The following is a 72089-nucleotide window of genomic DNA, read 5'->3' on the forward strand; positions in this document are numbered from 1 at the left end:
TGGCAGGATGCATCCGAATACCAAGTAGGGACTTCTTCTGGTATGATTGTATTGTCCTACTAGGGGGATGGGGTCAACAGGCAATCTAGGGTATCTAAAATACATAGAATAATCAACTCCCAGATCATTGTGTTGATGCCCAGATATACCTTCCTTAAGCCCAGGGGGAGGGGTTAATTATCGAAACAAAGCGTTAGCTTAGGTTCAGCGATGCTTGAATGTATGAGTGGATGGACGTTGTTGAGTCAGTCTTGCATAACCTTTGTGAATGTGTCATGATCGGTATATGACTGAACCGATAGGGCAAAGACCCATGTTGTATCCACACGACTAAGCGAAGCTCGAGGAGCTGTCCTTAGATGCGTGGGATACGGATGTGCCGAGTATAAAGACTTGAGCGAATCGTTCAACTCATAGCCCAAAGGAGGCTCTCGCGATAAACGCTAAGTCGTGGGGACTTGAGCATCGTTATTCATTGTATGCATGTGTTAGCAAAAATTTGTATAAGCATGCTTATTGATGTGTTAATCTATACATGCATGCAAAAGTGAAGTGAAACATGCATAAGCATACAAGCTTGAAAGGTGGAATTCTGCATACATGTGCAACCTGAAATTTTATATGCTCATGCGTGCACCATCAAAGTTAAGCATGAGTATTTTTGCACATTTACAGTCTGATCATGTTTATAAAAGAATTTTTTTTGGCCCTTGACATTGGGTTGGGGGGAAACCTGGCAGATCTGAGTCCTACCAGGCTCCTGTTAGGTTTGGTGTGAACACCCCAAATTTTTCAAAATTTTATAAATATTCCCCTTTTACCCCTGGCCTCTATTTTCTAAGTAAATTGAGTCAATTTCAATCTAAATTCTAGTTTATTCCTTGGGTTCACTGGAATCAAAACCCATTTTCTATATCAGACTCAATTTTGGGATCTGGACCCATTGCCAAATTCTAAATCTGAGCCTCGTTATCCAATCTTCAAAATTAAGTTCGCAAAAATACCAAAAAAAAAAATTGAAAGGCTCAGACAGTCGATTCGGTGACCATTTGGATTCGATGATCTATATTTTTCGGTTCGAGGTTCAAAACTCGAATATCTCCTTAAAATCCATATTTAAACTCGTTTTCTGAAGAAATTTCAAAATTCGAATTCTTAGAAAACCCTCTTTTGTAAATATTTCTCAAAAATACAAAAAATAGTTTTTAAATCTCTTATTTTCCTATAGTTTTCAGAGTTTTATTTCAAAAATACAAAAATAATAATAATAAATGTTAAGAAAAATACAAAAAAAAAGTTTTAGAAATCTCCTTTAAAGCTTCCTTTTTGCTTGAAAACCCCTTTTAGAAAATGTTTTTTTGAAAATAACTGTCATTTTGAAAATTTCCTAAAAATGGGACTCCCATTGCAAGCCGCGCAACGGCCCCTTCTCGAAAAAACATCGAAGGGGGTTAAAGGGCTGGCGACCCTTTGATCGTCTTCTCTCTGGCCTCAACCCTCGATCACCAACAAACGCCCCTTCCAGATTCTTCCTCTCCCCCTTCTATAAAATAGGCACATTCGAAGCCCTCAGAGAGTCATCCTCGACCTCATCCACTCTCGCAATCCCTTTGCAATCCATTGTTCACCTCTCCTCTTCAACATCGCCCCTTTATCCTCTATCGCCTTCTACTTTCTCCCTCCTCCCTCCTTGGTAGTAGAAGCTAATCCACTGAAGAACGAAAGGAAGCCTTCTTTTCCCTCCCTCCTTTAGAGTTTTTGCAAAACCAAGGTAAGCAACCACCTCCTTCCTTTTCTTTCATTATCTCTTTTACTATATTACTGCATTCATTTCCGGGCTTCCTTTCCTTTTTATTTCTGATTTTTCTTTAGAAATTTTACCCTACCGCTTTAATTGTTTTCACCTCTTTTCATTTTCGTTTCGTCAAGAAGCATCAGTGGTAGAGTCGATCTGCATATAGCAGGATCGACTCACCACTTGCAATATCAAACGAAATTCTACATTCTAATATTTCTTCCTTTGTGTTCATTAGTTTCTTTGATTTTTTTTTTGGTTGAAAATATGTTTATGACCGATTTTCCCTGCATCCATTTTACTATCTGATTTCCAGCCTCTCTTTAGTATCTATTTTAGTTGTCTTCTGTAGCTTGATTTTCTCACATCAGGGAGCATTCTATTCATTCTGATTTGTCGTAGCTGCTCATTTTTTTTTCTATCTTTCTTCTTCATTTTGATTCAGATGATTATCCATTGCATTTGATCTCTTGTCCTGATAACATTTGATTCATCGTTTCCATTTCCTGTTGTGTTTCTTGATTAATGCATCATCTGTGATTTCTGGTTACTGTGTTAACGCTTTAATAGATAGCACTATTTTCATTTACTGCATTTACATATGCATAATCTACTTTCTGCTTCGTCTTTTGTATATTACTCCTTATGCATCTCATAAATCATCACCCCTTTATCACGTTTTGGGTCAGCACCAACATACATTGTATGGCATTAATCTGGTGTGCTGATCCGATTGCCATCCTTCATGTCGTTGCAATTCATTTGTCCTAACATTTAGCTCACATTGTGAAGACCCATATAATTGGAGCGTATTCAGTTTCATTTACTGAGTATTTTGCCCCACTTGCAGTATAGTTCTACATCAACTTCCATTTTCTTCATTTCTTCCACACCATTGCATTTCAACCATCACATTAGCACCTTGTTGTTTCATCACATATCCTTCCACCTTCATTTTTTTTATTATTGTTACTTCCTGCATCGTAAGTTTTGTGGTCTTGAAATGTATTTCCTGCTATATTTTTTTTTACTTTTTTACTCGCCTGCATCTATTTGTTTAATGTTCCTATTGTTATGCACTTCGGCTCATTTGAGTCATTTACTGTGTGTTATTGGATCTGGCCTCTCTTTTCTCTCTTTCAATAAGAGCTCATTGCTTTGATAAAAGGTGACATTTATGCGTTAAATCTAACTTATCTGGCTTAGTAAGACAGGTGATACAGTAGCATCAAGGTTTACTATTATGGTTGGTGTGAACACCCCAAATTTTTCAAAATTTTGTAAACATTTCCTTTTTGCCCATGGCCTCCATTTTCTGAGTAAATTGAGTCAATTTCAATCAAAATTCCAGCTATTTCTCAGATTTTACTGGAATCAAATCCATTTTCTATATCTGGCTCGATTTTGGATCCGAATTCAGTGTCAAAATCCAAATCTGAGCCTCGTTATTCAATTTTTAAATTAATTTTACAAAAAGGCCAAAAATAATTTTTGAAAGGCTCAGACAGTCCATCTGGTGACCATTTGGATCCACTGTTCTATATTCCTCGATTCGAGATCCAAAAACTCAAACATTTCCTCAAAAACCCGGATCCAAACCCATTTTCTAAAGAAATTTTCAAAATTCAAACCCAAATTCTCAGAAAACACTTCTCTTGTAAATATTTTTAATTTTTGCAAAAATTAGTTTAAAACCCTTTAGTTTTCAAAGTTTTTATATCAAGAACACAAAAAAAATAGAAAATGCAAAGAAAAAGAAACAAAAAATATATATATACAAGAAAGAAGTTTAGGAAATCCTTTTTTAAAGTACTTTGCTAAAAAACTCTTTTTGAAAACATCCTCGTAGTTAAAAACCTTTTTTTTTAGAAAGCTTTTTAAAAAACTCTATTATGAAATTATTAAAGACTAAGGGGACCACTTTTATAACAACTTACAGAAAGCCTCTCTCTCTCTCTCTCTCTCTCTCTCTCTCTCTCTCTCTCTCTCTTCTTTCCCTTTTCTTTTATAAACGACTCCTCTTCGAGCATCGCCTCTTCACCCCCGCGTCCCTCTACTTCTTCACGATCTCTTCCTCTCGATCCCCTTTCCTTCTTCTTTCCCTTTCTTTTTCCTCTTCTTCTTAATCTTTTCTTCTGATTTTCCCTCATTCGACTGAAGGAGGCCGACCTTGCGACAGAAGCTCCACCGAGTTGAATTTATGCATTTCATCCTGCATGCTTACCTGTTCCATCATCCCCCTGGATCGGTCGAACATCAGCAAAATTACAGGTAAGTAAGTGTTTCTCCTTCCTTTCGATTTTCTGCAAAAGCCCCTTTTCTCTCTTGCATTTTCTTTTTGTTGTTCAGATCCTTTCCCTGTGGTCTTTTTTTCTTTTTCCTCTTACAAAGCATTAAGAGTGGGATTGACCTGCATATAGCAAGATCGACCCATCTACTGCTATATTAATAGAAGTTCCTGGTTCTGACACCCATTTCCCTTTCATGCAATTCATTCCTGAATTTCCTTTTGATTTTGATTTTTATTTTTATTTTATTTTTTTTTTATTTTTTTATTTTTTTTTTATTTTTTTATTTTTTTTATTTTTTTTTTTATTTTTTATTTTTTATTTTTTATTTTTTTTATTTTTTATTTTTTATTTTTTATTTTTTATTTTTTATTTTTTATTTTTTATTTTTATTTTTTATTTTTTATTTTTTATTTTTTATTTTTTTTTTTTTATTTTTTTTTTTTATTTTTTATTTTTTTTTTATTTTTTTTTTTTTTATCACTTGTTTCTCTCGATCTCTGCATAACTAATTTGTTATTTGATGTAATGTTACAATCGTTATTTTTTCCTTCTCTTTTTAATGTTATAATACACTTCATCTAATAGATCCTTTTGCATTGAGCTTGTAGCATTTCATTTAGTTCAGCACTGCATCTGCGTTGGATTTAATCCAGCATCAAGATCGTCCTCTTCGTTAGATCCATGTTCCATCGTTTCTGCTTGCCTCCAAATTGCAATCTACCGTAGGAAGCCTTTATACTTATTGCATAACAGGAAAGTATTCTATGAACCTTTCCCGTTATAATTTATGTTTCCATCTTCTGTTTTATATAGCCTCTTGGTTTGATTTGGCTATGGCAGCATCGTATCTTGCATGCATGATGTATTACATTGGACTGCATTGGCTCCACTGTGAATCGACCCAAATTCACAGTGAGGCCTGCTAGAAAATTGCGTGGTTACAGAGAAACTGTTGGAGATTCATGCGCTAATGATTCATGAGCATAGCCTTGTTGGATCCATTGTGGACAGGGCTGGATTCATAAAAACTTCGATTGGGGAATCAAATCGAGATCATTATGAATAACCTAAAAGCTAATGGCAACCAGGCTCTAGAAATCTGTCAGCACGGTTGACACATTTTTTTTTCTTTATTTGGTGCCATCCATCTTCCTCCTAGGCTCTTTTGCACTAATGGTCTGATTTTGCAGTGATAATTACGACACTAGTTGGGATTCCCTTTTCCATGGAAGCATCATTATAAGATGGATTCAATATCAACGCTGAGTTTAAAAATATGCTTAGCTTCTCATCCCCATATCTAGATGTAAGGTGTCATTTTAAAGATCTTGAGAGTGAGAATGAAGGATCACAAACCATAGCGGAGTTATTCGATCTTAGGTATCCTAACATTACAAGCAAGTCTGATCGTGTATTTGGCATGCTGAAGAAGTAGCTCCATGTACTGAAAGTTGGGATCTCATGTCCATATGAATCACAAGCAAAATCGGTGGTCTTATTTGCCTCAAGTTTTGGGAACGTGGGGCTAGAAGTGAAGAATATACTTTGTCTACCGTCATTTATGAACCACACGGTGATGCTGAAATGTTTGCTCTTGCATCCCAACCCACTCGTTCTAATAGCGAAATCTGGATGGAAACGCCAATCCATTGGTTCACACAAAAAGAAACTTGTGACTGCTGCTCGATTTTTTTATTTATTTTTTGAAGATGGATCTGTCTTGGCAGTTGCTGTAGAGACTAGCATCATATTGCAGAAATCTAGGCACAAGTGCCCTCATTACTGTAACTGCCACTTATAGAGGTTGTAGCAGGTGACGTGGAGACTCCACAATTTACAGCTCTAGTCATTGTTCCCAATGTTTCTCAAAATACAACATTTGTTTGAAGTCTGTCTGGCAGGGATGGACTCATTTTGCTTTTCATCACTAAAGATCTAATTCCTAATGCTACATGGTCTTTCAAGAAGGCAAAAGGAGGCAGACTTGCCTTTGTGTTAGTACATCCATCAGCTCAAAATGAGGAGAGCGCAGAGAAGACCAGCTTGCCACTAAACCATCACAGCAATTCGCTGTCAAAAAAAAAAGGCGAATCAATGGCAGTATGGCAAGCCAATAAAGATCTGATCGGGAGATCAATCTGGAATGCCAATATCAAACCCATGGTTTGTTTGATAATCCGGAGATGAAGGGAACCCTCCAAATAGCCTAGTCTCACTCCCTGCGACAAGGAGTCAAAGGAACTGTCATATTTCAGTTTGTACAAGGGACGAAGCCTAGGAGTTCTAGATCAGAGGGTTCGTGGCTGATAGTCTTCACCAGGTTCTCATCTTGATCACACAGGCGTCAATTTATGCTGGTATAGAATGCCTAAATGGGCTGAAATTTTATATGATTTTGATAAAGTTTCATGTTACAATGTTCAAATCATACTGTTGTTTACATTCTTTCGTTGAAAATGGTTATCAATGGTGTGCACCTTTATTGAGATCATGCTATTCTGCAATTTCCCTTTTGTTTTGGTATGATACTTATGAACCTTTGTGTTATGTGTCTATCAGATCTTGTGACTATCGTGCTTCATTGAACAGACATTCATTTCCCTCTGCACAGTACTTCTTAGCTGTTGTATCAAGTTTACAAATGAGCCACCTGTCACTTCTTTCACTGGACCAACCATCACTGCCATCTCCATAGGCACAGGAAGGGTTGTTCATGTCATTCTTGATCACAACCTTGGTATGGAACAACTGCTGCTAAAGGTTATTAGTATTTATGCTCCATACCGGGTTGATTGTGCATGGTGTCCTCCACTTACATGTAGGCTAGTAAACCTATCAGCAAGATGTTATTTTTCATTCCTTTCGTGCAAAGGTAATGAGAATGTTGTCAGTCAAATTACCTGGGAGGAGATGGTTGAAAGGCATACGATTGTCTCAATGATAAATTTCATAAATATGGGGCTCTCTACTGCAATTAGTGGATCCAATGGGTAAGTTTTTGGTCCAGTTTATGACCTTTCTACGTTTGGTGGTCTGGATGGCCCAATTGTCATTAAAGCCTATGATAGTGCTAAAAAATTCATCCATCTACTTGTTTCTGTAAAACCTTGCCCTTATCAATCTATTCACAATAGGTATTCAGGATATTTCTGTGGGTCATTTATATATCTCATTTTCCTTTGTGAGCATAAATAAAATCTCGATCCAATATTTCCAAATTTGGCTTTCATAGTTTTGTTTAGAGTAGTATATGTTATGGTCAAGTCTCTCACAGCACCCTTCACCCACATTTCTACACCAGCAGCACCCGTTCCACCACACTTATAATTATCACATAGCTGCCATTCACACCTGCCTCCAGCCACCATCATTATGTTGTCAGCACCTCACTCCACCTGTTATGTCCACAACACAACACCTCACATAGTATCACCATGCTGCACTTGTTAGTCCCTACATTCCCCAGCGTCATATGTTCCTTGTTGTCCACCTACATCACTTCACTACCCTTACCTCCAGCACATACCTTGCCATTACCTAATTCACCTTCATCATCTCTACATCACACCTATACTATCTCCATTTCATAGCACTATTACATGTCTCCACATCCAACATTACATTGCACATACATTCCTCCATCAACTTAGGCATTACATATAGATAAATGTATAATGCATTCAATCCTTGTAGTATGTCTTAGGTTCTTGCATCATCATCAATTTGGGTATTTCCATTAGGTATCATCATGTGCCATTCTCATTACGTTTAAGTCCAGCCTTAAGTATATGTATTATATTTCTCCATGTATATATGCATCCTCATTTGACATAAATCTTTTCATGTACATGTCAGTTCTCATGTAATATTCTTCATTCTCTCATATACCTCCTGCATATTACTTTATACTAACCTTGTTTTGCAGGGATATATAAGAAATGTTGATTTCATTTCTTAGATTAGGATTTTATCATTTCAAATTCCAGTTTAGTAGTTGTAATAGCTAGATTATAATGAGAAATTTACATTCCTTGCACTATATTAGAATGTATGAGCATGTATATATCTTAGAAGTTGTTTGTTTCATCTCATTTTACCTTTTATTTTAAAAATTAACGAATGAAAACATGAATGGCACATGCACCATTCTAATAAGAGGTAATTAAATCCTAAGTTGACGATTTGCATCAATGGCCATAGTCAGGATGTGAACAAAACTTAGGATTTTCATCTTTTATGGAATAACATTGGATCCACACTGGATCATTTTTAAAAAATCATCATGTTTCCAAAATATTTTTCTTCCTTCATTAGAGTTTAATTTAAAATTAACTCAAGATATATATCAACGGTCATAGTCAGGATATATTGAGAGTTAATTTCATTTTAAACTCTACAAAGGCATCAGAATATGTTTTATTCTTCACTTGAATTTAGATATGATTATTATATAATATATTTTATGACCATAGTCAGAAATGTATTATATCTTCAATCTTATTTTAATTCACCTAAAGAATGAAATATGCTTTTCAAAATCAAATTTCAAAATCTTTAATTCATTTCATCATTTAGGATAGAATTACATCATTATTTTCAAAATTCTTTTTCAAAATCCAAGTGATTTTGAGATAATTCTTCAAATGCCTTCTTCATTCCTCAAATCATTCAAATTCACCTTTCTATTCTCAAATTTTATTTTACTTCAAAAATTCAAACTTCAATTTCAAAGTCCAATTTGAAATTTCAAATTCAATTTTAGATTCAAAAATTCAAGTCCAAATTCAAAGTTCGATTCAAAAAAAAAATTCAAATTCATTTCCATTTTCAAGATTTGATTTTAAATTCAATTCGACATTTCAGATCAAATTTCAAAGTTCAATTTAACTTTGAAATTCCCATATTCATTTCTTGATTTCAAAAACCAAGTTTTATTCTTTTATTCTTCACTTCAAATTCCCAAATCCCCAAGTTCTTTTGAAATCTTCTGAGTTTTTAATCTTCAAAATCACTTTGAAATTAAGGATCAAAATTATAAGGTTAGTGCTAAATCAAATTCCATCTTGGATTCCAAATTTAAAATCCCATTCCATCTTGGATTCTAAATTTCGGATCCAATTTCACCTTGGGTTCCAGATTTCAAAATCCAAATTTCATCTTGGATTCCAAATTTCAAGTCCAATTCCATCTAGGATTCAGATTTTCAAATCTAACCCCATTTTCTAAATTGATTTTCAATTCCAGATTCAATTCCATTTTCAAATCTCATCTGGATTTCAAGATTCCAATTTCAATTTCTATTTTCCAAAACCACTTTTTCTCCAAATCTAAATTCAAATTCCAAAAAAAAATCTTATTTCAATTTTTTAATTCAAAATTCAAAACCAAAGATCCCTCTTCAAAATTGATTCTTGAGAATCAAATTCAAAGTCAAAGTCCATTTTTGACTTTGAAACTTTATTTTTTCTTCAAAATTCTATCTCAGCTTCAAATCCCCTTTCTCTTCATTCTTTTCAATTCAAGATTTATTTTCCTAAATCTGATTATTCCAAAACTTAGAACTTCAAATTTCTTTTCAGATTTATCTCAAGTTCTAAGTTAGATTCAACTTTCAAAAATCATTTTTTCACCATATTCTCAAAATCATTTCAAAATCACTTGAAAACCCCCCAAAAAATCTAAATTATTCTTCTCAAAAGCATACATTTCTACATTTGCATTGTACAAGCATGATTCTTTGTGCATTCTAGACTTAGAATAAATTCTTAGATAATACTTCTGTAGAAGGTTGATTCACCTCTGCTAGAGGAAGGTTGTCCTTCCCCTCAGTACCTCCTGGTCGTTGATGCATACCCATCCCACTTATCCTGAACTGGGAACAAAATAGGGAGCCTACCCTGTTTTGAGTTATTCTTCTAGCTCGCTATTTCCCAGACCATCTCAATCCTGCCATAGTGGAACCTTCTTAGCGGAGCGGTGAATGAAAGTTGACCAAGCTTTATTGTTCACTCGTCCACTGCTTCCCTCTCCTTTGGTATTGACCCGGTATTGAATACACGCCTCTCTTCTTTAATCAAAATCCGGGTGGAATTTCTGGAAGGTTGGCTGAAGAAAGGGAATTCCGGCTAGCCGGGTGAATGCAGATAGACGGATTGGATATTGGGTCATCAATGTGGGTCCTTGAGTAATTCAATTGGGGGCCCATTGTTAATTGTGACTTCATTAGTTCTTTCTTAGGCACCTACTCTTATGGTACTTGCTCAAAGGAATCAACAACCCTCTTATCATTTTATCCTTGTCTCCATCCTCCATTGAACCTCGACATTTGTTGTTCTCCCTAAGACTAGTTGGCTTGCTAGTTCCTCTGTCTTCCAATTCAGACTTATGCACTTGGGGCTACCTTCCATTAAGGTGACGTGTCTGAGTTAGGGATCCTTCTCAATAGAGCAAAGTGCCCTGTTGGGCCCTTCCAGAACCTCTTCACTATCTCCCTGATGAGCAATTTCCTTTTCATGTTCTATTGACAGGCTAGCAAACCTATTGGTAGACTTATCTGGGGCCTAAGACTTATTATAGTGTCTCCTAAGATATGTGAATTGAACCAGCTTCCACCCCTCTTTTGGCTTTGGGGGTCATTCTTATCCGTAGGACAGTTTGGACAAGCATCCATCGTGTGGGCTGGTGATTTGCAATGCTAACAATATTGAATCCTACCCTCATAGAGGATGGGTTGCTCAAACAGCCTCTTCCGCTTAATCTCAACTTCCGTAACTGATTTTGGAACAAACTTGAGAGGTAACCCTACGCAAATCCTTGTATAGTCTGTCTGAGACGTAGCCTTTGTATACTTATCAATCTCAAGCAATTGAGCTTTGAGAAATCGAGCTACTCCATGGAAAAAAGTCTTGTTCCAGAGCTCAATCGAGAGCCCCAGAAGTCTAATCCATAGCGGAACTGTAAGAGTTTCAGCAAGTTTCACTTCCATACCTGGTTCCCATCTTGACGCCAACAAGGTTCGTCCCGCCATTTTCCACACTTGAGGCTGGAGGACAAGTTGGAGGTCGTCTTCACTTTCTACTTGGATAAGAAAGAGCCCCTCTTGCATAAAGGAGAACTTGATAATTTTGATCGGCAGCCACAAAGCTTTCAAGCTCTCAAATTGATAGTTATACTCTCCAATCTCTTGTATATTCACCTGCAAACCTGGCCAAAGCTGCCCATCGAAATGGATAAAGCATTTATTCATACCCTTCTAGAACTACCAGCCTTGTGGCTTATTCTTCCTCAACCACATCCATGCCTTCCTCGTCAAAGTTCATGCTTGAGAATCTAGGGTCCACAACTCACCAACAATTTGGCCTTTGCTGAACTCCCTGGAGAAGGAAAACCCTTACCAGGACTATAAGATGCATCATGGGCCTGATCGCCCTTGGAAATCAGACACCCCAAGCTCCCATCATCTTCCTCAACCCTGTCCTCGCATTTTTCATTGTTTCTCTTCATTTCGTCTTTTTTAATATATCCAGGTCCAAAGATTGTTGTGTTTCTCTTGTTTTCACCGTTTGTGTATTTGGTTCTATAAAGATTGCTAATTTTACAAAGTTACCACAGATCAAGTCATTATATTGGTTAAAAGTCAGCAGTATTGAGACCCTATCAGCTGCAACAACCTTGACTCACGGTTGCATATAGATAATAAATCCATTCTAAAAAGTTAACTACATTATCATGGGAAAAACAGTTGGCCTGCAAAATAATTTTCTTTAGAGACAACCGAGATTTTCTAGGCAAGGCTGTGCAGCAAAGAATCCTCCAATCACACAAAACATGGATCACAAGACTGAGCAAAGGGGTGAATGTGGTCTGCAGATGGAATTGCGCCAACCCGCTACTGCCATAGGCAAAACTAAGAAGAAAAGTAGGATTGCACCTGAAGTCTAGGTTTTCAGCACACAAACACTGGTCCCTTGAAGCCCTCATTTAGTAACTTATCTTCTGGTCTAATATGTTAGCTATAGGTTACTCGAGATATATACTCATGGTTATGCACAACTCACCTCACCATTGCATGGTTTAACCAGTTAATAAGATTCTAAAATTCCAAAAGTCAATTGGTAACTCATTCTACATTATCAGTTTCTCTTGCAGGAAGAAAGCATACCAAATTGAAGAACCTAGTAATGTCTCTAAATAAAAACAAAGAAAATTGCCACTCTACCAAAAGTCAATATCCAAAAGATGATAACTATATTACATCTGTTGAGAAGGGTTAACGATAGTTGCTCAAGAAACACAAGGCTGAAACACGCATACCCCAGAAAAGATGTAGTCAAGTTGCAATTAATAGTGTTATGGTTTCAGAAATCCTTGAAATATGTTACATATTTACTCCACAGTAATGGCACACACTTATGCTTAAAGTCTAAGTTCAGAAACATAGATAGACAATTTATGAGCGGCAAGGCTGAGAATAAAAACATCTAGAGTCCACGACTCATTGTTTGCTCCATTGGAGGAATCATGACCAACACAGAGCGGCTGTTAAAACCAGGGTGAGGCAATCTACGACGCAACTCCCTTCCTTCTTGGCAAAGAGAACAGGCATGACAAAAGAAATGAGTAGCAAAATCACAAGCAGACTCACAATGCTCCCTTTGTTCCTCATCTTCAATCATGCCTTGGCAACATCCACAGGATCGAGTAAATGCCTCACAGCTTCCCTGTTAACTCAGCAAACAAACAGTCAAGTTCTCTTGATTTGCCTCGCAATATGAAAAAAAAATTGACAATATATAAGAACATCAACAGCTTTATCTAGAGTATGAATTTTCAAAATCCTACTTAAAAGCACAATCAATCACATTGGTTGAAGCATCTTGATGCTCCTTGACTAGGGATTGTCATTGCTTTGCTGATCCTCGTTAAAAAAAGAAATGAGACAAAAAAAATTCTTCCCAAGACAATTTGCCCCTTACAAAATATGTGAAATTTGTATTTTCCTCTCCAACTCCAATTTGCCCCTTAAAAAAATTTTACCCTATTTTCATATATCTAATTTTTCGCCAAACAAGTTATCATTTAAAGTATTTCAAAGAAAAACATACGAAAACGATTCAATGGAGTAGCAAGAAACTCAAAAAAAACATAATGACAAAAATCACACATAAAGAAAAGAACATATTCCATTCTTCATACAATACTCAAAGAAATAGAATGCATACCGAATAACTATAAGAAAGACAATAGAGAGAAATGAATACTTCACCATTTTTCTTTAACAAATTCTTGAATACCACGCTTCCCGATGCACCAAAGAGCAACTCGATCTCAACCTTGCTCTGATACCATGTTAGAAAGTGACTTGGAATACGTTGGGTTCAATAATGAACCCATACTTATGCACGTGGAGTGCAAATATACCCATTAAAGGGAAACAACATAAGCACATAATGTGCTAACACATAAAACCCATAAAAAGGGAAAAATATGACATAAAGTCATAAGTTGCATATCATTGAAGAATAATGGAGAAGGGGTAAAAACCCCATTACAATGGAGCATAAGCTCCCTCAAGTATATGGAAAAACAAAGGGGGAGACCCCTATTTATAACACAAGAAAGGAGCCACTTAGGGGGCTCCCAAAGGAGTCGTTGGGAGCCCCCAACGGTCACATTTGTGACCATTGGGGGCTCCCCAACGACTCTTTGGGGAGCCACCCTAGGTTGCGCAAACCACGAAAAAGGAAAAAATAAAAAATAAAATAAAAGATAAAATTACAAACATATTCCAAATGGAATATGCTTAAAACTGAAAATGTCTAAACTACCCCTATGCCTATAAATAGAGAAATATATATTGTATATATATAATTAGGATAATACATATGCATATATACCATATATGAATATGTATTATACTTTATATATATAAAATATATATAATATTACAAATGTTGAATGATACATTTTAACACCCCCCCTCAAGCTTTGCGTGGGGGAACGAAAAGGTTGAAGACGGCAAGAAGAAGAATCTCAAAGCTTCAAGAGCCTTCAGAACGAATGTCATTGTAAATATCTTCCTCCAATGTCTTTATCGATGAGCACCTTCTATCCAAGGGACTTCCTTTTCTCTTATCTTCAAGATCCTGAGAAAAGAAAACAACAAAGAACAAGTAAAAAATACATTTGCACTTTACTCAAAAAGGAACATTCCTAACAAGGTGCAAAATTTATGTATAATATGATAGTTACTTTAGCATGAAACGAAAAATTTAGAAAACCAAAGTTTTTAAATCATACATTATGTTAAAACAAAAATGAGCGAAAGCACATTATGCAAAAATAAATTGCAAGAATGCATAATGCATTCATAAGGTCCAACATTGGACAAATATAACCCCATAATGAGGAATAACAAAATGATCCACGAAGGGATACCACAAGAAGCCTACGAAGAGGCATAAAATACATATGCTTTATTGAATGAGAACCCAAGAAAGGCCATAAAGAGCATATGCATATACTTATCATTAAATGAATTAATACTCAAAGAACTCATTAATGATCATGCTTCAAACATGTAATGAAGTGTCAAACAAGATAAACGAAGTCTCCAAGCATACTTTAGGTAAAATAAACCCAAGAGTTCACAAGGTTTTTAAAATCATTTATGAAAGTCACACTTAATTGACAAAAAAAAACATATTTTACATATAAGGGTGGCAAAAACCATAAGCACTTAATATATAGATTAAATGCTAAGAAATCAACTTGATATGCATATCAAAAAGATTATTCACTTGAAAAACACAAGTCATGAATGGAATTTTGCAAATTTCAATAATAGTTCATCCATTACAAACAACTTCCTCATTAGTTCTCCAAAAACCCATAAATCAAGTGTATAAGCTACTAGATCAAGAATATAAAGCCATTAAAGGCCAAAGACACACACAAAGGTGTGTAAAAGAACCTCTTGTCTACATATAATAATACTTGACATAAGTGCATCTACGACAAGAACAAGAGCATACATGCCAACATGGACTAAAAAGTATCTCTTGTCTACATAAAAATACCCTTAAAACCAAGTATGTTCAGCTACTAGAACAAGAGTAATAAGCCAACCATGGGCTAACACATAATACATCTCTTGTCTACATATGATGGCACTTGAAATGAGTGAAATAAGCCAACCATGGGCATACATCTAAGCGACTAGAACAAGGACACAAACGCCAACATAGGCTAAAAATCACACACCATGGTGTGAATCAACGTGCCTTGTCTACATATAAAAACACTCAAGACAAGTGTGTTCAGCTACTAGACCAAGAGAGCAAAAAGCCAACAAAGGGCTAAAAACACACGAAGGTGTAATAAAATTCTTGTCTACATATGATGACACTTAGATAATGGGCATAAAAGGAAAAGACTTTTGAGGCAATAAACTTGTAATGAAAATAAACCTCGAATAAAACAATACTCCTTTTAAAATGAATTCTCATAACAATAACATGCATGTAAAAAATATCTTCAACAAGATACTATAATCGATAAAATAAAATTCTTGAGAACAAATGTGTGAACATACACACACCAAGAACACTTAGAATACTTGTGCAAAATCACAAGAACACATGTGCACAACATACGGAATCACAAATGTGCAAATGCACTCATAAGATTCATAAACAAATAAAAGGTTGGGCTATAATCCCAAAACATTTTGATTTTAAATGTACCTTAAAACATTTAAGGTTTTCAAATACCATATGTCCATCACATTTACTTAGAAGCATCCATAATATCAATGGCACAAGAACAAACTAGTGACACACTCATATATCAAATCATTCTAGAGTCCCAAGGTGCCCATAACTCACCTCAACCACCATCTATAATATGGTAAGTGGACAATCTAAAAAGACATAACAACGAGTGTCACACTCATAATTAGAGATCATATACCAAATCATTCTAGAGTCCCAAGGTGCCCATAACTCACCTCAACCACCATCTATAATATGACAATTTGGACAATCTAAAATGATATAACACGAGGTGCCCATAACTCACCTCAACAAACATCTCTAATAAAACAATAATAAGGCCAAAACAATAATGCATTAAATAACATGTGATGGACAAACATAAATGCCACAAAAGGGCAATAAACACATAAGGAATCATTTTCCAAATAAAAAATTTTTACAAAGAGGACCGATTAACAAATTGAATCAAAGGTCCAATATAATCCATCAAAACAATTTTGCATAACCACGAATTATGCTTAATCTTCAAAAGAAGTCTTGTACACCAAAAAAGGCTTACTATGCAACATAACATGAAATATTAAGCAACATCATGTGTATGAACCGATTTGGAACAAATAAGCCTTAACTATGAAAGACATAAGGTGCAATTAAACAGTGAAGTTGGTGAAGTTCAAAAATAACAAACTTAGGCCAATATAGGCATTCATAAAGATGGTGAATTTCGAAAAACTTATGAAATCTACTATTTCAACTTAAAAATGATAAACAATCATGAAATCTTCATAAAAGAGTATATACTCACAAGAAGATTATAAGGACCGAAAGGCTCCTTAAGGAGAGTTTGAACAAACAAACATATACAACTCCCAAAGAAGGAGAAAACTCCATTAAAGTGGAAGAAATCCCAACAAAATAGATTCATTAACAAAACCTTATGATAAATAAGATTGTACTATGGCTTAAATAAAAAGTAAACATTTATTGAGGAAAAATTTAACACTCTTAAGTTTTATCGAAAAACATGACTTAATAGATTATTACATGCTCCTAATGAAATAAGTACACAATAAACATTAGTGAAGACCATAACTTTTGTAATGAAATATGCGGAAAAGCAAAAGAGTGCATTAAGCACTTACAACATTCACTAATGAACAAACAAAAGGGCAAACACCAAAACCCACAAGAGACAATCACAACATAAAAATATAAATGTCTCTTATTGAAGAGAGAGAGAACTCTCTAAATGTTGAAAACATCCTTAAGAGTGTAAAGATGGAAAGAAAATCACCATATTACATACGACCATTTTAAAACTTAATTCAACCGGTATTAAAAAAAAAAAACTTTCTTAATTAAATGTTGCTCATATAAAACGGACACATAATATGGAATTTTTCATATATGCCAAACATTTTTCAAAAAACTATATTTCACAAGCATTTTAATCTTAACATACCTTTCTTTAAAGACTAAACATTCATATAAAGGTATTTTCATAAACAAGGTTAGGTTTAAAATGTAAATTCAAAGTTCCAACGGTCATAAATTTTTACCGACCCATTAAAGCAAGTTTTGAGCAATCATATATCTAATTTTTCGCCAAACAAGTTATCATTTAAAGTTTTTCAAAGAAAAACATACGAAAACGATTCAATGGAGTAGCAAGAAACTCAAAAAAGACATAATGACAAAAATCACACATAAAGAAAAAAACATATTCCATTCTTCATACAATACTCAAAGAAATAGAATGCATACCGAATAACTATAAGAAAGACAATAGAGAGAAATGAATACTTCACCATTTTTCTTTAACAAATTCTTGAATACCACGCTTCCCGATGCACCAAAGAGCAACTCGATCTCAACCTTGCTCTGATATCATGTTAGAAAGTGACTTGGAATACGTTGGGTTCAATAATGAACCCATACTTATGCACGTGGAGTGCAAATATACCCATTAAAGGGAAACAACATAAGCACATAATGTGCTAACACATAAAACCCATAAAAAGGGAAAAATATGATATAAAGTCATAAGTTGCATATCATTGAAGAATAATGAAGAAGGGGTACAAACCCCATTACAATGGAGCATAAGCTCCCTCAAGTATATGGAAAAACAAAGGGGGAGACCCCTATTTATAACACAAGAAAGGAGCCACTTAGGGGGCTCCCAAAGGAGTCGTTGGGAGCCCCCAACGGTCACATTTGTGACCGTTGGGGGCTCCCCAACGACTCTTTGGGGAGCCACCCTAGGTTGCGCAAACCACGAAAAAGGAAAAAATAAAAAATAAAATAAAAGATAAAATTACAAACATATTCCAAATGGAATATGCGTAAAACTGGAAATGTCTAAACTACCCCTATGCCTATAAATAGAGAAATATATATTTTATATATATAATTAGGATAATACATATGCATATATACCATATATGAATATGTATTATACTTTATATATATAAAATATATATAATATTACAAATGTTGAATGATACATTTTAACAATTGGATCACATTTGGCTTCCCTTGATGACAAGCAATGGTTCTCAAAGAACTAATAGCTCTAAGAGGTTGAACAAAATACACAATAACATCATAAAAAAACATATGCCAAATGCAGTTTCTATATGCTGAAAGCACATGCTACTGGAATAACAAAAGAAAGTGTCAATCAAGATGACATGGATATAGATATAATATCATGGTGTTGCAGTTCATCAAAGTCTAATTACTTGTGAAAAAGAATCACTATACAGGGATATAGCTACAAAAAGTCAAAAATAGAATGTCCAGGTAACTATAGGTGGCACTGGATGTAACATAGAGCAAGGAAGCAGCATTAAACATAACAGTTGAAAGAAGAGACCAGAGCTGAAAAATGAAAATTTTAATGGTTAGGGACACTGGGAATTTTATTGAAGGAGAAGACTACCCTGCTACAGACCAGTGCTTATAAGAGTGCAATTACCAGCAAAAGGAGAAATACTCTGATCAGAATTAAATGGTTAGAGGTAGCAGAAGAACAATAGTTCCATAGTATGTAGGCATAGAAGAAGATCAAGTGCCAAGATGTAATGAGATATGCGGAAATACAAAGAGTGCTATAAGCACTTGCAATGTCAAAAGAGACAATAGCCAAGTCCACAAAGGGACAACACATACACAAGCCTTGAGATAGGCAAAAATATAGAAGTCTCTTTATTGAAAAAGAGAGAGAGCTCTAAAGCATAAGAATTACAAAGGGGTTCACCCCTATTTATACAAGAAGAAAAGGAGAAGAAGGGAGGCCACATGGCCTCAAAAGGTGTGCCAAAAAGGGGCTCCCATGGAGTCATTGGGAGCCCCCAACGGTTACAATTGTGACCGTTAGGGGCCCCAATGACTCAATGGTGGGGCCCCTTAAGTGGCCTAAAGAAAGAATTAAAAAAAAATACAAAAAGAATAAAAATAAAAAAGGCCAAAAAAACAAGTACCCCTATCGGGTACTATGGAAAATGACCATAATACCCCTATCGGGTATTATGGTGTTCTAGGATATATATATACACCATAATACCCCTATCGGGTATTATGGGAAATGACCATAATACCCTTATCAGGTATTATGGTGTTCTAGGATATATATATATATATATATATATATATATATATATATATATATATATATTAACACCCCCCCCTCAAACTTTACGGGGAGATGACCGAAAATTTGCCAAGGAGAAACATGAAGCGAAGAGCAGGAAGGGCTTTAGTGAAAAAGTCCGTCAACTGATATTCTGAAGTGACATATGGAAGAGTAATTATTCCTCGTAAATATTCATCCCGAACATAATGACAATCCATCTCGATATGTTTGGTGCGCTCATGGAAAGTGTGATTGCTTGCAATATAGATGGCACTCTTTATGTCACAGCATAACTTTGAAGCTCCAGCAATATCAACCCCCATGTCTTTGAGAAGACTGCGAAGCCAAACTAATTTCATTGTTGTGGTTGTCATAGCCCGGTATTCAGCTTCAGTAGAAGAGAGCAAGACTTTTTGTTGCTTCTTGCATCTCTAGGCAATTAAGGAATCTCCTAAAAAGACACAAAAAACGGTAGTTGAGATTCGATCATTAGGGTTACCTCCCCAATCTGCATCAATATAAGCAAGAAGATTTAAGGAAGAAGATGAGGATAGAAAGAGCCCTTTATTTATGGTGTTTTTGATGTATCAGATGATCCGGAGCACGGCGCTCATATGCACAGTTGTAGGAGCATGCTGAAATTGGCTTGCAGAGTGAACTACATGAGCGATGTCTGGTCTGGTGATGGTTAGGTAAGTGAAATATCCAATGAGTTGTCTGTAAGGTGTGGGATCTTCCAGAAGAACCCTGTCCTCCAACCTTAATTTGGCATTAATGACCTCTAGAGTTTCTACCTTTTTATCATCTAAAATGCCAGACTTAGTACATATGTCTGCAGCAAGCTTCATCTGTGACAAAATATATCCTCGAAGAGAATATGTGAATTCAATGCCAAGAAAATATCTAATAAAGCCTAAATCAGACATGTCAAAATTATTTTTTAACATGGTTTTAACATCAACAATACTATTTTGATCATTCTCAGTGATAATCATGTCATCAACATAAAGTAATAAGATAGCAATACTAGTACCTGCACTTTTGACAAAGAGAGCAGTGTCAGTATAACAAGGATGAAATCCTAATTTAACCATGATATCACTAAAACGATCATACCAAGCCTTGGGGGCTTGTTTAAGACCATACAGGGCTTTTAAAAGCTTAAGGGTTTGACTTTGTCCAATATTAATTTCCAGTGGTGGATCCATATATACTTCTTCATTTAAATTCTCATTTAAAAAAGCATTTTTTACATCGATTTGATATATAGGTCATTTTTTGGTTGATGCGACAGTTATTAGAGTTCTGATACTAATCATTCGGGCTACAGGAGTGAATGTTTCCTCATAGTCAATTTCATATTCTTGTGAATATTCCTTTGCTACTAACCTAGCTTTATATCTTTCTAGAGAACCATCGCTTTTAGTTTTAACTTTAAAGACCCAGCAACATCCAATAGGTTTTTTTATGCGGAGGGAGTTTGACTATTTTTCAAGTATTAGCCTTTTTTTAATGCATCTAAATCTATTTTCATTGCTTCAACCCAATGTGGTAAAGTCTTAGCTTGATTATAATGAGTGGGTTCATAATATGAATGTAAAGTTATTAAACATGCCTGATAATTGGGTGATAAGGACTCGTAGGACACAAACCTATTGGGTGGTATTGATTCTCTAGAAGAGCGCCTAATGGGGGGTGCTTCTGAAGATTCGGAAATATGAGAGAATTTCTCTAGGGCACTAATAGGTCTTTCTTGATCTCTTCGGGTGTAAACATTAATATTTTCATTATTAGTACCATCACTTGGTGGTGACATATCAAAATTGGACACTTCACAAGTGTCCTCTATATTTTCAAGATGATCCATAGAATCATCATTTACGTCATCAATAAGATCATGTAAAAACATATAATCAATTTCATGTAATGATTCCATTTTTTCAAAATCATCCTCATCTTCTAAGAAAGTTACATCTTTTGAAACATAAAGCTTGTCATTTTTTAAATCAAAACACCTATAGCCTTTTTTTTCCATAACCTAGAAAAACGCAATCAATTGTCTTTGGAGACAACTTATCTCTCTTATGCAAAAGAACAAAGCATTTACAACCAAAGATGCGAAGGCGATTGAAATCGGGTGAGAATTTAAAGAGTTTTTTGTAAGGAGAGACATTCTTTAATTTTGATAAAGGCATTCTATTGATTAGGTATGTTGAGATTAAGACGGCTTCGGCCCAAAAAAAAATCGGAATATTTCTAGAGACAAACAATGTTCTAGCGGTTTTTATAATATGCCTATGCTTTCTTTCCGCTAGTCTGTTTTGTTATGGAGTCTTAGGGCATGATTTTTTATGATAAATTTCATTTTGTGTTAAATAATTTTGGAATTCATTAGACAAGTATTCACCACCGGAATTGGTTCTCAAAGTAGATATATTACTTTGAAATTGGTTTAGAATTTTTATATGAAATTCTTTGAAGAAGGAAAACACTTCCGATTTATGACTAAGGAAATAGATCCAAACATATCGAGTAAAGTCATCGATGAAAGTGACATAATAAGAGTAACCCCCTTTAGACATGACCGGAGATGGAGCCCAAACATCCGAGTGCACCAATTCAAAGGGACTTGAAGAAAAAAATGTTCTAGTTGGAAAAGGAATAGCCTTCATTTTTCCAGAAATACAATCTTTGCAATTAATGTCTTTTTCCTTACAAAATTTGTTTCCAAATGGAAAAAGATACATTTTCGAATAGCTTGGATGATGAAGCCTTTTATGCCAAGTTTCAATACTTTTCTCTTGGACATAAGAACAAAAATGGCTTATAGGAAGGTTTAGATGATCCATATAGTAAAGGTCCCCCTTCTTATGGCCTTGCCCAATCCGCTTCTCGGACTGGAAATCTTGCACAAAGCAACCATTAGATGAGAAAGATATTTCACATCCATGGTCGGCAATTTGGGAGACCGAAAAAAGATTTATATTTAATTTTGGAACAACTCTAACTTTTGGAATAAAAAAATTTTGAGAATTTTTGGCGTTTAGAGTTCCAATGCTAGAAATTTTCAAAAAAGTTCCATCAGTCGTAGAAATACAAGAGCCTTTTGAATTGGTGCAAACATCAATTAAAGCATTTTCATGAGGGGTCATATGAAAAGATGCTCCAGAGTCTAAGATCCAAGTGTAACACCCCGAAATCTTAACCCAATTTTTTGAGGATTTTTTTTTATACAGCGGAAACCAGTCATATCATAGGGCTAAGCATTCCAGAACATTACAGGTGGAGCAAGACTAAAACATTCTTTTCATTTCAATATCAATATCAAGAAAAATTCAGATCAGAGTTCTCATACTATCCTTAGAACAGTAAATCCAAAATCCCGATCGAAACCTCATCCCGCAGCCGCTCCTAACTCTAATTCTTCACCTGAAATTTATAGGAATTAGACTACAACTGTCTAAGTAGGAAATCTGTAACTTTTAATGTGGTACATCATGAATCCAGTATGTGATATGGGTGTCATGTATGATTTTCAGCACATACAAAAATAATTAAAGGTCTATACTACGACAGTAAACAATTTATCAGAAGTTAACTCACAGGTAACATTAATAGCAGCATTTATATATCCCACAACCACAATATGAATCCACACAATTATTCAGGAAAATGCAATTATGACAATTCATAATTCAGATACGCATTCATACCACAAGGTACATCCATTATGCATAAAGAAACATTAAACCATACCATGATGCATAATTTTAGTACAACAAGACATTTAACATACATTGAAAGTTAAACATTACGCATCCACCAAACATATAATAATTAAGGAAACAGATAACATATGCATGTTCTAATGCATAGTAAGAAAATGCATGACTTATGTGTAATGCATAAATCCTCTTATTATCTGTCCTTAAGTTTTCATTCCATATCATGCCCTATTAAATGCATACAATTTAAGTTTCTCTTTTTAATTATCGTTGCCCACGGATACACCAAACGGGTACAATCCCCGATGTCAAGTAGGTTCTCAGGGTAGCTTAACACACAATTTGTATTTTATTACTGGGTTCCAACTTAGCCCTCGACCGAATCACCTTCGGAACATTAGACCTCCACATCTAATGTCGGGGACACAAGGGACACTCCACGCCCACAAGTGTCACTTCCTTGGTACCAAACAAATTCATAGTTGTGACCAACATACCACTCCCGGGTAAAGTGACAGACTCTCCCTAAAACCGTGGCCAGGAGAAGGAACCTCAATATCGGGTTCAGGGGACCAAATTTCAGTACACGGAGTTTTTGTATCCTCACAGTCTCCCCAAGACCGGAACTCTAAGATTCTCATACTCCAGATGAGATATCCCAGAGCATATATTACATTGTTCTTATTCATTATCTTTTTATTAAAAGCCAATTATTGAGTTTTGCAGTTCCGCATGCAAAAACAAAGCAAAAACTCGCATCTACCCCTACGAGAACCATCACGAGACTCCGGCCCATGAAAACACATCGAACAGTGCAATATCAAACAATAATATAAAATATGTTTTTTTTGTGATGCATTTAAACAATTAAGGAAACAGCGAACCAAAGCTCAAGGCTCTCCAGGCCTGTGATGATTCATTTAGACCATTGATGCATCGTATGCAAAAATCATAACTTGCAATTTATGCAATGAGGTGAGCATGCCTCCAAATGCACATCCATTTAAACCAATTTAACAATGTGCATGAGTTACCATAATCATATGCATGTGTTCACCATCCATGTGCACATGCTTTCATGTAATCACTTAACACACATGCATTCATCCATAATTCATAAGTACATGAGAACATTTATGCATGATTTTACATGCTAAACACATTGATTTCATGTATGCACTTTCCAAAACCAACTTTGCAATAATATGTTAACAGGCACCAAATACCTCACATGTTGCAAACTATAAAGCATGCTGACATGTGTCAAATGCATGTGCACCCACACAAATATAAACTCAATCATAATCATGCTATTTCCCAATCATATGCATCCTCACTATGTGTGTTACCTACATCAGATACGTGTATTAATCCAATGCATATCTCCTTTGAGTGTGTGAGTGTGCACATAAATTACACGTGCTCATCAAAAATATCACTAACCGAGCCATGATCTCATTCATAAATGCACAACCAGTACAATGAAATGCTAAGATAACATTTCACGTATTCGCCGGGCAGAAGTGTAAGTTTTTGCATAGGCTAAGGAAAGTGGTCGAGCTTATCAATCCCGGACCCCCATCTTTCTAGCTAAAAATAGTCAATTCAATCCAGCAGACTAAATTCAGTCCAGCCGACTATATGTCAGTCAATCATAATAAAATTTCACGGACTTCCATGAGAGAAGAATACATCTTGCATAATCCCAGGAGTCGATGCCACAAAATGAACACATTCAGCTAATCAATAATTAACATAAGGATGCTCGGTTTGTCAAAGATAGTTTGAGTAGTATCCCAAATTCGAGTCCCTGTGGTCATATGCACATAAGATGCTATTAGTCCTCCCAAGTTTTCAAAGATCTAGTTTATGATCTTTCGAGATATGCAACCAATGTCATAAAAATAGTTTTCCCTCTCAACCAAATAAATTGTAGAGACATTGTTTACATTGAAAATATCTTAACCTGGGCATTCTCTAACAGGGCATGTTTGTATAGCACCCTAAAATATAGTCATGGTGCAAGGACATGAAACACCACTATCATAATTTTCATAAACCAAATTATAATGATCCACAAGATAATATCCTCTCAGTTGTAAGTTAATAGTTATTAGCAACTTATAGTAAGCTTCAGCCAAGTGTCTTCAAACTGATCACCCCAAAAGCCACAAATACTTCCAAAAGCACATTGACCAGATTTCTTTTCCACAGGCGTATGGATCACATGTATATTAATGTCCTCTATAAAGCATCCAGAATCAATAATGAAAATCCCTAATAATGTTAGATCATTTTTTTCCCTCAAGAATGTTTTTCCAAAACCGACTACTCATGGGAAACCCAAATCCAATGTTTACCGAACACCCTAAGGTTTCAGACCTTGATCATTCATGTGATTACCAGGAAATTATTCTTAAAGTGTTCATGCTTTAATCCATGATATACAACAACGAAGATTTTACAGAATGATTTATACCCAAATTCTGAATTTAAAACAGAATGGAACATGCGATACATTTAACTCAGCATCGATTTAACGTACTTTTTAATCTAGCATCTTATTAACTTAAACAGGTTGTTTAATTTAGAGGGCACGCAGTGCAGTTCCCAACAACCTGATTTGTGGTTCAAGTTCATCTCAAGATGCTGACTCTTATCATCATGATGAACAACAAGATACCATCTCAAGACAAATGAAATTATTATGTAAGACCAGAAATTATAGATAAAGCATGTCACAATAACAAATTCAAAATATATGACTCTTACATTGTGGAAGCACCCACCCGACGCTTGGGCAGGACACTTTCCGAACCGGCTATCAGTTTGAAAATCTAAAATCTCAGAATGTAAGATCAGCAGTGTCATACCCGGTTTGAGCCTACACCATAGTTTTTATTCAGCTAGTAAGGTCTATGATTCAGAACGTATTCAGCTAGTAAGGTCTATGATTCAGAACAGTACCCAGACATCTGTTGACAGGGAGTTCCCTGCTGATCCTCATAACTTTAAAATGAACATCTAAAGTGCATTATGTAAATGTTTTAGATTTAAAGCATGCAGAATGTATACTTAAGATATTTCAGGAACATAGGCTTAAGAGTGTCACTCTGGTTCCCCAACTATCACCATTGCTCTCACGAACTGCAAATGCAATTAAGATTTATTTTGATACGACTCATAATTGGTTTAGTCCAACCCTCAACACCTTAATACAACTAAGAAAATCATAAACTTCATCAGACCCACGCTATAAAATGACACTTCACGGTCCTGAAGTTATGATGAACCAAGCTGAACCAAGCTATTGATATCAAACTTTATCATACATAAACAAAAATTTAACCCAACTGTTGCAACTTAGTATAAAACCCATGATCAAGACTACTGAGTCAAATGAAAACTGTAAAAGAAATACTATACATAAAATAACTTAACGTTCATGGGTTTAAATCTATCAACATTCATGTACACGTGAATCAAATTTTCTTTAAGAGAATCGTGCTTACCCCAAAAATCGACAGATCAAACACCAAATTAGGCTAATCAGGTGCTTCTAATGATTTCCTAAATTAATACATGCCAAACCAAAATCTGTGTAGAGCATGCATGTAAAATCAAGAATTTGCATTTACAAGTTAAACCCTTATTGTCGTCCGAGTTAGGGCTTCCCCTGTAACCCCAGGGTTCCTGATGGCCTTCGGTTCCTCTTCTTGCATAAAAACAAGAAACCCCCAAATCGCACATCTTGGGTTTAACAGAAATTTCTTCCCCTTTTCTTGACCGACCCACAACACACACAAGATACAATCAACACCAAACAAGAAAAGTGTGAAAATCCTACCTTTTCCGGCGACTGGAGAAGCATAGGAGGTGGCCAGCGCTGCTGCTCGTGATCTCAGTAGCGTCGTGCATCCCTAGTCATGCGATGATTGTGATGGAGCCGGTTCCGATGGCCTTGCAGTCACGCACAAAAACGAGAGAGAGATGAGAGAGCGTGAGAGAAAGACGAGAGGCGGAGGGAAAGAGAGAGATGGGCGACAGAGACGAGGAGAAGAGACCCCCCTCCAACCCTCTTCTCTCCGAGAAGGGTGGGGTTGGTTACCCTCTGTAACCTCCCTCCCCTTGACTTCTTGACGCTCTGCAAGAATCGTGCCCTAGGCACGATTCTTGTAATCGAGCCCCTTTTAAAATAAAAAGGTATCGGGTCCGGGTCCCGCAACCCGCGATGCTGGATCCGAGCGATCTGGATCTGTATGTTTAAAAATATGGATCCAGGTCAGCCTATATTAAGGGATCCAAGTGGATCGGGGTGGGCATAGAACTGTCGGATCCACTGGCTGGGTCCATTTGGCTCCAATGTGGGGTCCAAACCCAACTCACCCACAACTATTATATGGATCCCGGTAATGGATCTTATGCCCATAATGCATAAAACTACCCTTTTTTTTTTACGGGTATTACACCAAGAGTACGTATCGGGTGATGACGTAGATGCAATGGCCGCACCCGAAGTGGAGGAAGTAGCTTTAAGGATTTGTTGAAGGGTCATGGATATTTGACCAAGGGTCTCTTTGAGGTCACCATTCTTGCCTTCATCTTCTTTTGTGGTAGATTCTTCAAGAGATGCCACCTTAGGCTTGAAAGTTCCATTGAGCTTTGGGCAAGCGGGTTTAATGTGACCCGGCTCATAGCAATGATGACATACAATCATTTTTCTTCCTCCATTATAGTTTCCTTGTTTACCAAAATGGGGGGGGGGGCTTGTAGGTTTTTACATTATTGCCGGGTTTGGAAATGACAAGCACTTCATCAATATTCTTACTCATCCCAAGCCTTGTTTCTTCTTGGGTGATTTCGGCAATAGCATCCTCTATAGGAGGAAAGATGGATCCATGGAGAAGTGATGACCACACTTGCTCAAATTCGAGACGTAGCCCAAATAAGAATTGGAACAATCGATCTAATTCCATTTGCTTTTGTCTTAGTTCGACATCTTTCATAGCAACCAATTTTGGCTCTAAAAGAGCCAACTCATCCCCATAATAGGTTTAAAGCACTATAGTAGTCTTGAATACTTGAATCGCCTTGTTTGGTGGTTCTAATTTTTTATTGCAAAAAAATAGGCTCTTGCAAGATCCTTTTGGGTATACATACCCTTCATAAAAAACCAAGCCTCATTGGCCCGACGAAATTTAGCTATATTAGCACATACCTTCAGTTCGACATTGTTCATGAACCAAGCAAGGATTTTTGTGTGATTGCTTTCCCAATCTTCTACTTTCTTTTAATAATTTTCAATGGCTTTGAGGCAATCATCTCCCTCAAGAGCCTTTTCTTGTCCACCTTTGATCTTTGTGAGCTCCAATTTAGGTTTCGGAATGAAACCCATAACATGCCCCAAAAGTTTCTTGCCTTTGAAGTTGTTCTCCATTGCCGATGCCCACATCATGTAATTCTTCCCATCGAGTTTGAATGATAGATCGATTTTTGCTTCCATAATGTCACCAAGAAGTGAGAAGGGAGACAATAGATGAAAAGTATACGTACCACGCTTCTTCCTCTAAGAACCGAGTGGCTCTGATACCATGTAATGAGATATGCGAAAATACAACGAGTGTTATAAGCACTTGCAATGTCCTACAACGGACAAACAAAAAAGACAATAGCCGAGTCCACAAAGGGACAACACATACACAAGCCTTGAGATAGGCAAAAATATAGAAGTCTCTTTATTGAAAAAGAGAGAGAGCTCTCAAGCATAAGAATTACAAAGGGGTTCACCCCTATTTATACGAGAAGAAAAGGAGAAGAAGGGAGGCCACATGGCCTCAAAAGGTGTGACGAAAAGGGGCTCCCATGGAGTCGTTGGGAGCCCCCAACGGTCACAATTGTGACCGTTGGGGGCCCCAACAACTCAACGGTGGGGCCCCTTAAGTGGCTTAAAGAAAGAATTAAAAAAAAAAAGAAAAATAAAATAAATACAAAAAGAATAAAAATAAAAAAGAGGGAAAAAAACAAGTACCACTATCAGGTACTGTGGAAAATGACCATAATACCCCTATCGGGTATTATGTTGTTCTATATATATATATATATACATATATTTTAACACAAGCAACAGAGCACTAGAACATCATCTAAGATGCTACGTATCTTTCACTACAACCAAATCCTATGTCCTAACACCTAACATTACAGGTATGTCACATTATTTTGGTTGCTACGGTGCAAATTGGAGAAAATGTCTCTGCAAGATATCCACAATAATAAACAGGGTAGGTGCCTGTTAATGGTGGTTAAAGTGAGAGACAATAAACTCCATTGATACAGATTATGTCTTAGAGTACTGCTCAAGGCAACCATACCCTTTATACCTATAAATATTTCAGGTATTGCTCAGTCCCTGAGGCTTTCTTTGCATTTTCTTGATACTGTTATGATAGAAGCTGGGCCTAACAATTTACCCTGGTTCATTATAAATAACACAACATGGATTTAATGATAATACATATGGATTCAATCTTGCAAAATTGGTGAATTCATCTAATAGCCTAAGAATTACAAAAGCAAAACAAAGAACAAGTTTATCTGTTCCCCAAAGTTTTCAGATGGATACAGATTATGCTTTCTTCATCACAAGTTGCACATAAAGCTTATGTTACAAGGCCATCCGTCATATACTCCTCTCCAGTTTACGTAAACATGTAATACATAGTTCAAGTAGCTAGAACTCAGAAAAAAGTACTTAAAGCAAGCAGCTTTGGTGATTAATATCATTTTAAGTTTTAACTATTGGAGTCCTTGAAAAGGGCACATTCAGAATGTACTGTCCTAGTCCCTAGTTTTGCGAACAACGTAGAAAGTCTCACAGTGTATTGTTCCTATGAATCTATAGATGATAAATAAAAGCTGATGTAAGTCATACAGAGGAGGAAAAGAAGAGTATATGCTAATTTGGATGCTGATAGATGAGGGTTGGGGCTTACAAGTCTACAGGCCCTATATACAGCAATTACTGGAACCACATGTTTTCTAATACGGTTTTTCTCATCAATAATAAATAAGGAAATTTCTTCTTGAGACCTTAAAGAGAGCAAATAACTGTTGTCCAGTTTCATCTCCCCTAGATGTCCAGCTGATTTAGATTATCATGATGATAGAAAACGTGGGTGTGCTGAAGAAAGTTGAAAGGATAACTCTACATGATCCTTTATATATAGAGAGCCACTCATCAAAAAACTACACTTTCAAATAACCTTCTGGCAGCCTTACGGTTATATGCATACAGAACATAAGCATTGTCTGTCGATAACAAACAGGCAGCCAGATGCAATCAGAAATACAAGGAATACACTACAAATGTACGTATATTAGAAAAATGCTTGGAATAATTCTATCAACTACTATGATAAAACTGGTTAATCAAGAAAATCATGCCATATTTTATATTATCCAAAACCATAAAGTACATGCAGCAGAAACATAAAGCAAATAGAACTGATCAAATACAGAAATTAAAGGATATTATTTGTATCCTATAAATAATTATTAATGACCGTTTATATGATGACAAAGTTGGGAAACATGCCTCAAGGTTGAATTTCCGGCGAATTGCAGTGCGGCTGGGGTATGAAAACCAGGGTGCTAGGCAATTCCAGCCAAACAATGAGTTTCCCAGAAGGTAAAGACCAGTATATGGTAAGCAGTGGTTTGCAAATGTACCAGGACCTGATCCAATCCTCTCAACATTACTTCCATACAGCACACAAGGAGCAAAACTTCCAAGCAGGCCTGACCAAAATATCAAACTTGTCAGACTAAACTTTGAAAGTACCGATAATGCAAATATATAACTGAGAGCAGAGAGTAATTACCAGTGTTGGTAACTAAGGCAAATAACCATGCAAAGAATGCACGACCAAAAGGATGTGAAAAAACAAAACTACTAAAGGTGCAGGATGGCATGTTTTGATAAGCTCAAATTCATATTCCATAATTCTTACTGTGTTAAAACACTCATGTATACCAAATACCCATTCAAGCAGCTGCAAAGGAAAAAATGAGAATAGCAATAGCAGTCAGGCTCAGCAAACTTGATCATAACAAGAAAATTAGCACACATAAGAAATACTTATTCCCTCCTAGAGTGCATAGTAATTGTAATGAAGCGCTCCAACAAACAGAAAAGGAAAAAGAAAAAACTAATAGAGAGAATTTATACAATTGGATATTACATGTTTCATATTTTACTTGTTCAATTAATTTGTGATTGGAATAAACCTTAGGTCCAATATCAAAAAATCTGATCCTATATGCTAAAAATGGGTAGGACGGTGGAGTGCCTTCTAGATTATAAGCCTCTAAGTTATGGCTGTTGGGTTCCCTAAGTGTCATCTAATTCTACCTGCTTTTAGAGAGAAGCTCAAGTATATATATCCCTCCTCACCAACCGTTTTACCATCCACCTCAAGTGAAAGTAAGAGCGAGGAATGAGTGAGTGTAAAAGACAGTGAGTTTTGTCCTCTAGTGTACGAGAAAGTTCTTATGAAATAAAATATTGCTTTCTTTATTCATTTGTGGTCCTTCCTTTGCAAAAAATGTATTGTCATACCTCTCATGTGAGTGTATGCTATTCAAACTCATCTAATTTTCAAGCCTCTATTCCGCTGCACCAATTCCCCCCCTTTAATTTATTTCCATTTTTTTTTCTAAAATTTTCAAATTTGTCTGCTGGGATCGGCTTTATGAACATATAGGCAACCCGATCTTTGTTAGGGATGAACTCTGGAACTATTTTTTCCTTTTTCACCAATTCTCTGATATAGTGATGGTGCATTTCTATATGTTTTGATCTACTATGAAACACCAGATTTTTTCTCATGGCAATGGCAGACTTGTCACAATAGATGACAGTCGATCCGGCTTTGCTTCTGTTGTAAGTCTGCGAGGATTCGCCTTAGCCAGACTGCTTCACATGCGATAATGGTGGCAGATGATAGTGATACCATATCTTGCTTTTTTGAACACTAGGAGATGGATTTTATACCAAAGTTGACAGACTAGGAAGCGGAAGCGGGAAACAATATAGGAAGCGAAAGCGAGAAGCGGTGCATTTTAAAATGCATAGGAAGCTATATATATAAAAGAATTGAATGGAATCAAAATGAAACACAAATAAAAATTAAAATAAAAGTGACAGTACATTTCATGGTTTTTTAGTGTAAAAAATAAATTTTTAACAAAATCTAAAAATGATGACTACCAATTTAGAGAAAGCACATGGAAATGAGTGAGAAGAGAGAAAACACATAAAAAACATGAAAAGTTGAGTAAAAGAACATATAAAAATAGATGAAGCATGTGGAAAGCATAGGAGAAGTGTCGAGGAATCAAGGCTCTCATCAAGTTTTGGAAGCGAGAAGTATGGTGCTTCTGAAGCGAGTTTCCGAGAAGTGGGCTTCCCACCTATCTAAGAAGCTTCCGGTAACTCTGTTTTATACCCAGGCAAAAAACATACCCTAAGGTACTTTTTTATCATTAATGGATCCTGCCCAGCCGTTATTTGTATATCCAACTAGCTTTAACTTATTTTCTGCAGCATATCTGATTCCAAAATTCTTAGTGCCTTATTTTAGGATTCTTTTTGCTGCTGCAAGATAGAGATTGTAATACCCATAATTTTTCGATGATTATCTAAATAAATAAAGATGATTTTTTGTGTCTTATTTATGGATTTATATGTATTCAAATATGCATTGAGATCAAAATTGATTGTGTATAGTAATGTGAAATTTAATATCAGTTGAATTGGAATTTTAATTTAAGTTAAAATGGATTTCGAATTTAACTCAGGGTTAATTTCATGTAAAATAGAATCTAAATGGAATTTGGATTTAGTTACCAGTGAATTTGGATTGAGTATGTGGAGTTGGATCCAAATTAGGTTGAAAACTTATTGGATTTGGATTTTGTATGAAATCCAAGATTTATAATTTATCTAAAGTCTAAATTGAAAATTAGGAAATTCAATAAATAGGTAAAACTTGATTAACTATTTAATTAGGTCAATCCAAGAGGGTGGGATACCCCCAGGTGGGCCCACACCTCTTGGCTGGAAATTTCTTTCCAAAACTTTAAATCCATTTGAAATCTCATGAAGAAAAGAAAGAAAAAGAATTTTAAAAAGTTACCAAATTAGTGTTAAGGTTTTGTTAAGGAAGCCTTGAGTCCAAATTGGACCCACTTAGCAACAAAGGCAAGTAGGTGGGCCCACATAGATGTCCCTACCTACTTGGACACTTTAAAAATATGAAAAAAAAATAAAAGAAGATAAAGAAAAGAAAATAGAAAGAAGGAAAGAAAGAAAATTCAAGAAAAAAAATGTGGAAGATCAAGGAGAGGGGAATGACCCACCCTCTTTCCGTATGTGTGAGGGAAGCAAAGGCAAGCCATTGGCCTTGCCTTAGTTGGACCCACATAGGAAAAATGAAAAGAAAAAACAAGAGTCTCTCTCTCTCTCTCTCTCTCTCTCTCTCTCTCTCTCTCTCTCTCTCTCCAACAAGGGGTTGGTTCAGCAACCATTGTAGTTGAAGCTTGGAAGTACCTTACTCGAATTTGAAGCTGGGAGACGAAGGGTTTCACCGGTTCAAAACGGTTTATGGGGTAGGTGCAACAAATGCATAGGCGTGGGTCAATCTATGTCACATGGGTGCGGGTGCGGGTGTAAAACCCATAATTTTTAAGGATTATTAATAAATAAAGAACTCATTTTTTATCTCCAAATTAGAAATGTGTTTCTAGCTTTTGAATTTCATTTATTTATTTATTACATATTCATTTGTTCATTCAAGTCAATCAAAGTATAATTTGCATTTATAGAATTATTTTAGGCTATAAATCACTATTTATATATGTTGAAGGAAGCACCAAACCCTAGGTAGAGAGAGAGAGATAGAGGGAAAGATAGAAGAGAGAGAGAGAGAGTGAGAGGGAGAGACGGCTGCACAGAGAAAAACACTTCTTACCTTCATTAGGGCTTCACTCTATGTTAAATAGAGAGAGGCTAAAAAGACTAATTACATCTAAGCCCTTTATGACAAAATAATTTCAAATAGCCTCTAATATAAAAAGATAATATAAAAAGACTTAACTTAAAACCACCTATTCTCAACACTCCCCCTCAAGCTGGAGCATAGATATCAATCATGCTCAGCTTGTCACAACATTTTGAGAAATTAGGTCTCGCCAGAGCTTTGGTAAAAACATCCGCTACTTGATCTTCGGAAGATACATGATCGGTGCAGATAAACCCAGCTTGAACCAGGTCACAAACATAGTGACAGTCAACTTCAATATGTTTAGTCCTTTCATGAAACACTGGGTTGTTGGCAATATATGTAGCAGCCCTATTGTCACACATCATCAACATAGGCAGGGATACTTTCTCCTGAAGCTCGGTCAAGACTGATTTTACCCACATAATCTCAGCTGTTGTCTGGGCCATTGGCCGGTATTCAGATTCAGCACTCGACCTGGCTACAACAGTTTGTTTCTTACTCCTCCAGGTAACAAGATTTCCTCCCACAAACACACAAAATCCAGATGTTGACTTCCTATCTTCGACAGATCCTGCGTAATCTGCGTCAGTGTAGGCAACCACATCCAACGATGGATTTCGTTTAAACAACAGACCTTTTCCAGGAGATGACTTTAAATACCGAAGAACCATCATAGCTGCATCCCAGTGAACTTTTGTAGGTTTGTCCATGAACTGACTGATTTTACTCACGGCTAATGAAATGTCAGGTCTAGTAACAGTCACATATAGCAACTTACCCACCAAGGATCTAAAGCTGGCACTATCCACACAGTCAGATTTCTCATCGAACATGTGAGTTTTGGGATCCATTGGAATATTAGTTGGCTTAGCTCCTAGCATTCCAGTCTCTTTTAATAAGTCCAACACATACTTTCTTTGAGACAACACTAAGCCCTCTTTGTTTCTTGCAACCTCGATACCCAGAAAATATCGAAGGTGACCAAGATCTTTAGTAACAAAGTGCTTCTGAAGATGATCTTTTGTTGCAGAAATATCTTGGGCACTGCTCCCTGTTAATATGATGTCATCGACGTATACCACCATAACAACAATTCCAGTACTGGTTTTCTTGATAAACAAAGAATGATCTGAAGCTGACCTGACAAATCCAAAGCTCGACATTACCTCAAATAATTTATGAAACCATGCCCGCGGACTCTGCTTCAGGCCATAAATAGCCTTCTTCAACTTGCACACCTTCTGACACTCCCCCTGAACCTCGAACCCTGGAGGTTGTTGCATGTAGACAGTTTCATGCAAATCCCCATACAAAAAGGCATTCTTGACATCCAACTGAAACAAGGGCCATCCATGGTGCACAGCAACAGAAAGAACAAGACGAATAGTGCCCAGACGAGCAACTGGGGAGAAAGTTTCAGAAAAGTCAACCCTATAAGTCTGAGTGTAGCCTTTTGCAACCAACCGGGCTTTGTACCGTTCAATCGACCCATCCGAGTTATACTTAATGCTATATACCCATTTGCAGCCTACAATATCTGCATCTGTGGGAGGATCAACCAAGTCTCAAGTGTCTCGAGACCATAAGGCATCCATCTCATCACGCATAGCCTGCATCCAGTTGGAGTCGACTAGAGCTTGACTGTGATGAAGCGGAACAGAAGAGGCAGACAGAGCAGAAATAAAATTCTTCATAGATGCCCCAAGATTAGCTTCTGATACAAATTGCGTGATGGGGTAGAGAGTGCACTGTCTCTTTCCCTTGCGCAGAGCAATGGGAAGATCAACATCAAATGTAGGGGCAACAGTTTGCTCAGAATTACTTACCTGAGGAGAATGAGGTGATGGCGGCATGGAGGTAGGAGGCACCCTGTGCGTGTATACTATGGGAGGGTTTCGGAAGCGAGACACACCTGACACTGGAACCAAGGACTGAGGAGGAAGCGATTCTAACGGAAAGGGAGGAATCGGCAGAGAAAGGATATCACCAAGGCTCTCCTGTAGTCTGGGAGTAGTACTTGAAAAATAAAGAATAGACTCAAAGAAGGTAACGTCCGCACTAACATACTCTTTATGAGATATAGGGTCGTAGCAACGATATCCTTTTTGGTTCTTAGGATACCCAAGGAAAACACATTTAATAGACTGGGCAGCAAGTTTATCTCGATCCGGACCCAGCTTATGCACAAAACACACACATCCAAAAACTTTAGGAGGGATAGGGAAGAGAGGAGCCTCTGGATGGAGAATTTGAATAGGGATCTGGTCTTCTACAGAGCTTGACGGCATGCGATTTATCAGAAAACCAGCTGTCAGAACCGCATCGCCCCAGTATGAAGCAGGCATATTGGATTGAATCATAAGGCACCGAGCAACATTAAGGATTTGTCTATGTTTCCTCTCAGCCACTCCATTTTGCTGGGAGGTATGGGGGCATGTAAATTGAGGTTGAATCCCATTACCAGATTAGAATTGAAGTAAGTCTTTGGATTTGAACTCAAGAGCATTATCAGTGCGAACAATTTTAACGCATACATCAAATTGAGTTTTTATCTCGGCAATTAAAGATTTAAGAATGACAGGACCTTGAGACCGATCTTTTAACAGGAACACCCACGATAACCTTGAGAAGTCATCAACAATAACTAGATAATAACGACACTGAGCCCTATTCGGAATCCTACTCGGACCCCACACATCGACATGAAGAAGATCAAACAATCCTTGACTTGACGGACTCTGACTAGTAGGGAAAGAGCTTCGACAATGTTTTCCCAATTGACATGTTTCACACTGAAAAGAAACTGAGGGAGGTAGATGAGGAATGACACGACGAAGTTTTGTCACTGGAAGGTGACCCAAACGATGATGCCACAATAGAGGACTTGAGGATGATGTACCAGCTGAATAGGCCGAAACTTCTGGTTGGAGTAGGTAATACAGACCACCTTCCTCATAGCCGCCACCAATCTTTCTCCCCGTCAGCAAGTCCTGAAAGGTGCACCCCATAGGATCAAAAATCACTCTACAATTCAAATCTTTTGTCATTCGACTGACGGATAGTAAATTCTGTGGAAACGAAGGAGCATGAAGAACATGCGACAATTGAAGAGTAGGAGTAATAGACATGCTTCCCTGCCCTACAATTGGGGAAGAACTACAATCAGCAAGAAGTACCCCTTTTTGACCAGTCACAGGTTTTAAACCCAAAAAATTACTCGAATTTCCGCACAAGTGACCAGAGGCTCCAGAATCAATGATCCACCTATCACCTTGACCAGATAGGCCATCACCTGCCGAGCACACAACCTCCGCAATAGAAGACTTCGAAGTGGATGATCGTAAAGCAAGGAGCTCGTCATATTCAGCCCTGCTAAGTGTTACATAATCCTTGGAGGAATCTGCATCTGATTTAACCACTTGAGCCATAATATAAACTAATTGGCTAGATTCACAAAATCAAGGAGCAACCACACGCGCACACCCACAATCAACTACGAACCCGACTATTTCAAGTTTTGATTTCACCAATGAAATCTGAGAAAAGCGACTTGCTACTATTCAGATCCAAACTTAAAACAAATTTAAAGAAACTTGACCAACACCTTCTACCTCAACCGCGGATGGCTATTGGTTGCAAATCAAGATCACACATCTAACACGATAAAGATGTGTCTGGTTTTCTGACTATCACACATCAGTTTTCTGCGATTACACAGTTTTCCACACCAGAGATAAAATCTGGACAGGCTTCAAGTAACACAAGGAATAGCGTGTGTTATCATCGCGCATCAGCCACTAAGACAACCAGTAGCAGAACTCAACATAGAATCCCTCGACAAAAACCAATTCCCATAAACAAAATAATTTTCCCACACTGCAGGGAATCACGCCTGCTGCTTAAAAAAAATCTGCAATAAGTTAACATGTTGCTTTCACAGCACACACTTTCCAGCCAAACAGATCACGACACAGCAGGGAACACGGCTGCTAATATTCATCTTCTGAAATCTAACAACAAAATAGAATCTGAGATAAACTTACCATCCAGATTCACAACTAGCGATAACTTGAGCATGCAGAAACATAGGCCTTCAAAGAACTCGGCAACAATACAGTGCAGGAACCACGATACTCACAAAAACCACGACAATAAACGAACTCGGCAACAATACTGTGCAGGAAATTACAGCATCACGGCAGAGATAAACACAACAAGGACTCACGGCAGGGGATCACGGCATCACAGCAGAAAATCAGGGCAGAAACCCACGATACCATAGGGCAGAAAACCACGATCCACCCGCCACAGTCAACTTTCACGTCAATCTTCAGCAGACCCGATCTCCACTTGATGGGTAGCAGCTGGCGACTTCAACCATGACAGAAAATCGAAGACTTGATTTTCTTTCCCAAGTCTTCCTTGATCACAACAAACATACCCAGATCTGAGTAAGATCTGATTCCTCCCCTTTTTTTTCAGATCTTCACCCTGTACACGACGAGTTCTGGCACCCTTGACCATTGGGTCTTCATCCACCTTCCAGATCTGGCTTCAGATGTGAGTCATGACCTCCAGTCAGATCTTCATTGTCATGACTAGGTCTGACTACAAATCTGTCGCCAGATCTGATCTTCACCAAGAGGCGATGATCGCTGATCAGCAGAGGAGCGATATCCACCAAGAGGTTTTATGCAGATGCTGATATTGCTTGAAGGAAACTGAGATTGGAGTTCAGGCACCCAAGATCGCGCGTGGCTCTGATACCACGTTGAAGGAAGCATCAAACCCTAGGTAGAGAGAGAGAGATAGAGGGAAAGATAGAAGAGAGAGAGAGTGAGAGGGAGAGACGGCTGCACAGAGAAAAACACTTCTTACCTTCATTAGGGCTTCACTCTATGTTAAATAGAGAGAGGCTAAAAAGACTAATTACATCTAAGCCCTGTATGACAAAATAATTTCAAATAGCCTCTAATATAAAAAGATAATGTAAAAAGACTTAACTTAAAACCACCTATTCTCAACAATATATATATATATATATATATATATATTATATTTAAATATATTTTTGATGGAGTTTGTAAATTATTGGAGTGTATTTGTGTGATATTTGGCTCTTGGTAATGATTTATAGGGTAATTTGCTATTTTTGGTTAATCTTGTTATAATTGGCATTTTTTGAGTTTTTGGCATTTGTGATCGCACAAGAAGGTTTTGTTGTATTGCTTGGGTAGCGGTCTTTGCGGACTTCGAAACTCCTCGATCTTTTGAGTTTCGATTCATTGTTCTTCACATTATTAAGGTAAGATACCTTAACTGAACTTATAGAGAGCATGTTTAGGCACTAATTGTATAAGCATGATGTTGTACTGAATATCTAAATGAATTACAAATACAAGTTATGCTCACACACTTTACTTAGTTATGGATATCTAGGACTCTTGTGATTGTAGTTTAGAGATCATGTTTGTCATGATTGTAGTTAGTGAAATATGGAGTGTATTTGCTGTAGGTACACCTGTGTGTGAGTTTGAATGTTTGTGCACTTGTGAATCTATAATATATACGCATTGTGTGTCATCATACTTTGGTTTGCGCATACTATGTTGCTTTGTGTGTCTGTATGAATTTGATACATGGTGCACGTATAACTACTATGGATATGTATAAATCGTGTTCGATGCATATTGTGAAAGTTATATATATTGTCTTGTCATATGATGGACTCATTTATTCTTGTATAGAAGAAAGCATGCAAATGTTATAAATTGTGTTGAAGTTGTATGTCTTGTTTGCATGAGAAATATATGCGTATGATGTACAGTAGGATGGTCAATGAGATTTTGACCAACCCTTACACAATTATATCTAAGGTGATATAGCGATTCATGTGGTGAAAAATGCATATGACTTTTATCGTGTGTGCAAATCTCGAACTACGTAGGAGTTATGTATGTTGAGATTTAATTGCTTCGTATTATGAAATGTGCATATTCACGTATGCATGCATAAAACTCATGTTTTGTTTATGCATGCTTTGAGGTTCAATTTACGAAGTACAATGCTCTTTGTGGCGATATATGATGCATAAGATAATATGCTTATGTATGATATGATTTAAATGCCACGTGAAATGAATTTATGAATGCATGCGATAAATGCTTAAGTTCAATGGTGAACTTTGGTTCATGAAGCCTTATTGGTTTGAAATATGTATATCCCGTACATTTTGATTTGATTGTTATCTTTAGTGTAACCGCGCCCAAAGTCTTAACCGTTTTTAAAAATCGTTTCCGCATTATAAGATCTGATTTACTTATACTTATCAAAAAAATAATTGGTCTCGAAATTTCAATATTTGACTATAATTAAGGTTAAAAATTTTGGGGCGTTACAGCGGGTGCGGGTGCGGGGATGCGGCACTTTAAAAAAACATGGGTGCGGGGGTGCGGCAAAAAAAAATCAAACCCGGGACGGGTTCGGATTCGGATCCGACCCAAATCCAAACCCGATAAAACATACCCTGTGTGCTTATTTAAAGCACGCAGGGTAGGGTTTCTCATTCAAGAAACCCTCCCCACGCTTCTCACTCTCTCTCCTCACTCGCCTTCTCCCCCCACCGCAGGCTCCCTCTCTCCTATTCGTTTTTCGGCCACCTGACGTCGGCGAGCCCCACGTCCGGCGAGCCTTGGATTTCCGACCACCCGACGTTCGTCCTTCATGTGCCAATGATGCGACCTCTGATCCCCTTTCAGGTGAGCTCCCTCTCTTTCCTCGTTGTCTTCTTATTCTTCTTCAGGCGAGCCTCCCTCAACGAGGTTTTCTTTTTTTTTACATAAATGACCCTGGGTGTGGTCACACACCCAGGGTCGGGTTGGCCGCACCCGCGTCGCGTCAACACAGGTGCAGCACCTGGTTAGCCGAATCCCTGTGACATAGGGGTCTATCTAAATGCATGGGATATGCGTAGGGATTATTCCAAGATCTGAACCAAGGGTGGATCAAACCTTGGAACAACCAGAGTTACCGGAAGCTTCTTAGGTAGGTGGGAAGCTCGCTTTACGAAAACTCGCTTTGGAAGCGCGATAGTCCTCGCTTTCGAAACTTCATGGGAATCTCGATTCCCCCACGCTTCTTCTATGCTTCCCACACACATGGTCTATGCTTCCTATATGCTTTTCTCAGGTTTCTTTTTATGTTTTTCATGTATTTTCTCTCACGCTTTCACAAACTTTCCATGTACTTTCTTTAAATTAGTAACCATCATTGTTAGATTTTAACAAAAAATTAACTCTTTTACTGAAAATCATGAAATATAAGAATGATCAATTTTATTTTAGTTTTTATTTGTTTCTTATTTGATTCCTATTAAATTACTATATTGCTTCATTTTTTTAATATTTTGCTTTTAAATTGATACTTCGCTTCCCGCTTCGTAAAAAATTTAAAATGCTTCGCTTCTCGCTTCCGCTTCCGCTTCCCGTATCGTTTCCTGCTTCCGCTTCCTAGTTTGGCAACCTTGAGAACAACCAAAAATGGATTTGGTTTTGGCTTTTTAAATCGGTTTTGGTGAATCCATGTTACCCTATTTGATTTTTGAAAACCGGTTTGACAAAAACTAATATTTAAAGCCTTAACGCAAAAAACAGTTTTGGGGAGGATTAGATCTATGATTGAGTGTTAGATCTCAACTATTTTCAGCATATTTAATGTTTGAATGATGGGTTTATATGTTGAAAGCATGATTTATAGATTCTGAAATTGATTTGGGCTTAAATCTATATTTAAATCAAGCTAAATTGTTTTATTGAGGGATTTAGGCAAAATCGATATGGGGTTTTATATCTTATGGTTGGATTAGATTGAAATTAACAGGTTAGTGAGTTAAGTTCATGTTATTTATGTTAATTAACATGATAATATCTCTATAAAATTATGATGACTATGCTTTAATTGATTTCTAAATTGTTTGTTGGATAAGTTTATGTTTTAGAATAAAAACATGAAAGGCATGAATTTGGAATAATGAATGTAGTTATTTCGATTGTTGTGTGCATAACAAAGATTTAATAATTATTGTGTTGCATTGTAAATGAGTTTAAACATCTGAATGTAAGGTTCATCATTTATTAATGGCTTTCTTGATCTTAGTTATTGGATGGATCATGAATATTGCAATTCACTATTATGATGTTTTTATTTTTTACCAGACCAATTTTGGAAAAAAATCTATATCTCTCAGAATATAAATCCAATAAATAAAAATAAAAATACTAGGATGTTCTACACATGAGGAGCTTGATTTTAGAATCTTATTTGATCCTGTTTGAGTCAGTATTGAGAGTGAAACTACTGTTGCAACAAAGCACAGTTTTTTTGTCTTGTTTGCAGGACTGTTTTGACCAGTTATTTTGAAAAGCATAAAAACCTACTCAAAACAAATTTTGAAAAATATTAGTGGAAGTCAATACATAGAAGAAGATTCTATAAAAAGGATTTTGTCAAAAGAGTTCACAATAGATCCCAAGAAATTTCCAAAGTTAGAAAATTTTTCTATAGTTACAGAATTTGTCCTGTAATTTTTCAAGACAGGGTCTGTTACAGAATTTTCATGGATTTATGGAGAATGAATTTGAGGCTAAAATTTTGGAGATATGTTCTTGTCATGTTAGGGAAACTCCGGTTAAATTTTAAGGGTCAAAACTACTCTGTGATTTTTGGTAATTTTTCCAAAATCGGGTAAACAGGGATCCGATGGTAATTCGTAATCAATTTGCCATGTTACTAATCATGATCAGTGATGGGTAAGACCTATTATATAATGTTTTATGCATGTTTAATGAATGTTTATCACATTGAACCATGTATGACAGAAACCATGTGTCATGTTATATGAGAATGTAAATTGTGTATCATTAGGCATGATATTACGATAGGATGGATGCATATGTGATCATGATGATTAAGCACGGTAGTGAATGACATAATGTATGATGCCAATATGTGATTGTAATATATGAACATATAAATTAGTGTATGCTTGATGATAATGTAATGTGGTTTGCATGACTTCAAAAGCGTAGCATGAACAGTTAGCCTAATGAGGTAAAATTTACATATAAAAAGCATTGTTATGCATTTTTATAAGTTGTGATTTTATGACATTATACATCAAGTATGTGGTATATTGCATTTGCATGGCACGTGAGTGGCCCTGGGTTCAACGGAACCCATGAGTGCTTGTTGGGCACTAAGCGAAAAAAAAATTATAGTAACATGCATGTAATCACATAAGCCTCAAGGAGACCGAGCTCAAAGTTACCCACAAGTGGGGTATGCACTGTGAGTTGTTTGAATGGGTTAATGAACAACCTTGTGTTATGAAAGAGTCCCAGAGTGGAGCTTGGGCTAGGGAGCCCGTGTGCTAAGAGCACTTGAAACTAATTTATGAGCTTAAATTTAAATAACACTGAGTGACTCATTCAAACCCAGGACTACGTTGGAGAGGGTGGAGGTACACTCGATCGGTCGACCATTTGTTGCTTTGGAGAGCTACGCGTTTTCGTTGGTCCCAGTCGTCGATCATAGGGGGCTGAATTACTGTGTGGCCTAGGTGGTATGTCACAAATCTGTACGGAGTAGGAATCGATTCTATATGGACCACCGAGAGTTCTCCCGGTCATGGACCGCTCCAGTGGGAAACTCCGAGGGGAATTTGCAGGTTCTTCTAATCAATGAGGATAATAAAATAATAAATTACATGGCATAACAGACACCCCATTGACATGGTTGAATCGAAGTTAGAATCCCTGAGTGTATATCCTTCAGGGCGAGGAAAGAGAAACAAAACAGCAAAATACAGGCTCATTGGCATTAGTACAAATTGTATATGCACGCAGGGATCATTATGAATTGGTTGTTTACCTTTGAAATTGTGCATAGCAAGATATGATTTTGAATGTTTCCTGTAATCATGACTAGGTAATAAATTTATGAAATGTGTATGCTTATGCATCATGTTGCATGATTTGAACTTGTATCTGAACATGGACCTATGTATATCTCTTGTCTTTAGACTATATCCATGTTTATGTTGTTTGGTGTATCCTACTGAGGTTGTAGTTTAATGCCCCCTACTTTAAAATTTTACAAATAATACATGAGCTAGAGTGATGGCGGGTTGCTCAGCGGTATTAGACGGACCATCATCGTTCTCTTTCCCGAGGGATCAGCTTTTTTTTGGATATTTTATTATCGTTGGCATGGATTTGGATCTAGATCCAAATCCATCTCCAAAAATCCAAATGGGTCTTGAGTTGGATCAATACAAGATTAATATGGGTCTTGGATAGAGTCCATATCCATATTAATTTGGATCAAATCCATCAAATCCGGTCTAATCCAAATCTGGATCTGAACCGACAAATTGCTCCTTTTTCGAAAAAATGTGATTTTCGGGCCAACCGTAGCCTGAATCAAGAAAAACAAAATATCATTACGCTTAGAATTTTGAGACGCATCCAACGATATATAACTTTAATTTCGCTTCCGAAATTTGCCCGAAAATAACTCGAATTTTGCTCGAATTTAAAGGTCAAAAATAAAACTTTTTCTCACATTTTGAGTGCCTCGTTTAGGCCTTGACGACGAGACCTGGGCCCAGCCCAAACTCCAAAGCATCGGCCTAAAATCGAGAATCTACCGATTTTTCTTCTATACTTAGTCAAATTTTCAAAAATCTCAAATTTAACTAAGTGTGAAAATACACGATATTACAGCAAAAGTGGCTTGCCAAACTTCTCGGGTATGACTTTGAATTCAAATACAAGAAAGGCAAAGATAACGTAGTAGTCGATGCACTCTCGAGGTGCCACTAAGAAGATGGGCAACTTTTCAATATTTCTTCTATTGCTTTCAATGTAATCAGTCAGGCATGTAACGAACAAAAAGGAAATAGTAAAATTAGTGAGGTGAGAAGGGCCCTTGAGGAGGACCCTAATCGGCACCTGCACCACTCGGTGCAAGGAGACCTTGTTCTCTACAAGGGGTGTGTATGGGTGTTGCGTAGTTCCGGGTTAATTTTGGAATTGTTAAGAGAGTGCCACAACTCCCCCATGGCCAGACATATGGAGATGTCCAAGACCTACTTGAGGGTCAAATCCCACTTTTATTAGAGAGGCATGAAATGTGATGTGAGGGAATACGTGTAAAGGTGTGAGGTGTGCCAAAGCAACAAGTATGAGGCCACTCAGGCACCTTAATCTGTTGCCTATTATGGAGAGGGCTTGGGTTGACATCTCCATGGACTTTGTGGAATCTCTTCCCAACTCCCAAAAGAAAGAGGTCTTGTATGTGGTAGTGGATCGCTTCAGTGCTTCACCAAGTTCTCCCATTTCATCAGTTTGCCAAAAACCTACATGGTGAAGTCGGTAGAGGAGGCGTTTATCGAGAATGTGGGGAAGCTCTACGAGGTGCCATGCACCAGTTTGTGATAGAGATCCCACGTTCATCAGCTCTACGAGGTGCCATGTGCTATAGTTTGGTGAACCATCCCAAAATAAATGGACAAACAGAGGTCACCAACTGGACATTGGAAACCTACCTTCAATGCTATGCAAGTAAACGCCCCAACAAGTGGAGCAAGTACTTGGTGTGGGCCCAATATGCCTACAATACAAGCCACCACTCTTCTCTAAGGATGTCTCCCAATGAGGCTCTTTTATGGCAGCCACCCCTGAGTTGGATCACATTTGAGCATGAAAGCTCCACGGTTTATGAAGTTGACAAACAGTTGCACTCGAGAGATGAGGTGATGCGTCTCAATAAGAGGAACCTCGCTAAGTTCCAACACTGAATGGAGCAAATATACAACAAAGATTGAAGTGATCAGGAGTTCCAAACCGGAGATTGGGTACTCCATAAGAGGTTGCCCAAGGGGCAAAAATCACTATTCGGGCAGCCCTACTCCAAGTTGTTGCTAAGTTCTACGGTCCCTACCAAGTTGGAGAGAGACTTGGAAAATCAGCCTACTGGCTCAAGTTGCCCCCAACTGCTCTATTGCATCTGGGTTTTCATGTTAACTGATTAAAGCTTTTTTGTGATGATCCTCAAACGTTAGAGGTTGAAGCCTCAAGTGAGAGAGCACCCCAACCCCTTAAGGTGCTTAAGATGAAAAGAATGGAGTGATCCGAACGCAAATGGAAGAAGTATCTCATCGAGTAGGACCAAGGCGGACCCGAGGCAACTACATGGGTTTGGGAAGATACGATGAGGAAGAAGTACCCACACTTCACCCCTTGCGGACAAGAGAGGTTGGTAGGCATGGTGGAGTTGATATGTCCCATGGCACTTTGCACACCATGCACGGCTTGGGCGCAAACTCGCCAGATTTGATGCATGAGTAGACTCGGCGAATGGGGCACCCACGAGCCCTAGGACCCTTCTTTTTTGTCTTTTTTGGCTTTTCATATTTGGTTTTGGATTGTTTAATGCTTGATATGAGGCTCGACTTGTGGTGACTCAGATCCAAAGAAGGTGGGCAGTCTATATAAACTCCCGTTAAGAAACCCTAATAACATTATGATGGATTCTTTGGAGTATTTGTTTTTCTTTCTCTCAGCATAGGAAATCGTGTGCAGCTGTAAACACCCTAAATTTTCCAACCCTCTCTAAAGTAATTTTATCACTGAGACCCACCTTCTGAGCCACTCAGAAGGGACTATCTGGTCGATTGTGGGGCCAAGGTCATTTCTAAATCAAACTCGGATCACTTTTATCATCAAATATCCTGCATATATCCGAGATCCAATTTTATTTTAGGCTCGATCCGATACTGGATCCAATATCCAATTTCTAATCTTGGGCCCACAATTTTCAATCAATTCATTCTTTTGTTTATATCCGGGGCCCAAACATCATTCGGGATCCGCCCCATCATTTCATCTATCATTCGAGATCCAAATCCATTTTTATTCAAAACTTCGGACCCAGATCCAAATTCAAAATCTAATTTTTATCCAATTTCAAAATCAATCCTTGCATTTCAAATTCAATCCTTGCATTTCAAATTCAAATCCAATGTTTTGAAAAGCCTTTTTGAAAAACAATCTGGATCCAATTTAAAACTTCGATTTGGATTTCATTCTAAAGCCCAAATTTCAAAATGGATCTTAGATCCACTTCAGTTTTAGGCCCCAAATAATGTCGATTTTAAGTTCTCCCACTTTATTTTCCCTCTTGTTATTTCAACCTTTATTTTAGTCATTTGTTTTTAACTTGTCCGCTTTTGTCTTAAAAAAAAAACAGATGTGCACCCACATAAGGTGATGCCACTTCAATTTTTTTTCAAAATTCCCATTTAACCCAAATAAAAACCCAAGAATTCTCCCATGGAGGGTCGACCCCCCTATTTGTCCTCTTCTTGGAAGAGCCATGTGAGGAAAGGGCTTTCTAGAAGCCCAATCCTAGTCACCTCCAAGCCTAATCATCATCCAACCCTAATTTTCTCTCAACCCTAATTCCACTTTGGCCTATAAATAGACCTCAAGGGGGGGGACGCCCTTCTCATCTCTCATTTTCTCATCTGATTTTGGCTGGTAGTCTCAAGCATTCAACCTCTTTTCCTTTGGCTCCTCACCGGCCCCAAGGTAAAACCCTTTTTCCCCTCTTTGTTTTTCTTTTTCTTTCTTATTTCATGGTGTTTCCTCCTCTTCTTTCCTCTTTTCTTCTTCCTTTCACTTGATTTTCGTATGGTAACTCCAAGGATCCATGTAAATGCAGATGAACTCATGTTTCCATGTTTTTATTTCATATATTTTGGATCTTGATTGTTGAATTTTGCTTCAGCCAACAAAAGGATGGTGATTCGACCTCATATAGGTTGAATCCCTCTTTCTCACGGCTACATTGAATCAAATTCATGCATCAGTCTGTTATTTCATTTCTTTTTATGCATCATATACTTCATTTTTCATCATTTGTACATTCATGGAAGGCCAAGAATGCTGGATTTCTTGTTTTTATTGTGCATGCATGCATCAATTAGATTTCATTATGTTTTAGAATTTGTGCTTTTCCATATTCAATTTTGGTCTCCTGTTAGCAATCTTATTTCGCATATTAATCTTCATATTTTGAGCTGAGATTTTTATGAGACCTTCATGCATATGTCTCCTTGAATCTGGCAAATTTTCATAACTTTTGGGCATTTGATGACCCGTTTTAAAAATCAAGAATCGAAACCTGCTTTCTGCACTGTTAAAACGTTGTGCAGAATCAGGAGCAACTTGCCGGAGTCATATCTCCCTAACGGGAGACCGTTTTCTAGATTTGTAAAAAGTGGCTTCTCCATCTGTATGTCTAGTTTTTATCATGTGATTTTGGTGATTTTTTATGATCATCTACTATTTTATCCTAGCCCGAAACCAGAACTTGTTCTTCTGCATCATCTGACATTGTTCATAACTAGGCTTGATTTGCCGGAATCATATCTCCCAGACCGGGGATGATCTTTCTGATCCGTAAAAAGGGATTTCTCCGTTGTTATGTCTAGTCCATCCTTGATGAATTTGGTGAATTTCTATGATCAATTTCTATTTTATTTTGGTTAAAATCAGATACATGTCTTTTCTACAAAGTCAGGCGTTGCTCAGATCCTAGGTCATCTTGCCGGAATCATATCTCCCTAACCGGAGATCGTTTTTCAGATCTGTAAAAAGGGTTTTCTTTATTTGCATGTTTAGTTTATCTCTGCCAATTTTTAGAAATTTTCATAGTCATTTGATGTTCTATTTCAGTTGAGAACCGAGACTGGTTACAGAACACCATGTTCTATAACAGGCTTATTTTCTGAGACAGAGCAGCGACTTTGCAAAGTCGTTGTGCTCAAACCGCAACAGATTTTTAATTTCTATAAATTGGATTGGTTTCCTGATCTTTTTAAGCAACTTTTCCCACAAATTTGGGAAATTTTGAGTTTGTTTAGCCTCTGAAATAGCCAAATTACAAAAACCTATCTGTTTATCTCATACTACTGGTTCTAAAATTTAAAGTCCCAATGCTTTATTAATATCTCAAAATCCAGAAAAGAATTTTACATTATGTAAAAGGGATATGTTCCTTTGGTTTGTCCTGGGTCTACAGATTCAATTAGGGCTTAAATTGAGTTCGTTTAGGACCCCTTTTACCCAAAAAAACTGACAAGTTTTTCTACAAATTTCATTTCTGACAATTCATGTTTCAATTTTCCAAGGTATGATCAAAAACCTTAATTCGGGTTTTTCTTCAGTGTTTTCCAAATTTTTCAATTCTAGGTTGTTCCTAAGGTTGTTAGGAGCCTCCATACCAATTCTTAGAAATTTTCATGGTTATTTAGCACCTCATTCATCGGATTTTCCAAAATCTATTTTCTGTAAAGTCTTAATTTTGCTAAAATAGGGGCAAATTAGGCATTTTCTCATTCATATTCTCAATTTCGAGCATTATTTTCATGATTTAAAATTTTGATTATATTTTTTATCAAATTAACAAGCTCTCCAATCGATTTCATAAATTTTTGAGCCTCCATGTGAGGCATATTTCAAAATTCCTTTTAGAAAACCCAAATTTTAAAGCCATAGTCTTAATTTTAGGGGTATTTTGGTCATTTTGCCCCTAATTCCGAAATTTATTTTCCAAAATAGATTTATTTTGATAGTTTATCAAATCATACATTTATCCTTTATTTTATTTAAGATTTTGATTTTATGAAAGCATGAAAAAGACTTATTTCAGAAAAATATCCTTCAATTTCCGGATATTATTGGATAAATCCAGAAAAGCCTATATTTTTTCACTAACATGTCTATTAATTTTGCAGGAAAGCTCAAGATGTTATGTTCCTCTATTTCCTCTTTTATTTCTTCATTTCATTATTCAATGAAAATTGTAATCAAATATCAAAAATAGTGAAAATTTTCTTTTCTGCTTAGATAGATTGCATTTGAATATAGTTTGTTTTCTCAATATTAACTGCTATGGTTTGTCATACGCATTTTTCAAATCTCACTTATGGTGAAACACGAATGGCACGTGCACCTTCTTCTAAGAAGTTGATAAACTTAGTGTAGTTCGTATTTGTGACCATAGTCAGAATACGAATGAAATTCAGATTTATTAATTTTTTAAGTTACAAAAGGCCTACACTCTTAGGTTATTTTCAAAAATTATTGCATATTTCAAAAGGTTTTCAAGATATTTAGAATTTAAATAGATGTGTTTAAGACATATTTGTAGCCATAGTCATGGACATGTGACAAATTCATCTTTATTAAAATTTTGTAAGGCACAAAAACAAATTTCAAAACAATGGGGATTTATAAATGAATTTTTCCTCTCAAATCTTTCAAAAGGGATATTTTCAAAATTGCATTCATGCATCATGTAGCTTATGGTTACATCATAGGGCCACACACCCAAACATCTTCCTATCCTTTCAAAAATTCAATTTCTCCAAAACATCTCCTATTTAAAGCAATTTTAAAGCAATTTCAAAGCAATTTTAAAACAATCTCAAAACAATTCCAAAGCAATCTCAAGATATTTCAAAGCAATTCCAAGCATGCACCATGATTTTCCTTGAAAATTTTCAAAGTCATGGCATATAATTGTTTTTCTTTTTGCATTCTAGGACTTAGAATAATTTCTTAGACAGTTAGACAAACAAGGCACAATGTTCGATCCTTGGTCCGATTACCCCCAGTAAAGGCACCAGGAACGGTTGAACCTCGTACCGACAGGCGAATTCCAATTTCCCAAGTTTTCCCATATTTTCAAAGCAGAGGCGAGTTTTCAAAATCTTTTTCAAAAAAAGGTCAATTGATATACAAAAAGTAAAAATTGTTGCAATGATCACAGTAGTGTCTCCCCCTTCTTCCCCAAGTTGCAGTGCCTCCCACGAGTGATCCTTGGGTGATGCCACAGGTCGTTGCTCGCCTGAGGGTCAATAAGCCTCTCGGTGCTTTGCTATTGGCATTGAGCATACCCAAGACATGCCCCTCCCGCATCCGCCACCCTCTCTCTCATTGGGTGACTTGGATTGGCCATCCTCAACGTGATCGACCCTATCCCGCAGCTGATCTAACATCCCCAGCCCTATCCCCTCCAACACACGTGATTGGGATGGTATGTTGATCCATCTCAAGGTGGATGTCACGCAAGAAGCGGCAGCCAAACCCCGCATCACCCGATCGCGCAAGTACCAATATGATCTCGACATTGAGAGTGTGGGCCGCACCACTTAGGGAACCCAACAACCATAACTTTGAGGCTTATCATCTAGAAGGCACCTCCAAAGTCCTACCCCATTTTAGTATACCGGATCAGATTTGTTGATATTGGACTTAAGGCCAAATCCAATTACAAATGAATTCAACATTCCCCTTATTATGTTTGGTATGAAATAAAATGCAGACAAAAGGAGAATATGTTAGACAAAAATCATACAACTAAAACAGTCCTTATCTCCGATACTTAATCTATTAAGCGATCCTGCTTGCAGGTTTTGGAAATTCACAAGGCTCAACAATTTCAATATCTTAATGCATGTGCAAGTTCTTCCAATTGATATTAATCCTTGATAACAGGACTAAGTTCAAGAAACGGAACTAATTCAAGAAGAAATATTTCCATTTACCAAAATTCAACCATTAGAGTTCCATTACAGAGAAATTCTAGGTATTAGGGAAAAAGGAAAAACAAAGAAGGCCAATCGTGTGAGGCATGTATCCTACACTAGCATTAGTTGATTGAATTTGAAATTTTGAATAAAGTCAGATGGAGTCAAACAAATCCATATCCATCCAGGTGAAAAGTTGATAAGAGTTAGCAATTTGAAAACCAATTTTGCACTAAATTCACATTAAGCTGAATCTGGGCAATCCCTTTACAACATTAGAGCCATACTATGGCCAGCTCAAGTAATAAAGAAACCTTGACAGACTTATCAGACTCCGAAGAATGCCATATTGAGTTGCAAGTCGGGTTCAGTTTGTGGATCACGAAATCACAGGGTTTGCAAAGTCATCCAATAAGCATAGGCTTCTCTATAATCTTCGATAAGTTGCCATGAACTAAATTGATCAAGGCCCAATCATGGCCACCCAATAAAAGGACTCCTTTTCTCTTTTGGATCCATGATTGTACTGAAATTCAGCAGTTCAACATCCCAAAAAAAAAATCACGTATAAAATGAATTATCACCATATATCTGTCCCTCTTTTTGTCATCACATGTTTCTCATCAAGATCATCATCAAATCCACCAATCAGTAAATTCTCGATTTCATTCTGATCTAACTTCATACTATGAGAAACAAGGTCAATTGGCTTCACTAGATAGAGAATTGCACTCAGACAGATAAGAAATTTCATGGCACCATAAACCAATCAGCAAAAAACACAAAACTTCAGGGCCATAGAGGCTAATGCATCATATTTGGTTTATAGATTTCTTTGGTTCCACCCATTCCGTCCACATTACATGAAGCATACGAGGAGCGGCAATTAGTAATTCTGTTTTTTCCCTTCTTTTTTCCTCACGCTCTTTTCTCCATGGAGTACGGATTCTGTATTACATGCAATTTGCGGAGCAAAACTCATAGAATGGGACTTTAAGGATTCCGTGAACTAAATGCAAAAGATCATTCATTCACAAACAAAAGGAAATAAGAATTCGAGCTTAGATTTCACTGATCAAATGAAAAGGAATCCAGAGATACATTTCGAGAGCGAGACCAATCATGATCTCAATGTAGCATGATCTAACCCGACCGATCCTATGGCTCAATTCCCCCGGAAATCCCAAAAATTCGCATCAGATCCACGGAAAAACATCAAATTTCAGGAAAAGGGCAAAGGAAACGGAAGAAGCAGGAGAATGATGGGCACTCACAGGCTTCGAGATCGCTACTGCAAAACTCATCGTTGCGGCCGAGGCACGCGAAGAGGGAGGAGTTCCACTGAGATCGGGCGACGGGCTCTCCGATGACGCTGCCGTGCCCTACCGGGAGGCCGTCAGCCGTCCATCCAACAACGGCCTCCTCCTCCTCCTCCTCCTCCCTCCTTCCCTCTCCTCTCTCTTCCTTTCCCTCGTTGTTTTCCGTAAGCAGAGGGCTCCCTTCCTCTCCTGCCATCTCTCTCTCTCTCTCTCTCTCTCTCTCTCTCTCTCTGGTTGTTTCTTCTTCCTCCTGGTCTTTCCTTCGGATATAAATAAACCAAACGAAGAGAAGGGGAAAGAGGGGTTGTCCAAACTCCAAACTCAGCTATTCATTATAATAACATTATTAACCGTTAATCAAGTGAGGGATGAGAAACTGGAACGTGAGAGAAAGCTCGAGATGTTGATCCTCAAAAAAAAAAAAAAGAGAAAGCTAGAAATGTGACCTACTCTCGATCTTGTGTTAATTACTTTAATTTCCTCGCATGCCCACAAAGTAAACGACACAATTCTTCGACTTTATTCTCTTCTATTTTTTAACATTTGATGATGTGGGTCACCCACGTGGCCTGCGGAGTGGGTTTGAAGGTGCTGAGACGAAAGCACGGATCAAACTCCACTGGTGCACGGTGTTCCCGTAACTTTCAGTGGTAGGTCATATATAAGTTACGGTGGTTGTGGGGTCCCACCCAAACTTTACTTGTTCCGGTGAAGGCTCCCGTGATGGACGGCCAGCACTCAAAAAATGCAAAAAAAAAAACAAAAAATGTGTAAATTTACTATTTTTCTCATTTTTCGTATTAATATATATATATATATATATATATTAGTAATAATGCAGTGCTCTCCAAGTACCTACTTTTGAGATCCAATGGTAGAAATATAAGCTCTTATTTTAAATATGCATGCAATATCTTAAATGTCCCACTCTCGCTCATCCTTTTTCATGCAACTGCCTTAAAAAATTTCTCTTTCTTATCCTTGCTCATGCAACCTTAAATGGTACTCTTTCAATCGGAAAGTAGAAACGGTGGTGGGTATTGGACATGGATGATGGCTATGTAGTTGTATGTCTCACGTAAAGGACCTACGGCAGTCTAGCTTTTATAACCAGTGAATCTTAACCTGAAGTCGGGTCAGAGTTGGGTCCGGTTCTGGTTAGAATATCTCAAACCAGATGTGAGTCTGTCGTACTACTCGAATCTTATGGGTGCAGCTCAAATTGCTAATGTGATCCATTTCATTGGTTTCAATCTTGGTTCTTGGGATGGTGATTGGTCAAAATCCTATCCATTGACAGATTCACTTGTGTTGATAGAAATATGGTCTCAACTGGTGCATCAAAGAGTACGATGTTGTTGAAAATTGGTTTTTGACCCTAATCGATCTTTGAAATGATTTAGGGAATCGGACGGTACAAGCCGACTTGAATCCGGCCGAGTTGGTTGATTTATTTTTGTTAAATTTAAAAAATCATAAAATTTCACAAGAAAAAGGACTGATTCAATCGTGAATCTGCTTGAACTGTGGCGATTCAGCCCAATTCTACTGATTTCGGGTTGAATCAACAAAAATTTAAGTAGGGCTTATTGATAATATTGCATAATAGAGTTGCAAATGGGTCTGAGATGTTGACCTGGCACTGGATCGAGCTTACAATGATTGGGTCCAATTTGTATTTGGATTTGGCTTGCAACACCGTGTAGAATTCTGGATACAAGCACAGTTGACCCTCTCATATACTATATCTGCAGATAACAGGTCAAGTACATTGGTTTTCATGTGAAATACTTAAAATGGGTTGGGTCATACTGAGATTTGACTTGGTTCTAAAACTCTTTATTTGTCCGATTCCAGTCTGGATCCAACCAAACCCTTTATTACCAACAAGCTAGAAAACTTGAAATAACATCCTATAGAGCTATTGCAAGTCCACTTTGAACTAATATTATAAATCATTCAAGTAGAATCTGACCAGCCCATCTTATCCAATTTTGATGGCTTGAACATAAAACAAAAAATAAAGATTATATTTCACTATTAGCAATCATGCATAAAAACTAAAACCTAACTTACCATATGGATACATGTGTGTATGGAGGAAGATAAAGATCAAGGTATGAACAAACACTATAGATATAGATTTAACTTACCTTTTTAAAGAAAAATTACCACTAAGGAAAACTAAACACAATAAAACCTCTACCACGAAATTGTGTAAGGTGAAGTCCTACTATGGTACCTCACACTACACTTAAGTGGTAAGAGGTGGAGAGCCAACACCAAGGTCTCACAAGAAATTTGGTGGAGGGAAAAGAAGAGGAGAGGATTTTCGAAAATCTAAGGTGAGAGGATAATGAGACTCAATACCATTTTGAGGTATATTTATAGGAAAATTTTGAGCCAGGGTGAGATGTGTGGTGGAGCACATATGAGGAGAGATGGAGGGTTGAGATGAAGTCTAGCCCTCCACTCAAAAAATTGAGTTTCATGTTTGCCCTCCTTTCTACAAAATTAAGCATTGCCTTTTTCTAATTTTACGAAAATGGTATGTTACAAAAAAGACGTGACACATGCATGCCATTTTGTGTTTTGGGGAATGGGTAGATCCTTCCTTAGGGTTCCAATGAGGGACGAGCCCTTGGGACCCACTTCATGTGTTTACCAAGGAGATCCTATATGAAAAGGTGCCCCAACCTCTAGTTGGTCTAACCCCAACTAGAGGCTAACCAAGCTACTAATATATATTATTTTATTTTATTTTTCAATACTAAGTATTTATTTTTCATAAACCATGTTTCAATTTACTTACATAGTTAATTATTATTTATCTTAGAAATTAGATCTAACTGAATTTATTCAATAACAAATTAATATCTTAATTTAATTATCAATTTAGGCATTAATTACTAACAATACCTATGTTAAACCAAGAACTTAGGAATTTTAACAACCATCAAAACATATTGATCAATTAAAAAGAAGAAATTAAATATTTTGCATTGAACACCAAAAACCACTCATTAAATTACTAAAATTTTGTGGGTCTTATATAAATTGTTATATAACGCCTCATAGTTATAACAAAGAAAATGGGTAATTTTATCTTTTAAATAGTGTAATACAACCATTGTGTGCATTATGCACCTTGGCGGGTTACAAAGAATAGAGAACCAATATTATCAAACTATATCATAATATAAATTCTTTAACAAAATAGATTGTGCAAATATCAAAGTTTATTTGAGTCCCAAAACAAATATCAAACTAAACTTAATCAAATGGATTGCATGGCACCCTTTAGCAACATTCCCACAACAGCTCTGGTGCTCATTCTTGATCACTTGTAGGTTATTAGAAAAATATCATCAGACTACACTAGTCTCAACGTGATAATACAATGACCATTAGTGCATACACAACATCAAGAATACACATATGTATCAAACAATTATGCATGCTTACAACCACATGCATACATCTAAAAAATTACAACAGTTCAATTCAGAATAGCACAATCACAATGATAACCATAACAAGTTTACAAACATAGATATCATTGCACAACTATACTTATGATATGAGAGACTATGTTCTAACTCACATAACAAATTGTTTCATACAAGATTAATACCTCCTAGGTACGTGAGAGATAGTCTACCTTCCTAGTCCAGCGAACTGCGGTGTTTATTATGCCAAAATTCTTAATTTTAACTGAATGGACTTGGGGTAAGGCTCTCACTATGGTGGTACATGATCAAGAAAGATTCTGCAAGTGGTGACAACTGGAGATCGATTCAAGGACACACTGCACAGGTAGTCCAAGTTCCCTAATTCCAAGAGCATGGGAAGTAGTGAGACGTCGCACCCTTAAAAAGTATTGGTCAAGGAGTATATACCCCAACCCTCTTCAGGTAGCTTGGGTTGACTGGAACTATGCCATTTTTACATTGGGGTACATACCCTTTTTACATCGGGGTACTAGGACACAAGATTTCTAATACACCATTTTCACATTAAGCCATATCCATAAATAATTATGAGATTAGTTTTTTTTAAGGTCATAGGTCAATGCAACAATTTGTATTCAAGGAGACACAACTCAATGCATGTTACAATTAACAAATGCATGCACTTAAAACCTCATATGCATCACAGGCAAGATGTCATGTGTCCGAGCTTTGTATTCAATATCACACAATATGCATAACATTCATATCAAACTAACCATCATGGACACAAGTATTATAGCATTCATATGTACTAAACACCACAACATAACTGTAAAACCCAGTAAAAGAAACACAAACACCCAAAAAAAATCTGGACTCGGGTCAGATCCAGATCCAAGCCCATCATGGGTTGACGGTGGGCCGTCTGGGGCCTATTAGCCCCCCCCCTCCTCATCTTTTATCTCTTTCCCGCTCGGCTCCCCCTCTCACTTCCTCCTTTCCGGCGAGTGCCCATCCCGACGAGCCTTTCTCCGGCAAACCCTTTTTTTCTTGTCTGCTCTCTCCTTCCCTCCTGCTCGTCTACTGACGCTGACAAGCTCCTCCCCCAGGTACGTCTCCTCCATTCTCTTCTTCTTTTCCCTCATCTCTCTCTCTCTCTCTCTCTGCCCTCTGTCACCCAGCGGGCCAACGAAAGGGATTGGGACCCCCCCCCCCCCCCCCCCACACACACACACACACTTTTCTTGATTCGGCAGGGGCCATCGGCCCCTACCCCTTTTTTATTTTCGGTAGAGACGGATGCCCTTTCCCCTCTTTTATTTACGGCAAGGGTTGATGCCCCTGCCTCTCATTACAATCCGATAGGGGCTAGTCCCTGCCCCCTCTTTTACAAACTGGCAGGAGCCATCGGCTTTTGCCCTGTCTTTTTTTTTCAAAAGCCGACAGCGGGCCATCGACCCCTGCCCCATTCTTTTTTAAAGTCGGCACGGACCATTAGCCCCTGCCTTGTTTTTTTTTTTAGAAGTCGAGCCTTCTCCAAGCTCTTTGAACCTCGTTTCTTAGATTGTTGATCTTCGCACATTTGCAGTTGCGCAATGAAGCCCATTTGTGCCTTGTGACCCGAACCGACAATCACTTACGCTCGCAGATGTCTTCTTTCTCACGATACCCCGAAGTATGGGAAGTTGCATAAGGACTTAAAAAAATTGAATCGAGCTTAAATATTTTAAAGATCGAAAGGACTTAATTATATATTTATATACATATACGTATATAAATACGCATTTAATTCAAGGATACGGTTTCGCGATCCTTGTCCTTTGCTTTCGCATTTCTTGTTTCATGTTTGTCGTCAAGTTTTGCGCCTAGGCTTTTTGCTTTCGCATTTACTGCTTTATGTCTTTTGATCAAAGATGTGGTTTCACCATCCTTGTCCTTTGCTTTCACATTTCATGTTTTCCATCGTGCTTTGCGCCCAGGCTTTTGCTTTCACATCTACTGCTTTTTGTCTTTTGCTCAAGGACGCAGTTTCTCGATCCTTATCCTTTGCTTTTGCATTTCCTGTTTTTGTCATTTTGCTTTGTCGTCGAGCTTCGCGCCCAAACTCATGCTTTTTGCATTACTGCCTTTCATTTTTTCCTTGCCATCGCACATGTTTTTTTTTTCTCGGTTGCATTCTTCACATAGAATTCCATGGTTATGACCTCATGGAATGTGCTTCGGCCTCCACCACTCTCGCTCTCGCAACCGTGGTGGATTTGAGGCTTAAGCGACTCAACCTCGAAGTTAATTGGATCCTTTGTGAGGTTCCCAGTTCTTTGATTGCACAGTTTTGCCGATAAAGTTTGATCCCCTTTTTTGTGTGATGTGCTATTGCATCTAAGTCTCCCCTACTCAATGTATTTGGGAGGAGTACCTTTTCTGCTAGTTCGTATACCCAATATGTTTTGGGGAATCCTTGATCTGGAGCAAGATCAAGTTGATTGGTGGGGGTTCCTCTTGCGAAACCTGTTTACCGAGACCAGTGTCGAGACTTGCATAGCATGCAGACACTGTGTTATCAAATGTGAGATTCGAGAAAATCGCATGCCATATGTAGGCAAGTTGTTGATCGTTTTGAAAGATTTAGAATGTTAAAATGAGTTTTTAAAACGTTATATCTTTGTGAAACACACTATTGAGGCTCCTATTGAGGACCTATATCCCTTTCCTCGTATCGTGCTCTTGGACATGTGAGGCATATTAGTACTACGACGATCAAAGGAGATGGTCTTATGACCTCGATTAGTGCTTTACGCACATTGCTGAAATCACATAAAATGGGATCGCCTTCATAGGCTAGATGCTCATTTGGTTAAATGACCAGAGCATATAGAATGGGTCATGAGTTAATTTACCCCTCATGCACTCATTTGCTTCTTGTAGTTTGTCAAGGGAGATGACGGATCAGTACACACACTCCAATGGATAGGTTGTTAATAACCACCCACAGGCAAATATCTGGCTTTCCTAGTCATTGGAGTTAGGGGATGGGACTACCAGACATTATCCTAAGTGGTACATCAGATAGACTTCTACAAAAGTAGGATGCATTTGTTGCCATTTTCCAGACTTTGAGGAATCCTCTCTTGGCTGAAAGTTGTCCTTTTTTGGAGCAGACTCAACTAGCTATAAGGGTTATTCAAAATACATGGAATAACAAACGCCTGAATTAGTCTTAGTTGTTTCTACGATTTGCATTTGCGCGTACCGCAAGTCAACTAATATCAAAACTTAAATTAACTTGTTTACACTTCTTGACAAAATGTGTTGTGTTAATTTTAGCACACGACTTGCTAGTTGCTTAGTGGTTTTTTGCTTACTACTTGATTATGATCATTCCTGCATATTCTTGCTAGTCCTTCACCTGATATGTATAATGTCTTTGTTAGTCTGAGATATTTATCTGCTTAGTTACTACTTGCTGCATTAATTATTTATGCCTTATTCAGTTATTTTTGTTCATGTGCTCTCCTGCTAGTTTTTCATGAAACTAACCCATTTCATGGGTACAAGTGATGAATAGGTACATAACTGGTGATGACGCGAATGCGAGATGACCTCAGGATCCACTGTTTCTGCTTGTAGTTCTTCTCTTGGACATTTTGAGTTTTTGTTACGGTTTTCCTAGAGGAATTCGAATTTTGTACAAACTTGACACTTTCTTTTAATACAAGAAATAATTTCCTAAGTATATTTGCAGATCATCCATGATAAATCTTTGTTATCTCGCTAATGTGCTCAAAGTTGTCAATCTTGCCCTTTTTCCTTTAAAGAAATCATTTTCGTTGATTTTAGAAATAAACTCTGTGAAGAAAATAAATTTTTTAACTATTTCAAAAGATTTATAAAGTTTAAAATTTTGGGGCATTACATCTTGGTATCAGAGCAGAAGGAAACAGTGGTTCTTGGTCATCAAGCATCCGGATCGCGCTGTAAGTAAACTAATTTCCTATTTTGTGTTTTTACTGTACTATTAGACTAAAGCATACCTTACATGGGGTATTTGAGGTTTTCTTTCTTAAAGAACATGGACCATATAATGGTGCAGAATTGGGACGAATAAGAGGTGCACGAAGAATGCATTGTCGCTCAGTTAGGGGTAGGGGCCCTGTGAAGGAAAGACATGGTCATCTGACTACTTGGTCGGAATACTGGACAAACAGGTCACCCCCACCCACCTTCACTGATTCTTGGAGCTTTACGCTTTTAAATGCTTACCAGGCATCACTAGCAACAACTTGGGCAGCAGTGCACTTTTGAGAGGATGGTCGAGTATCATCACATATGTTGATTAACCAGCATGCCACTATGAAATCCTTTGAAGCAAAGTCTCCCTGTCAAGACCAGATGGAGTGTGTTTTTTGTGGCGAAGAAAGGCACACATTGAGTAACTGTCAACTCAATGAATCATACGACAAAAAGGCATTTACAGCACAAGACCTTGAGGACACAACTTCCTCAGTCCAGGGTGCTATAGTGTTGCCCGGGACTAATGAGCTACTACCTCCCTCGGAAGGTCTTACAGGCAATGTTTCGCCTACTTACACGCCTTCTCCTAACTCTCCATACTATACCCCAGTTTCACCAACCTACATACCACCCCTATACTCGTCGCAGTATGTATCAGATTCTTCAATGTACACTCCAGCTTTGTAGCCTTAAACGCTGAATGCCTCACCGCATTATACCCCTACGACCCCTCTTCACGGGTAAAGAGTCCCAAATAGAGACTTACATCCTTCTTTTCCTCTGTGTGGGATAAAGCGCACTGATATCACAAGAGAGTACTTGAAAAAGTACTCTCACCATTCCTGAAAAAGTGATAGAGCTCGTTGATTTTTTTACCTAAAGTTTGCTTGTTCTTTTGCTTTTTGCAAGTATCTTCCTTGCACTAGCATTTCTGGGTTTTTGTAACTACTCATGATACGCAAGAATATTATAGATGCTTTTGGCTTGTATCTCGAGTTCCCTAAATTTCTAATTTCTTGTATCTGTTGTTTACTTCAAAGATGGAAAGGAACTCCAATGAAGATTTTGTCGATGAATGGGCAAAGCAACGAGGATTCGTGATGGAATCCCTGTGTACACTAGCTGAGGCATTACAAACCTAGGTTCATTCACAAAGGGATCAAGCGCCCTTTTTCGAGCCAAGCCAGCATACGATAGTGTTGTATGAAAAAATTTTGAAAATTGATCCCTCGACCTTCGCCGACAAGCCCGACCCATATATGGCTGAAAACTGGGTTTTGGAAGTGAAATGAGTAATTCAATTTTTGTCAGCCCTAGATGACAAGAAGACACTTTATGGAACTTTCAGACTGAAGGATGATGTCTGCCACTGGTGGGACACGACCCAGGACATGCAGTTCCTGATAGCTTTGATTATTCCTTGAGAGACATTCAGAAGGGCTTTCTTGGGAAACTATTATCCTCCTCATGCGAGGGAGAAGAAGAAGGTGGAGTTTTTGGAACTCTGCCAAGGCACATCAAGTTTGGTGGATTACATCGCCAAAATCCAGAAGTTGGAGCGATATTGCCCCAACTTATTCGAGGATGATCGCGAGCAGGCGGGGAAATTCATTCACGAATTGAAAGAAGACTCTGACCTAGGGTCCTTACCAGCATGCCATCGACCCTCTCCGCAGACGTTGTTGCAGCCACTCTCCTGAGTGAGGATTGGGAGTGCTCCAAGAGCACCCAAAGCAAGAAGCCACCTGCAATGGGTGGCGATCAAAAGAAAAAGCCCTCTGGCAGCCAAGTCAAGCGACTACCCTTTTTTATGAAGAAAAAAGGAGGAAGGATGTAGAATCCTCTTTCAAAATGTCAGCGGTCAAGGGGCAACCCTTCTGCCAAGCAACAGACGGGTCATGTCTTCCCCAAATGCGGACGATCTCATCCCGAGCAGGCAGACCTTCTTGTTACAGGCAGATGTTTTTATTGTGGCAAAATGGGTCACTTCGCACGCATATGCCGCAAGAAGGCGGTCGATGTCCTCAGACGAAATGGCGAAGCACCTCTGCTCCCCCAACCACCGTCGCAGCCGCAACAACAACAACATTCCTACCAGTCGCAGCAGCCACAGTCCAACGGCCAGAAGAAGAAGTCAGGACGCATTTACGCCACTACAGTCGAACAACTGACCAAAGGGGAGCTCATGCAAGGTACCATCTTGATTGCTAACCAAGCAGCTGTCGTACTCTTTGATTGCGGTGCCACTCATTCTTTTAATTCTGTAAAATTTGTTGAACTCTTGCACATACCTGTAAGTTCGTTGAATAAGTCCCTAGACGTGTACAACCTGATTGGAAAAAACACAGTTTGTATAACCTACGTGCCAGAGTTGGACGTAGTCTTGACAGACCAGCATCTGCCTGCCTGTGCAATTCTGCTTAATATGACCGAATTTGATGTCATCTTAGGCATGGATTGATTTTACAAATATCACACAAAGGTCTTTTGTCGTGATGCGAAAATCGTTTTGTCTCCACCAGGATTGCGTAAGATAGTTTTCAAGCTCGCAAAGCCTCTCCGTGTGAGCTGAATTATTTCATCGCTAAAGGCGCATAACTACTTAAGGAAGGGATACACTGGCTTCTTGGTTAGTGTCATCCAGTCTGAACAAATGCGAGTCTGTATCAGAGATCTGGACGTGGTTCGTGAGTTTCCAGATGTTTTCAGAGAGGAGTTGCCAGGACTTCCTCTGTCCCGAGAGGTAGAATTCAACATTGAATTGTTACCGGGTACCACGTTGATTTTCAAAGCACCCTACAGGATGGTGTCAACCGAGCCCGAGGAGCTCAAGAAGCAGTTACAAGAGTTAATGGATAAGGGATTCATTCGCCCCAGTGTTTTGCCCTCAGGAACGCCTGTTTTGTTCGTGAAAAGAAGAACGAATCATTATGGTTGTGAATCAACTATCTGATGCTCAACCAAATCACAATAGAGAATAAGTATTCATTGCCACACATCAAGGATCTGTTCGACTAGCTGCAAAAGGCTAAGATCTTTTCTAAGATCGACCTTAAATTTGGGTACCATCAACTTAGAATTAAGGGAGATGATATCTCCAAGATGGTCTTTCAAACCAGATATGGGCACTACGAGTTTACCGTCATGCCCTTCGGACTCACCAACATGCCCGCAGCTTTCATGGATCCCATAAATCGAGTGTTCAAGCCTTTTTTGGACACCTTCGTAATAGTATTCATCGATGCCATCCTGGTTTATTCTAAAAGTTGGGAGCAACATCGCGAACATTTGGGCATCATCTTGAAAATCTTGAGAAGGGAATACCCCTTCGCTAAGTTCTCCAAATGCGAGTTTTGGCTCGATGAGGTTATGTTCCTTGGACATGTAATTTCTAAGGAAGGAGTGTCTGTAGAACTCGCTAAGGTAGAGGTTGTACTAAATTGGCAACAACCAAAGAATGTTTGTGACATCTAGAGTTTTTCCGGATTAGTTGAATATTCCCGAAGGTTTATCCCAAACTTTTCTAAGATCTCTCTACCTATGACAAAGCTGTTGAAGAAAGAGGCAAAGTTTGTATGGGATGATAAGTGCGAGAAAAGTTTTTAGATGTTGAAGGAGCGACTCACCACTACTCCTATCTTGGCCTTACCCTCAGGTCAAGGTGGTTTTGTAATCTACACTGACGCTTCTGGGACAGGCTTGGGTTGTGTCCTAATGTAAAACAAAAAAGTGATTGCTTATGCCTCGCGTCAACTTAAAGTTCATGAGAAGAATTATCTGACTCATGATTTGGAGTTGGCGGTGGTAGTCTTCGCATTGCAGATACGACAACACTACTTATATAGAGAATAGTTCGAGACTTTTACAGATCACAAGAGCCTCAAGTACTTATTCTCGCAGAAAGAGCTAAATATGAGGCATCGACATTGGTTAGAATTTCTCATGGATTAGGACTTCGCCCTTTCCTACCACCCATGAAAGGCGAACGTGGTGGCTGACGCCCTCAGCTGCAAGACTTTTAGTGTTTCAATCAATCTGTTATACGCTGGATGGAAGCTGATTGGAGATCTGGTTTCGTGGGAAGCATTTGCAATCATGCAAGGGTCAATCAGTTTGTCCAACCTGGTAGCTCAATCAGAGCTACTAGCTAGGATCATTATCAGACAAAAGACGTATGCATGTTACGAGAAGCTGAAGGCTCAAGCGTTGATGGTTGATACCCCCTTTTATCTGAAAGAAAAAGGAAGTGTATGACTTAAGGATCAACTCTGGGTTCCAGACGATCTGGTTTTAAGAGAGGAAATACTCACAGAAGCTCACAAGTCAAGATACATGATTCACCCAGGAGGCACAAAGAGGTTCAAGGATTTGTAACAGAAATACTGGTGGAGCGGAATGAAGTGAGACGTATCTGAGTATGTTTCAAAGTGTTGGACCTGCCAGCAAATCAAGATCGAACACCAAAGGCTAGTCAGAGTAATGCAGCAGATAGAAATCCCACAATGGAAATGGGAGGACATCACTATGGACTTCATAGTTGGTTTGCCAAGGACGCGGAGGAAACACAATGCTATTTGGGTGATCATCGATAGACTCACCAAGATGGCTCATTTCCTTTACATTTGCCTCAGTCAGACACTAGACAGTTTGGCAGACCTTTATTCAAAGAAATCGTGAGACTACATGGTGTTACGGTGTTGAATATTTCTGACTGTAACCCAAGATTCACTTCAAGATTTTGGGAACAACTTCAATTGGCTTTAGGCACAAAGTTGAAGTTCAACACTACTTTCCCCCCTCAGACTGATTGGCTATCTGAACGCACTATTCAAACCCTGGAGGACATGTTGCGGGCTTGCATGATGAATTGGAAGGCAGAATGAGATTCTCATACTAGCCTTGCAGAATTCACATATAATAACAATTATCATGCTAGTATCGGGATGGCTCCTTACGAGACCTTGTACGGGAGACCTTGTCAATCACCAGGTTATTGAGGCGATGTTGGTGAGCGAAAGTTGGATTCGTCGATAGTGCTCTAACATTATACTCAGCAAGTGGAGATGATTCGAGAGCGACTCTGTATTGTTCAGAGTTGAAAAAAAAGTTATGCGGATCATCATCGTCGAGAGCTCATGTTCTCGACGAGAGATATGGCTTTGTTAAGGTATCTCCCCAAAAAGGTGTATTCCGGTTTGAGAAAAAGGAAAAGTTAAGCCCTAAATTTGTCATACCTTTCGAGATCCTAGATTGGATTGGTGAAGCAGCTTACTGTGTGACTTTACATCCTCAATACGCTCAGATCCATAAAGTTTTTCATGTATTCATGCTTGGGAGATATGTTCATGACTCATCGCACATCATCAATTATGATGATGTGGACATTTAAAAGTATTTGACTTTCGAGGAAAGATCAGTCGAGATCGTTGATCATCGAGATCAAGTGCTTAGATCAAAGATGATATCTCTTGTAAAGGTGTGTTGGAAGCACCATGGGATAGTGGAATGTACTTAGGAGCCTGATTCTGATATAAGGGAAAAATATCCTGACTTGTACTTTGAGTAATGAATTTAATTAAATTTTGAGGATGAAATTATTGTAAAGAGGGTAGGATGTAAAACCCAGTAAAAAACACACACACACACATAAACAGAAAAAATTTGGACCTAGGATGGATCCAAGGTCGTCATGGGCTGACGGCGGGCCGCCTGCCCTCCCTTCTTCTTTAAAAGGACGCAAGGGGCGCGGGGGAAACATTTGAAGCTTCCCCATCGTCTTCTCTCTCTTTTCCGCCAAACTCCCCCTCTCACCTCCTCCTTCCCGACGAGCCTCCCTCTGGCAACCCCCCTTTTTCCCTGTCTCCTCTCTCCTTCCCTCTTGTTCCTCTACCAGCGCCGACTTTGGCAACCTCCTCCCTCAGGTACGTCTCCTCCCTCTCTCTCTCTCTATTTCTCTTTGTCACCCAGCGGGACGACGAAAGGGGTCACACACACACCGCACCTCTTCCACCTATTTTGGAGATTTTGGCAGGGGCCTTTGGCCCCTGCTTCATTTTTCAGAATTCGGCAGACGTCAATGTCCCCTGCCCCAATTTTCTTTTGAAGTTCGTAGCGACCATTGACCCCTGCTTCGATTCTTTTCAAGAATGACAGGGGCCATTGGCCCCTGCCTCCTCATTTTCAAGAGCTGCATGGGTATTTGGCCCAAGCCCCCTTCCCCCCCACCCCACCCCACCCCACCACCACCACCACTTTTCTTGATCCGTCAGGGGCCATTCACTCCTGCCCTTCTTTTATTTTCGGCTAGGGCCGATGCCCCTGCCCCTCTTTACAATTCAACAGGGGCCAACCCTTGCCCCCTCTTTTATAGACTAGCATGAGCCATCAGCTTCTGCCCCATCTTTTTTTAAAATAAAATAGCAGAGGGCCATCGGCAGGAACCATTGGCCCCTGCCTTTTTTTTTTTAGAAGCTGAGTCTTCTCCCAGCACTTTGTCCCTCATTTCTTATATTGTTGATCTTTGCACATTTGTAGTTAAGCAATGAAGTCCGCTCGCGACCCGTGACCCAAACCGACGATCACTTATGCTCGCTGACGTCTTCTTTCTCGCGATACCCCAAGGCAGAGGAAGTTGCATAAGGACTTAAAAAAATTGAATTGAGCTTAAATAATTTAAAGATCGAAAGACTTAATTATATATTTTTATACGTATACGTATATAAGTATACATTTAATTTAAGGATGTGGTTTCGCGATCCTTGTCATTTGCTTTCACATTTTCTGTTTCCTGTTTTTCGTTGAGCTTTGCACCCAAGATTTTTGCTTTCGCATTTACTGCTTTATGTCTTTTGCTCAAGAATGTGGTTTCACCATCCTTGTTTTTTGCTTTCGCATTTTCTGTTTTCTGTCGTGCTTTGCGCCCAGGCTTTTGCTTTCACATCTACTACTTCCTGTCTTTTGCTCAAGGACGCAGCTTCTCGATCCTTATCCTTTGCTTTTGGATTTCCTGTTTTTGTCATTTTGTTTTGTCGTCGCGCTTCGTGCCCAGACTCTTGCTTTTTGCATTACTGCCTTTCATTTTTTCCTTGCCATCACACATGTTTTTTTTTTCCCGGTTGCATTTTTCATATAGAATTCCATGGTTATGACCTCATGGAATGTGCTTCGGCTTCCACCACTCTCGCTCTCACAATCATGGTGGATTTGAGGCTTAAACGTCTCAACCTCGAAGTTAATTGGATCCTTTGTGAGGTTCTCAGTTCTTCGATTGCACAGTTCTGCCGATAAAGTTTGAGCCCCCTTTTTTGTGTGATGCGCTATTGCATCTAAGCTTCCCCTACTCAATGTATTTGGGAACAGTACCTTTTCTGCTAGTTCGTATACCCAATATGTTTCGGGGAATCATTAATCTCGTGCAAGATCAAGTTGATGGGTGGGGGTTTCTCTTGCGAAACCCATTTACCGAGACTAGTGTCGAGACTTGCATGACATGTAGACTTTGCGTTATCGAATGTGAGATTCGAGAAAATCACATGTCATATGTAGGCAAGTTGTTGGTCATTTTGAAATATTTAAAATGTTAAAATAAGTTTTTAAAACATTATATCTTTGCGAAATACACTATTGAAGCTCCTATTGAGGATCTATATCCCTTTCCTTGTATCGTACTCTTGGACATGCGAGGCATGTTAGTACTACGACGATTGGAGGAGATGGTCTTATGACGTCGATTAGTGCTTTGCGCACATTACTGAAAACACATAAAATGTGATTGCCTTTATCGGCAAGATGCTAATTTGGTTAAATAACAAGAGCATATAGAATGGGTCTTCAATTAATTTACCCCTGACGCACTCATTCGCTTCTTGTAGTCTGTCAAGGGAGATGATGGATTGGTACGCACAGTCCAATGGACAGGTTATTAAGAACCACCCACGAGCAAAGATCTGGCTTCCTCAGTCATTGGAGTTAGGGGATGGGACTACCAGACTTTATCCTAGGTGGTATGTCACATAGACTTCTGCAGAAATAGGATGCATCCGTTGCAATTTTCCAGCCTTTGAGGAATCCTCTCTCGACTGAAAGTCGTCCCCTTTAGAGCGGACTCAACTAGCTATTCGAGTTATTCAAAATACATGAAATAACAGACGTCCGAACTAGTCTTAATTGTTTCTACGATTCGCGTTTGTGTATACCGCAGGCTAGCTAATATCAAAACTTAAATTAACTTGTTCACACTTCTTGACAAAATGTGTTGTGTTAATTTTAGCACACAACATGCTAGTTGTTCAGTAGTTTTCTGCTGACTACCTGATTATGATTATTCCTGCTAGTTCTTCACCTGAAATGTGTAATATCTTTGTTAGTCTCAGATATTTATTTGCTTTGTTACTACTTGTTGCATTAATTATTTATGTCTTATTCACTTCATTCTGTTTATGTGCTCTCCTACTAGTTTTTCGTAAAACTAACCCATTTCATGGGTACAAGTGATGAATAGATACAGGCGATGCCGTGACTGCGAGATGGCCTCATGATCCACTGTTTCTGCTCGTAGCTCTTCTTCTGGACATTTTGAGTTTTTGTTACGGTTTCCCTAGAGGAATCTGAATTTTGTACAAACTTGACACTTTCTTTTAATAGAAGAAATGATTTCCTAAGTTTATTTGTCGATTGTCCATGGTAAATCTTTATTCTCTCGCTAACGTGCCCAAAGTTGTCAAACTTGCCCTTTTTCTTTTGAAGAAATCGTTTTCCCTAATTTTAGAAGTAAACCCTGTAAAGAAGAAAAAAAATCCAACTATTTCAAAAGGTTTATAAAGTTCAAAATTTTGGGGTGTTACAATAACAACATGCATAAATTAAACTTCTTCATATCTGAGGCATAACATCTCAAGCATGTCACCTAAACAGTTTAAGCATAAAAATTGTTCCTCCATAAATTAATACATCAGTGTAAAATCACCCATAAATTTTACATAATAGATCAAATCATCAAAATTTCATTGGAGATATATGAAGACATTATAAAAACACAAAAAAGAAACTTAGCCTCATTTGGACGTTGGATGAGAAAATAAAAAATCCTATACCAAGGTCTATTTTCTTTCACAAAAAGAGACTTGTCAATAGCAGGTTCTTCAATAATAAATCACTCGAGAATTATTCCAACATAGGCAAATTCTTATATTTTTATAATGATTATATTTACAAAATTAAAAATAATCCAAATAAAACTTGGTCCAAAATGAATTCCTACAAAATTTGAAAAATATATTTTAGTGAGCCATCTTTATAAATTTGTAGAACAATTACAGAAAAATCCTGGTTGTGGAGCCAATGTCCCTTGTTTTTCATGTTTAGTCCATATTGAATCAATACACATTTTTTTTTTGCTCACGTGTAACAATACTAACAAGCATAAAAATCTAGATCATGGACCATAAACAGATTAAAAGAATCAATTTTAACAATATCTAACATGTCATTTTTCTTTCCTATGAGGGCATAAAATATATTGATATTACATAGATTATATCTCCCAAACCACAAGTGAGTTTGACCTTGTTTTTTCTCCCAAAACTTCAAAATTTTGTCTAGAATAACATACTAAGTTTTGATAAATTTTGAGTATTCGGTTTGGGAACAACAAATTTAATATTAAGCATGGTTGAATCATGAACATGATAAAAACAAAAATCAAGGTTTCTTAAAATTAAGAACCAAATCAAGAAAGATATCTAAGCAAATTTGGCTCCATAAAAATTCAATAAAAGCATATACATGAATACTATATATTGTGATGAAGCATGCATCCAAGCCCCATACGTGGATCATCTCTATTATGAAAACAATTCCCTAAATAAGAGTCATGTAAACCCGTATTTCTGAAAAGGGCTATCATAAACCCTAATAAAAAAGATTATACCACCTTATTTATGTATTCATATTTTAGACATGCATAAATACATTAAATGAACCTAAATAAATTGCAGATCATGCTAAATATGATTTATAAATAAAACTTTTGAATGGATTGTGCAATATATATCAAGTTTTCCCCAAAATAAGGACAAAAACTAAAAAATATTTTTCACAGGGCACGTTTATTTAATAAAATACCATTATGAACATTTTTATTTTGGTTTTTGGATAAACAAATTGTTTCATATGCTTTCTAAAATCAACACAAACCTCTACAATTAAACCCAAAACCAAAATCATCATGTCTTGCTCATAGATCAAAATCTTGTATTTTTTAAGGGTTCTTCAAAAAAGTTTTTTCTCAAAATCCACGTAAATCTATCAAAAACACAAAAAAATCATTATAGATTCATATCATTTATGTCAAACACTGATTTAACATGCAAAAACCATAAAAAATAATGTTGGAATTATACAAAAATTGATACATAGGAAACAATGGGTTTTTTAGGTTTCTCCTCCAAAAATGTTTTCTAAGAAACATGTCTACGGTGGTTCCATGGTTAATGTTCAAATCGTCATAAAACCTAGAACATCCCACATGTATGGCATCCTTAAGGCCATGCACACAAACAAGCCAGGTAAAACCCTACCTGAGAAAATCATATTGAAGGAGAAGATGACGCTTTGAAGAAGGTGCAACACCAATGGCTGAACCTCCACAACAAAAGGGCTTCTAGGGTGGTTGGAAGATGAAATAAGAAATAAGAAATAAGAAAGAAAAACAAGAAAACCCAAAATGTTTTCTAAAAAAATAAAATAGAGATGTGAGGGGCGCATGATGAGAGAGGCCTTCTTAAAGGCTTCTTTCCTATTCCATGTGGGTTTCCTACTAATGTTAGAAATACTAACCCTCGTCTTAAAAAAAAAAACAAGTTTTAAAAACCTTCTTGAACCTCTTTTTTTTTTTAAAAACCTTTTTATTAATCTATGTTTCAATTTTAAAAGAGTCTCGATTTAACTTATATCATTTTTAATTGATAATCACCTCTTTTTATTTTCTTTTTTTAGTTATTAACAAGGATAGGTTGGGATATCCCACCTTCTTGGGTTCTAGAGTTTATCGCAACCATCCAATTGCCAAGTGGCAAATTGGATCCAAGTGGGGCCCACATATGGGCATCCCACCCCGAGAGTGTCATGGGCTATATTTTAGATCCAAATGGATCTAATTTAAAAACATGTCATATCTATAATTAAGGCCATATTTAATTTCACATTATCACTAAATTATCATTTACTTTATATTTATTCTCTAACCAACATATTATTTAATTTCACTTCCACCTCACTTGAACATTACATTAAATGAGAATATTGAATACAATTGAACATCAATTAATTGTAAATTCATCATTCATTCAAGCAAATCAAGAAAATCA

At 37.7% G+C, this 72089-nt stretch overlaps 1 protein-coding gene across 1 annotated transcript; it reads right to left on the reverse strand.

Moving 5' to 3' along the window:
- Nucleotides 1-12413: 12413 nt before the first annotated feature.
- LOC149820858 (cell number regulator 8-like) lies at nt 12414-53520 on the reverse strand. Its single transcript, XM_089983682.1, has 3 exons — nt 53216-53520; nt 30817-31019; nt 12414-12806 (listed from the first exon to the last, which is right to left on the reverse strand). The coding sequence occupies exons 1-3, from the start codon at nt 53454-53456 to the stop codon at nt 12567-12569; spliced, it is 684 nt and encodes a 227-aa protein (XP_089839808.1). The 5' UTR covers nt 53457-53520; the 3' UTR covers nt 12414-12566.
- Nucleotides 53521-72089: the final 18569 nt, after the last annotated feature.

The sequence above is a fragment of the Nuphar pumila genome, chromosome 12 (assembly GCF_984573655.1).
Source record: "Nuphar pumila chromosome 12, dmNupPumi1.hap1.1, whole genome shotgun sequence".
Lineage (NCBI taxonomy): Eukaryota > Viridiplantae > Streptophyta > Magnoliopsida > Nymphaeales > Nymphaeaceae > Nuphar > Nuphar pumila.

Bases quoted from the DNA above. Each gene is read 5' to 3' on its own strand.
- LOC149820858 (XM_089983682.1), bottom strand. From the start codon at position 53,456: ATGGCAGGAGAGGAAGGGAGCCCTCTGCTTACGGAAAACAACGAGGGA. The intron at 31,020-53,215 runs GTGAGTGCCCAT...TATTTTGGTCAG, and splicing joins CAGTAGCGATCTCGAAGCCT to GCCTGCTTGGAAGTTTTGCT. The intron at 12,807-30,816 runs GCATGTTTCCCA...CTGAGTTAACAG, and splicing joins GCCGGAAATTCAACCTTGAG to GGAAGCTGTGAGGCATTTAC.